The sequence below is a fragment of the Sorghum bicolor genome, chromosome 5, assembly GCF_000003195.3.
Source record: "Sorghum bicolor cultivar BTx623 chromosome 5, Sorghum_bicolor_NCBIv3, whole genome shotgun sequence".
Lineage (NCBI taxonomy): Eukaryota > Viridiplantae > Streptophyta > Magnoliopsida > Poales > Poaceae > Sorghum > Sorghum bicolor.
The window spans coordinates 9,496,936-9,568,167 of NC_012874.2; the positions used below are offsets into that span (position 1 = coordinate 9,496,936).

The following is a 71,232-nucleotide window of genomic DNA, read 5'->3' on the forward strand; positions in this document are numbered from 1 at the left end:
AGAACTTCAAAATCCTCTTGTGCATCTTCCAATCATCATCGGTGAAGTGGCATGTGATGCACATGTATCCCAAGGTCTGGTTGGATGTCCACATATCCATTGTCAATGAAACTCTACCCTTGACATTCTTGACAACATCTAGCAAAACTTGTCTTTCCTCTAGATATCTTTTTGAGCAATCATCAGTGATTGTCCTCCTTGAGACCATCTTGAACACAGGGTTTAAGCTAGACACAAACCTTCTGAAACCATCATAATCTACAATAGACAGAGGGAATCCATGAACAGATATCATTCGAGCCAGCTCTTTCCTAGAGATATCTTGGTTAAATCTCCAATCCTTCAAAGCAATTCCCTCTGGAGACATGACGGTTGATTTTAGTTGATTCACAACTTGTGTTACACCTAACCTTGATTTGCACCGCTTCAGGTGTGTGGACATAGCACTTGTTCCCGCTCCACGCTTAGCACTAATTTCTGTATTGCAGTGCACACATTGCCCTTTGGTAACTACACCACCAACACGAATCTTGGTGAACTCTTCCCAAACCTTTGATCTGAATTGTCTATTTTCTTCACCATGTAAGTATCCATCAATCATATGAGGCTCAATTCGCCCCTTAACAGTGTACCCTCTATCAAATTCATCTGAATCTTCACTTCCATAACCCATTTCACCATCCAAATCAACACTTAGATCCTCATTGACACGATGGTCATCCATATCCTCAGCCTCATGACCAGCAAACACTTGTTCTGCTCTTTCAGCTTCAGGCAAGCTAGTTGGACGAGGCGTTCTCTTTCTCTTCGATCCACTACTGGAATCAATGGCAAACAATGGTATATTAGAACACATCATATCTAAGTTCATCCTATTAGAACACATCTTTTAGCTTCAGCATGAATAAGTTATCACCTCGATAGGAACTGCGAGAACGTGGGTGTTGAAGTGACATCGGGGTGTTGGATGTCAGGTGGTAGAGTCTCATCCCCAGAGGTAGGGCATCGCTCCTGCCCCACTCCAGTCTTGCTGCGCTTTAGTCTTGCCTGCTCTTCTGCTGGTGGCTCCATAGACACATGCAACTGCAGAGGCATACAACTTAATCTTTTATAAGTTGTACTATGTCAGGTTTGTAAATGTAAAGACGTGATGCACATTTTGGATTCAAAGCTACATGCTAGCTAATAGGAGGTACTGTGCACTCAGTTCAGATGCTGCCAGTACACAAATTTATTTCCATCTAAATTACAGGGCTAATATTATAGAATGCAGGAATGTTCACATGCATGCAGATTTTATGGAAGTAGTACTCTTGCGGTTGCTGTTTATTATCCATAAACATAGGAGATCAATAACAAATAAATAAAGAAAACCTTGATTTATCATAATGGGTGAACAGCTGCAAGATCTGAAAACCAAACAGCTAAGGCCAAATCCTTCTTTCAGAATGAAAGACCAAGATCAAACTATGTGATATAATAGCATCCAAGCAAAATATTCCTGCACAGGACGAGTTTAATAGCAGAGAGTGCGCAGCTGGATTCGAAAAAAGTCAGAAGCAGTCCATGCAGCCGGGTGACAGTTTCAATTGACCTTGCAATAAAACTGACATGCAGTATCCTATTGGTCAGATGGTACACAACCTTAACAAAATTAGCAAGCTCTGAAAACAGTTTGTCAGAAAAGTGCATGTTTTCAGCAAAACACCTACTCACACACGACACAATGACCGGGTCAGTAGTTTCTGAAATGAGGGTTCTAATTGCACTGCTCCCACTAATGAATGAGAATTATTTTCTGGAAATGGGGTCTAATTGTCCTATTTCCACTAATGGAGCAGTGCAATTTACTCAAGAACGGGTCAGAAAGGCCCAGGACAGGCAGGATGAAGGCTTCCACGTGCCTCGCCACCGCCTGCCCGATCCTGCCCAGCCCGATGATGCCCACTCGTTTCCCGCTGAATATACGATGATGTGCAACAATATCGATCCATGACAGACAGAGTGAAGAATGCATCATATGCTCTGGCCACACCACACAGCAAAAGATAGGAAGTGATGAAACTCCAAATCATATGTCAATGTGAATATCTCCATAGATAGGTACTCTTATTAATCATAAAATCAAGGCCAATCTGAGCAACAGCCTGACTTACAAAAGAGAACAGCATGTCCCTAGTGATGGCAGGCTGACTAGTAGCAAAATAAAAATAAAAGAGTGCAGAGTTGGGATTACAAATCATGGTGTCATGTCCTTCAACTAATCTCCTGACAGACCAAGTGCTAACGACAATCATATGTCAACTTGAGAGTATCTCCATAGATAGCTACTCTTATTAATCATGGCTGATCTGAGTAACAGCCTGCTGACTGGCAAACCAAAAAAGAAAAAATATATAGCAGAGTGCAAAGTTGGGATTACAACCCACAGTGTCATGTTATTCTTCTACTAATCTGAGACCAAGTGCCTACCAGCAACAATCAGATAACCGGAGTGAGCAATGACATGGTGCGTTAGCCTCATTGTAGAAAATAGGAAAAAGCAGAGTAGAAGACATTGTACCATGGTGTTGGCGGCGGCGCCGTCGTCGACCGGGCCTGGTGCGTTAGCCTTGGATTTTTTGGTGCTCGCGGGTGCAGGGGCCTTGGACATCTTCTTCTTGTTCTTGGAGGATGATTTCTTGTTGGACGGCGCGGGCGCGGGGATCTCGGCGGGCTTGCTGGGCGGGGAGGCGGGGGCAGGGGTGGGGGCGGAGGGCGGGGGCCAGGTGACGGGCGGCAGCTCGGCAACCGGTGGGGAGGCGACGGACGGGGTAGCCTTGGACTTGGACGCCGGGGCGGGATCCAGGATAGGTGGGCTTCCGGCGGGAGCCATGGTGGCCGGGGTGGAGATAGGCGGCGCGGCGGCCAGGGTGGAGGTGGGCGGCGCGGCGGCGGGAGCCAGGGTGGCGGCCGGGGTCGCCGCCGGACGGATGGGAGCCGCAGGAGCGGATCGACCCACTCGATCCAAAGGTTCAGTGGACTCGCAACCACTAACCCTAACTCATTTCATGGGCCAGAAATGGAGCCCATTTGGATCACTTTTTGGGCCGGTTCAAAGAACCGTTCGGCTGAACCGAACCATCCCCAACTTGACTGGCACAGTAACTGCAACTTCATCTCCACCATCTTGGGGTTGCTGCTCGTAAACATGTCGCAATCTATCTCAAATGGGTTGGTTGAATTGATGCTATTTTAGCATGTATGGGACTTCCTCACCACTGCTTATTGGTGTACCAAGAAAATATTTTTAGTGCCAACAACGCTGGGTTTGTGCGTGGTGTACAGGGAATTCGCTATGGTGGCATACTAGGGTTAGTGTGGAGCACGAAGCAGTGGTGTGATCAAACAACCCGGACTCATGACAATATATGCTTGCTAATAAAAGGACTAAGTATATCATTATTTGGAACCTAAACCTCAACTCGAGCCTGTCAAGACAAATTAAATGGCTAGCCATGCTGAATGCAGATTATCCAACCTTTGAGGTGATCCTATAATGGTAAGATAAGAGTATGAGAGATTTTAAAGACCGCTCAAAAGAGATGATAAGGCCGTACCAAGTCTGACGGCCCAGCCCAGCAGCCCTTCCCATTAGGAAGAGGAACTTCGTCGATATAATGTACGAAGAACTCAAACCCCACGACGGAGCCCTTGTTGGGAGGGATCCGTGATGCCCGTCGCAGCAGCTCTGCCGGACGACGCGCTCTGGCGGCCATGGGCGGACCTCCCTTTGGATCTCCTCCGCGACATCTCCGGCCGCCTCGACACCACCACCGACTACGTCCGCTTCCACGCCACGTGCAAGCCCTGGCGCGACACGCTCCCGCCGGCGCCGTGCTATCCCGCGTTCCTGCCATGGCCATGGCTGCTCGCGCCGCCGGACTCCACCAAGCACCGGAAGGCTCGCTGCGTCTTCTCCTCCTCCAAGTCGACCCGCCGTGGCACCGTCGCCGAGGATTGGGGGTGGGTGATCAGCCTGGTAGACGGCACTGCCGTCTCCACCCTCACCAGTATCTGTTTCGGCGGCCTCACCGACGACCCTCTCACTGAATCTGCTGCATCTGCATCCGGCAAACCCCTACTCCTACCTCCATTTTCACGTCACCGTGAGGCCAAGTGGTGGGTGGATCACGCCAATGGTTTTGTCTCTGGTGACGGCACAATCTTTTTATACTTGACTGTTCCCGTCCGCTGGAGGTGCAATTACCTGTTGCCGTTCAACGCTGCCCTACTGCGTCCCGGCGATGCGGCATGGACAATGGTGCATAAGCAGTTCCACGGCGTATCCTCCATAAACAGTTGCATTGCACATCACGATGGGAAGATCATCGTCGTACGCGACGGTCACCGGTCTTGGTCCTGCATCGAGACAAGGCAGGTCCACTGGTGGGAGCCTGGGAGGAGTGGGTTATTACCAATACCCCATTGCCATCTGAATGTGGCAAAGCATTGCAGTCCAGCTACCTCTTGGAGTCTAAAGGCGAGCTTCTTCTGGCAAATGTGGTAGCCAATCACGGGCACTGTTACCGCTATACCGTCAGCAGCTTTATGGATGGGCGGTCAGTTTCAGTCCACGCGCTGCAGCAGGCGGAAGGCACAGAAACACAGTGGGTGAAGAGGGACGTCCGGAGCTTGGCTGATCGTTTCATCTTCCTTGGGAAGCCAAGCAGCTTTGCTGTGGATGCCGCGCGGTTTGGCGTGAGCAGCGGCGGTGGGTGCGCCTATTTTGTCATCAAGAGCGAGCTCTATGGGGGCATCTGGAGCAAGTCGGCTGTCAAATGCTGCCGTGTGTTCAGGTACAGCTTCCAGGATGATAGGTCGGAACTCACCGAGCAGCTCCCAGGCGAATGGGACGACGACGCCTGCATGTGGTTTACGCCGCCACAACCTTCCATTGCTTCAACTGAGGTGAAAGTGCAAATTTTAGCTTGCCGGACCGGACCTCTTGTTTAACTGTCAGTACTGATTTGATTTGTAGTGTTTCTAGGAGAACATCAGTATCATATCTGTTTATATAGCTAGGGGCAACAAGAACCAACCTTCCATTATATTTTACTTATCCAAACATTCATTAGTAACATTCATGTGCATGCACATGCAGGAAATTAGAGAGAGGCTTGAGCCTTCACACAGAGAGGCTGCAGCTGCAGGAGGGCCACTATTCGGGCCTTATTTCAGGATTTATGTGGGCAATCTGTCAAGGAATGTGGACAACTATAGACTGGGACAGTTCTTCAGCAAGTATGGCAAGGTAGCAGAAGCAAGGGTCATGTGCCACATAAAAACCAAGCGTTCACGAGGGTTCGGGTTTGTGACCTTGGCGACCGTAGTCGATCATGAGCAGGAACATGCTATTGCTAAGCTGGATGGACAGGTACAGATTTACTGGTGCTTACTTTTATTTTTGAACAGCTAATTAGCCAATCCATGCCATGAATGATTGAATGATCACCTAGACACAAATGCATGATAAACTATTCATGTTGGATCAATTTTTTTCAGATTTTAGACAGGCGCCCCGTGCGAGTGAAGCTTGCAGAGCAGAAGCAGCCACATGTAGCTTGCTAGTCTAGCTAGTTATGTTTAATGTCCTGCAATCAGTATTCTTGTAATAATCACTAAAATGTATGTGTTGTGCAAAACTTATCATTTTATGGAAATTTGGATATGTTACCTTGGTGGTTGTTGATTGAGTGCTTCCTCCTCCTCCATGCAGCCTGTTTTCGCTGATAGCTGTTACCTTACCACCAGTCCACCACATGGCAAGGTCACCTAACATAACCATGAAGGTTTGTCTCTTACACCACACCATCCTGCTTCACACAGCGCTCTCGTCCTTTCCCTGTATATTTTTATGGGAGTTGTTATTGCAGCCCCTCTTCCGCTCAGTTGTTTTAGGAAGTGCAGATCTAGCCTTGGATTACCGTCCTTTTCCACCTTATTATATAGCTAGGGGCAACATGAACCAAATGTTTGTTGTTACTTCATTATATTCTGATTCGTCCCCCACTATTTCTGTGATTTGATTATTGCAAGTCGGTGGAATTGCTAGGTTGCTCTTTTTTGGTTTGTGTTACAATTCAGCAGGGCCTGTGCTGCATAAGGTGATTTGGTCGAAGCTTAGCACTGTTTTCTGCTGCTAACTGAGGGAGGAAAATTCGTCAGGTGTAGATCCTTAATTTGAGAGAGATGAACTGCAAAATCGGACATGTCGATGCTGGTTTCAGACAGAGGCATGCTGTGGTGCCAGTGATATTAGGTGGCATCTGGTGGATCTGAGCTTGGGTGTCACAGCTTTTTGTTGAGGCCACCTGCTGTGCTCTGGCTTTGAGTAGTGGAGGGCTACTGTGCGCAGGCTTCAGTCAAAGCTGGGTTGGGGTGCGGCGATATGTGCCAGAGTTGTGGAGGGTCAGTCAGATGCGATAGTTTGATGATAAAATCCACAGAATGTTATATATCTAGCAGTGCATCTTTTGGCGTCACTACGAAAGTTTAAGGCATTCCTCATAGCTGTGAAATTCAGTAGCATATATTTTTTCCTAGATTTTTATGTTGATAAAAAACATGGGAAAAAAGTATATATATATATATATATATATATATATATATATATATATATATATATATATATATATATATATATATATATGACACGTTTTATTTACACGTACGAGTAACTACTCCTACGTACGGACGGGAGTGCTAGTGAGTCTCGCGGACGTATCTAACGGGAACAGAAACGTCGGGCGTACGCCCGTTAGCTCCACTAACGGGTTTCCGTGAGCTGCTCCCGAGCGTATGTACAGAAGCTGCTGGTATATGCTTTCCGTGAATAAATAAAGTATGGATACATATTTTAATAAATGAAATAGGTATATTTACGTACATGTATTTGCGAGTAGATTTATATACACATGAAATTTGATTATAGAGTAACTACGGCAGGGAGTGGCTTCCCCTAGTGCCAAATGCACTCGGGGAAGGTCTAATTGCACTCGGGGAAGCCTTCCCCGAGTGCAACACTCGGGGAAGAGCCTCCGGGGTATCTCTTCACGGGAAAGACGTCTTCCCCGAGAGCCGAAAATCATACACTCAGAGAAGGCTTTCCCGAGAGCCGTTCTAGCACTCGGGGAAGAATTAACTGGCTTTCCCGAGAGCCGTTCTAGCACTCGGGGAAGAATTAACATCGTTGGTTGCCAGCCGACGCCGTTTCCTTCTTATTATTTTTTATTTTCTTCCCCGAGTGCAACACTCGGGGAAGAAACCCTCTTCCCCAAGTGCTGCAGCCCAGGCACTCGGGGAAGAAACCCTCTTCCCCGAGTGCTGCAGCCCAGACACTCGGGAAAGCCACTTTGAAAATCTTTTTTTTATTATTTTTTGCTTCTCCATGTAAATAAAAAGCATATATATATATATATATATATATATATATATATATATATATATATATATATATATATATCATAAACTACAAATCAACAGTAATATATCACAAACCATATTTATATATATTTATATATCACAAACAACCAAATTTGTACAAAATTCACAATATATTACAAACCACACATTCAAAAGTACACATTATTCCAAGTTCACAAGTTCAATACATAAAAACGACTCCGAAGATGGCTCACGGTGGCGGTCCAGTGTGCGATGCCGGCGAGGGTTGGGACGCCCCAGCTTGTGATCCCGGCGTGGCGAAGCAGTGCAGGCATGACCGCAGCACCGGCGAAGACGATCAGGGTCACTAAGGTGCTTTGGGTCCCATCCGACAGGTCCTGCTCTACAAATAAGAAACACATCACAACATAATAAATATCATAACTGCAGTAGAACATATGACATTAAAGTTATTACTACAAATGTGTAAGCCTGCCTTTAACTATGCTAACAAGTAAAAGAAATATGCCTCACTTCTCAAATAAATTAATTTCTGCAGAAAGAGATAAGTGCAAGCCATGCCTAACTTCTACCAATCCACCGTAGTCTATCAGCTAGACTTATTCAATTTAGAATGATTCAAATAAATGAGAATGTATTATTTCTAGAATTAAAATACAAGATTTTTATCTTCTTGTAATTGAACACTTGCTATGGTAACGCACCTGTTGATCTCATCTTCTCTTAACCAATCTGTTACTACTAGTAGAAAGCGCGCGCCCTCGCGCGCGTGGGTAAAGAGAACGTGGCAGCTATAGAAGAAATATATGTTGGTTAACATCTTCAAATTAGACCTAAATAAATACGTTATCAAGGAATGGTCGCCAGACACATACTAATGCTATAGGGCACAACAAAAGCATCAATATTAAAGATAAGTCAACATAACAAAGTACCCTAAAAGCAGACTGCTATGATAATCATGATAAGGCAGCAATGAGTAGCTAGTAAAATGAGCTTGAACTTTTGTATTCCTTCGATGATGAATTAACAGCAGGTTGTAAGTGATCAACAATTTGCAAAAACAGGTGTTTCCCATGATTGACAAAGCAAAGATAGAATTTGAAGATTCATTCTTTATCAAAGCATTCGGCATTGCAGGTTGGGCCATCTGTAAAGAGAGGAATGATTACATCTTTAGACAAATCAGCCCACTGCACGAAAAACTGAAAACCGAACCAATTTTTTCAGGGAAACTTACATGTAGTTGTATAGATAAGAATTGAGTTACAAACGTATTCTAAATATCTGGGTGACCATATTCTATATTGGCAAAGACTGTAGTAAAAGCTACTGCTGCATCATATACCCAGTGCGTAAAAATGTCACAGATTTTAACAGCAATATAAAAAAGTGTATTATGAAAACTTAAGATTGGAGGTACGGTAAGTACAGATGTTATGAAAGTAACCCATTCTAGCGCACCACGTCAGGTAAGAAGCAAACAATCCTCAGTACCACCCAAGGAAGTTTTTTGTTTCATAAGCAACTCATGTAAAACATTTCTTTTACCAAACAACTATGTACAAATGGAACATTAAAAAATAGTTTGCTAATTAGATGGTGTTCTCTACTCAACCAACTGCCGCAAGTAAAATCATTTTAAAATGATTCCTGGTTCACCTCCAACGGTAAAAAGAATTGAAATTGCAGTAACAACAGAGTATGCAGAGATATATTGCTTATTTTTGTTGTGCCCACCTACTTGACGACAAGCATATTAAGCTCTGTAGCCATCTCTCTGAACTGAGTCAGCTATTGGTCCACAATTTATCAGCATCTTGGATCAAGTCTCATATAAAATGGAGCATGCAACACTTTGTGTAGAGTAAGTCTGAATTAGGATTTTGGACCATCCATCCCCAAAAAATATGAATTCTAAATAAAGCTAAGGGCACTATAATAAATACCAAATCTATTAAATTGACAGGAATTTGTGTGTAATGTATAGATGAACCAAACTCGAAACGAAGCATAAGAAATTTGAAGACTTGTTCTAGCCATTACACACATGTAGTTTTGAAGGTCATGAAACTCTCTTCCTTTGTACGTGGACATGAAGAGCATGCACTTAAAATTATTACACATATGTATGTGCAGAGAAATTTTTATGGAATAACAGGGTGAATTATGGTTTTATTATAAATGGAGAAATTTTTATGAAATAACAGGGTAAATTATGGCTTTATTATAAATGGAGAACCTGTATAAATAAAATATATTAAAGGGAACTGCGTACCTCCCAATACTCAAACTCAAATTTAGGCAGCTCAGATCGATTTGCAATTATGTTTGCCTCCATGCTTCATGGCTTCTTTTTTTTCAAGCAGAGAAGGGCTCAACACATACAACCTCAATACTAATAATAATAATAATATAGCTCACATCTTTGAAAAAGTTGTCACCTGAAAGTGATTGAGTTTCAGTAAACTGTGATATAGTCAGTGTAGTAAACCTTGCCATAAATTAAATTTTAATACTATTAATTCATTTAATAAAATTTAAAGTTCAAATCTGGTACATTTATTAAGAAGGTAAAATAAAAAAATAAGCACACACTCCATGGGGAGCGCGGCACCAGAATACACAACTTAAAATTCAGAGCAACAGAGTAACCTGCTCAAGGGCCTGACATAAAACATAAAAAAGAGTGTGTAATCAGGAACTAGGCTAATTGACTAATTGACAGATTAGTTACACGAACTAGAGGGAACTGTAATCATGAAAGAACTAACTTTTTATGATTCCAATCTCTAAATATGTGAAACATAATATATACTAAACAAGTAGTAAATAAAATCACATGACGAGACGCCCTCCTCCTACACCATACACGCACGAGGCCTAATCCACACCGACTATAAACACCGGATTGAACATCATCCGAGTTCCCCAATGCCAAGATCCCATCAGCCAAACCCCAGTTTCTTAGTGCCCCAATCCAAATCGCCATTACCTAAATCGAGGTTTTTCATGCCGGAATCGAGATCCCGAGATCCTACTGCTGTAAATCCAAATCCCCATTACCTAAATCGAAGTTCTTTGTGCCGGGATCGAGATCCCGAGATCCCACCGCCGTCAATCCAAATCCCCATGGGGAGAGGAGGGCGCGGCCGTCGGCGGGCTGGGGAGGGGGCGCGACCGTCGCGGGCTGGAGACGGAGGGCGCCGAATCAGTGGCAGCGGCTGGCAGGGGCGCGGATCTAGAGGTTGCCGACCTGGTTGCGGCGGACGTCATGGGTGCGGACCTGCTGCTGCGGACGGCATGGGTGCGGAGCTGCTGCTGCGGACGCATGGGTGCGGAGCTGCTGCTGTGGACGGCATGGGTGCAGAGCTGCTGCGGCGGCGGGGCGGGCATGCGTGTGGAGCTCGGCGGCGCAGCGTGTGCGTGCGTGCGTGAGGAGCCGAGCGGAGGAGTCCGTGAGCGGTGCGTGTGTGCTGGTCGAGTGCGTGCAAGGGTGTTTGGGGCGGCTGGGGTGGGTCAGTAGTGTTTGGGGCTGGCTAGTTTTTCTTAAAAGAATTCTTTCCCGAGTTCTTTATCCTAGCCTCTTCCCCGAGAGCCACAGACAAAGCACTTGGGGAAAAAAATTTATTTTTTGGGTTTTTTTACCCTATTTTTTTTGTGAGGTTTTCCCACATTATTTAAAACCACTTGTTCAAATTTGGGAAAATTTTAACCTTTTTTAATATATTTCATTAGTTTTTTCGTTCTGTTGATTTTTTTACATACTTCAAAATTGAACTACAGGTGCATAAATTAATAGAATTTTTTTATTCAAAAAATAATATTCATGATATTTGGTATATGTTGAGGCCATATCCAATAGCTCACATGAAATGTCGAACATCTTGTTGTCATAACATGATGAACAACTTGTAGGAAAAGTGTTTTTAAATTATATAAAATTCGAACAAAATCTAAAAATCACGAAACTTGATTGGGTGTCATGTTATCACATCTATAGGCTATGGTAAAAATTTGAGAAGGTTTCAAATAAGGTGTCATGTTGGATGGTTAAAACTCAGACATCTCCGTATGTGATCATAAGTGATCACATGTACAGATATCTAGGTTTTAGACATCTGACGTCACAACTTCTTCGAAAACTTCTCAATTTTTTACCATAGCCTCTACATGCAATAACATAACGCCCAGACAAGTTTCATGATTTTCAGACTTCATTCGAATTTTTTATAATTTAAAAACACTTTATCTATAAGTTGTTCTTCATGTTACGACAACAAGATGCTCGACATTTCATGTGAGCTCCTGAATACGGCCTCAACATACACCAAGTATCATGAATATCATTTTTTGAATCAATAAATTCTATTATTTCATGAACCTGCAGTTCAAATTTGAAGTATGCAAAAAAATTCAAGGAAACGAAAAAAACTAATGAAATATACTAAAAAAAGTTTAAATTTTCCCAAATTTGAACAAGAAGTTTTAAATAATGTGAGGAAGGCCTCAGAAAAAAAAATAGAGCAAAAAAATAAAAATTCTTCCCCGAGTGTCTTTCTTGGCTCTCGGGGAAGAGACCCTTCCCCGAGTGCTAGGCCCACGACACTCGGGGAAGCCAGCATTTTCTCCGAGAGCTATGCCATGGCACTCGGGAAAGGGCCTCTTCCCCGAGAGTTAAGCAAGGCACTCGGGGAAGATTTTTTTTTTATTTTTAGTTTAACGACACCGTTGAGTTAGGCCGTCAAGTAACACTTTTCTTCTCCTAGTGTGGCTCTTCCCCGAGTGTTGCACTCGGGGAAGAGGGCCTTTACCGAGTGTTGCTCTTCCCCGAGAGCCAGGTATTTTGTGGCACTCGGGAAAGCCTCTCTTCCCCGAGTGTAATTCTTCCCCGAGTGCAACACTCAGGGAAGATTGGCTTCCCCGAGTGCTCGATTTTTGGCTCTCGGGGAAGCCTGCGACACTCGGGAAATTTTGATTCTCCCGTAGTTAGCGTTTTAGGAGTACAAATTTAAAATAGTATGCGGACATACTTTTCTGACACCTGTAGACATATACTTTTTGACGAGTATCAGTACATACACATTAAAATAAGTGTCTAACACTAATTAAATGAGGATTGAGGAGAAAAAATGGTACTAGTATGCGTGCATACTTTTGACGAGCTAGTAGATTATATGGTGTATACAATTCTGAGGAGTATTTGTACATTTTTTTACAAGGGAGTAAAAGTATATACTCCCTTTGCTATATATACTGGCGCTTCTGATTTCATGAGATGGGTCCATTAGTTGATTGTAGTAACTCTATAATGTATATACAAACTGGTATGTAATTCTACTGCATCTACATGCTGACAAAAGTTTCTAAACTGAATATATATGCAGTCCCTACAAGATAGCTTCAGCTATAAACTAACTTGCTACTTTACTGTGCCATACTCATCCCTCGTATATTTGAGCCCTTCATAAAACTCATGATTCCAAACCTATCAGAAAAAATATTGTAAGTTATAAAGTAATATGAAAAGTATCAAATGATCCTATGATGAACAAAAGTATGCAAACATACACTGATCTGGAAAGGTATCTAAACATACTCATATTTGAAAACAGTATCTAAGCATACTCTTAATTCTTGATTATTGATTCTGGTAGTATATTTCCTGGTAGTATATCTACATACATGGTTAGAAGGCAAGAGGAGTATGCAGACATACATATGCATACATGAGAAATATAAATTTGGCCAACATAAATGTAATGCTAGATCCATAATCGCTGCATGTGTGGTATCTATAAAGAGATATCTGCCTGAAAAGAAGAAGAAGAAGAAAATAACATGACCAATCAGATGCAGCCATGCACGTATACTCTCTTGATCCAATTGCATATACAAACGGAGATCAGATTCGTCACTCGTCATCTTGATTCAGATTTCAAGAGGAGCTATGAACTCATACCTGTTAGTTATTGACTGAACGCATGAGACAGGCATTGGACAAGCCCGCCCTCCCGCTGGAGGCAGCACATACGGCCTAGCGCGATAGGGGCGCCGCTTGGGGACCACAACTTGTCAAGGTCGTGGCCGGTAGGGAGGGAGAAGGGCGGCGCCTACGGAGGAGCGGCCGCCGCCGCCGGCGGATAGGGAAGGGGTGCCACACCATGCGCCTGATACGCCCCGCCGTTGATCAGTGAAGGGGCGCCACCACGGCCGCGTCGGAACTGGAATGGGGCATGGCGCCGCAGCCGCTATCGAGATGGGGAAGGGCGCCGCGGGCACCGTCGAGATGGGGAAAAGCGCCACCGCCGCCGCTTCGTGTGGTTTGGTAGGCTCAAAATGCAGGACGCCGTGTATCGATGTATGCATCTAACGGGTAAGGATGTGCTATTAAACCCGATAAGTAGAAGCCAAGTTTGGTGGACGAGCACCACCCGCACGTCAACGGCCCGTTATGCTCCATTTGGCTCGACGCTCGCGTGCATTACTTCCAGGTCGGAGTAGATACATGTACGTGTATAAAGGAGTTTCCCTATATATATATATTCTCTATATTATACCCTGGGTACTGAATAATAATCCGTCTCTATATTATACCCTGGGTACTGAATAATAATCAGTACCCGATCCCAAAACACCGCCGAGCCACGGGTGCTCCTCCTATCCCTCTGTTTTTTTTTCTCGGCACCAACCTCTTTTTTATCGTATCCTTTTTTTCTATTTCTATAATCTCCGGATCGTGGGGAACACACGGAGGAGACGCCAGTTTCGCCCCAGCTCGCTGCTCCCGACGCCCGAGCTCTACTCGCGCCTCGCCGCCGCCATCGCCATCTCCGATGCACTTGCCGCCGCCGCCCTCTTGCTTTGCCGCTATCGAGGGCCTTCCTGGCATTGTCTCCCTCCTCCCCCTCCCCTCACCACCTCAGCTTGCCGTCGCCATTAGCCGCAGCCGCAACCGTGGTTTTGAAGCTCCTCCTATCGTAGCTCGCCGCCGCCAAGGGCCCTCCTAGTATCATCTCCCTCCCCCCTCCCATCAGCCCCTCAGATCGCCGTCGCTATTGGCCGTGGCCGCGGTTTTGAAGGCCCAATGGCGACTCTTCTTGCGACGCTAGCCGTTAGCTCGCCACCAGGCGCACCACCGCTGCTCCTGCCAACACTGCCGGCAGATCCAGGCGCCCCTCCTCCAGATCCCCTTCTGTAGCTCCTCGTTTGCACCATCTCCTCATCCTTCCCCTTCCCCTTCTTGATTTTATTTGATGATTCGAGTGCAGGATGTGTTCCCTGCAAGCGTTTGATTGTCGGCCCAGGTCATGACCAAGAGCTCCTCTTCAACTGCAGCAAGGTGAGTTTGTCTCGGCCGCCAATGATGGTTGTATAACTGTTACCAATACCAATTGTGTTGTGTAATATAGTGTATTCATTAGGAGATGCCTCTCGAGGGATGTCGCTGTGCAGCCCCGAACCCGGCCTCCTACACGTGAGGTAAGGCTAGCCCTTAATCCTTGTTATTATAACTGTGTATCGATTTGCTGACTGAACGGGGAAGCTTGTCGATTCTGATCCATCCAGAGAGAGCTGGTGGTATTTTACCACTGTTTTGTTAGTTGAGGGAGACCAATTCCAGTAACTAGATATTTATGTACTATTTTTTTAAAGGAATTGATTACTTTTATTTATGAAGATGAGTACCTGTTCAGACATGCAGAATGTGATGATCATATTGATATAAAATATTTATGATTAGGAAATCAACACATGACGCTAGAGTGCAAAGCATTTAAGTTTTTCGGTCACACATGACAGTATTTGTGAACAGGCCACATTGGTAGCAAATAATAGAGTTTTTTTCAGTTGATGACATAATCAGCATAATTTAAGTTTTTATGGTACCACACGACATTATTTGCTTCTACCCTATGTAAAGGCATCGATGCTGCTGCATGTTAGTTTCACCTTATCGTTAGAATTTTGTTTTTTACAGTCTGAATAGTTTAGTTTATTTATTTTTACATGAACTCTACTACTACTTATTAGGATGTTTCTCTGCTAGCACTCCTGGCTTTATGCGGGAACAGCAGTCACAGCGGGCCGATAGCAATTTAGATGCATTATTTGCTTCTCCAATGAAACCAAATTTCTTCAATTTGCTTAGGCCTCGCCCCAGAGGATTTAGTGATAAGATCATATTTCCTTTAGCCCACACTTTTGACCCAGAAGAACTAAGCTCTTATACTACTGTGAACTGCAACAGTGCAACTAATCTTTCCAATTTATCAAATCTCTTTTGCTTAATGTGTTCATTTGTTAATTTCTTATGTCAGTTCCTTGAGGTTATAAATTGAGAAATGACAATAATTATCAAACGCGCTCCTGCAGCGTGCTCTGTTTGTATGCATTTTTTGTGATATTAATGTTAGTGTTTGCTATCTACCAGCCTAATTCAAAAAAACTTCAATGATGATCAGCTTTTGTTTATTAACTCATTGACCCATCCTTTATCAGATGCCAGAAGTCAACATGTTGTTTTGAAGTCCACTGTAGTCTAAATATCTTTGATCATATTTCGTGTTTAGAGCTAATATTTTCATCAATGTTATTTATTCTCTTTTGTCCTTCTTAGGTTGTGTGTATGTAAATCCCTGGTGTTTTCCATCAAAGCACCCTCCTCTAGCTACACTCCATGATCACTCACAAAGGTCATTTTTTTCTAATATCCCCAATTTGTAGGTCTGACTTCTTATGCTTGAGTTCTCATCATGTTTTTTTATTCATTACTTCATTAGATAATTAGCCATAACAATATATCCTCCTGCATGGAGACCTTGGGTTTTGTGCTCCCTTCTTAACACCAAGGTCAAGCCAAGTTGTAGCTTTTGCTCACATTCGTGCACGCCGGACGAGTAGCGACGAGCAACCTGATGCCAGTGTGCCTCCTGCTGCTGATGCAGTAGTCTTATTAATAGTTCAATTGCTGCAGAAACACTAAAATTTATCTCCTATGTGCCCACCTTATTGGTATTTTCATTCCAGGCATGGTGCTTCTAGGACGAGGATCTGAACCTATCCAGCCTACCTATGCTAAAATTGATTTCTCTGATTGAACATTGTAGTATGAGAATTTTCACATGATGTTGGTCTCATCCTTGTCCTGTTTATGTAGCCTAGAATGAGCAGAAACAGAGCAGTATCTGATTGTTGAATTGGTGTCCCTTCTTCCCTTCATGGCTCTAAAGTTGAGTATTTTGATGTTTCTCCAGGAAGCCATTTTATTGTAGAATATTTTTAGAAGAAGCCAGCCATTTTATTGTAGACTATTTTCAGATGAAACAATTTAACTGTAAATTATCAGGCTATCTCTCCTATTTTGGTTCTCAAGTGTCACCAACTAGATATGTTGGGAAAAATATACTCCATCCCATAAAAAGTGTCATTCTAGAATTCAAATTTTGTCCCTTTGAAAGTGTTGTTTGCCTACCTATAGGAACTGTACCAGCAACTGTCCACCTGCACTCACCCATCACCCACTCACTCGCCAGCACGTAGCCTGTTAGTGGCAGCTTCTTCATTTATAGTACTTCATCTTATGTAATTATTGGATAGTAGAGGCATGCAGGCATTTTACTCTTCTCCTTGATACAAACACCAGCCTCCCAAATGACCATATATATGGCACAGAGGTAGTATTTGCTGCAGACAGTTTGATAATACTAGGATTGTTCCAGAAAGCAGGTGGTCCTAGAAATCCTAGCCTGCTACATGAAAATAAAAATATTATTTAGAAACATATTCCGTAGTATGATTCATCAATATAATTGTCATTGGGTGGATTCACTTATTCAGTTAACTACTGGTGCCGAGACACAAGATTTAGTGCTATGATTAATTTATGATATTATAAGTGCTGCTGTTGTGATATAGTAACTGTGGTGGATTAATTAGCAGCTCCTTTTTTTGCTTGACTCATTGCGTAAGCATGGAAATTAAAACTTCAAACTTAATCATCACTGCATCTAGAGTTTGGTCAATTTCGATTGAAGATCCAGCTATCCAAGTAGTAATGCCTCGGAGACTTCACTTATTCAGCTTATGTCTTCTCTGACCTGTCAACCAAACTAACTCTTGTCATGGCTTGGTGGGATTTTGTAATGACGGTTCTGTATGAGAAGGGGTTGTAGCCTGATGGCCAAGTAACACATCAGTTTGTCCATGTTTGTGTGCCTGAGGTAATTTTGTCTTCCTCCTATCTTCCCCTCATGAACTCTGTCCCTTGTAAAATTCAAGTGTTTCATGCTCCAAAAGATCATCTTTTATTAAATGAGTCCTTTCTTTCAAATGTCATGCGGGTATTTTTGTTCAGCGTATGTTGGGAAATTGCAACACAGGACCATCATGTGCTCTGCATGCTATTACTAATTGAATTCTGGACTCAAACATGTTCTCATGAGGTTAAAAAATTGTATATGCTCTGAATTGTCAATTCAAATTGACACTTTAATTTCATCTTTTTGTTTTTGAGATGCCATCAAAATCAGATATGTGCTCTGCTTCCTTGGGTACTTCTGTTCTCTGGCTTTTTCCTTGTTGCGTGAAAGGAGCCTGCAGATTGTTTACCTCACTTAGATATACCTTATTTATATTTATTGTTCACAGATTACTACAGGTTGTCTTGTTTAATCTAATGAACTGCTAATCATATTGTTGTTTTATCTTCTAGCTATTGCACTTGAGAATGCTTCAGTACGAATATATAATGTGTTTCAGTAGGAACACTAGATCCTGATCTCATATCTTGTTGTTTATTTTGTTTTTTCTTGTGCCTTCAGAATAAACAGCTGTAGACACTCACAACAGTCTTATTCTGTGATCTAGTTTATTAATATTTCTTAGTTAAGTAAACATCTCCAAGTATGTGGTTAGAAATAAATTTGGTCACAAGGGCTTGTGGATGCTCAATAAGCTATTTCCCAAGGCACCAAAAACAACCTCAGCGCCTCCCTTTGGTCTGTTTCCACCGCCCCTCTTTTCTTCTTTCTTTTTATGTTAGTTTTTTCCTCAACTTTTTGGTTGTCCCGGGAGAAGAGAGCGGTTCCTCCTATTATCTCGACTGGTAGATGCAGTTCATTTCTCATGGTGCCTATAGTCTACCTCTTCCGCATGTTCACCGTGTATTTGGCGGTGGCGGTACCAACTTCCATCCTGCTCCTATCATCCATTCAACTCCTCCTGCGACTCTCTTTTACCAATTCCCTCATTTGGCCTATTCGATGGCTACGACAGTCCCTTATCTATTTAGCTCCCCAGTAGCTTTTGACGACTCTTTTTGCTAAGTCCTCCCTAAACAAAAAAAATCTGCTACCTTAAGCACAAAATGTTTTTATCATTCTTTATGTGTGTTAGTTTTTCATATTATGCACTATCCGTTCTATGTTCAGTTATTCTTTCATAAGCCTCTACTGCCCTATCCACAACTTCTGTTATTTGACCCACAAATATATTTTCTAGTGCCCTTAATCAACTAAAGCCCTCTTGCAAATACCTCTTTATTCTACCGTCTTCATAGTCGTTCTACAGGTAGTTGGTAGCCTAGTTGAACCTTTAATCATGTGACTAGAGATGTAAGTGTGATGGATATTTTGGGACAGCAGCAGGCTTGCAGTGTATGTTATCCACCCAAGTTCTACTGTTTTGAAGCTAGCAGATACACCTGACCATGTGAGACCTGTGCAGTAGATATTTTGGAAGGGGATGCAGTAGTCTTATGTCTGGCCATCTTGCTTACTATAGAGTATTCACAACCATATAACACTTTTCTTCTTCCTAGTTTAGTAGCTTCCTTTCTTTTGTGCTCGCTTAACCTTGGGGATGAACTGATCTAGGAGGTTACAGGTTGAAGGGCATTGTGAATTTGTGATGTAGACTGAGTCTTATGAGTTACAGGTTTAATCTCCATTTGTGGTGTTATTTGCTTATTGTAGACAATCCATCTGTCCTCTGTTCGTACCGCTGGCCCTAGCGCCCTGCCCCTGTTGCTAATGCCTCTCACTCAACATGTCCTACATGCTGAGGTAAGACTGGCCGTGAGGTTCTTTAATTTAATTTGTGCATTAATTTGTATTTTATCTGCTAGTATTTTTGTACTTAACTAATTGTATTATTAATGGTTTTGATCAAAGCAGGATGCATCCGGGATTGTCTAGCTTGTGCTTTCCGTAGGGTGGTTTGTCCTGTTTGGTGCCCTGCTCTGTTTCTGCTCCTTATACAGTGCTACTGCTGCAGTATTCTTCATATACGGGAATGTTACAAAGATCAGTCTAGTAGCCACTAGAATTGTACTAAAGTCACAAATTTTCAAGTTACTTTGGTAACAAATAATGTTTGTCACCAACTTACTTTTATGCTTTGATCCTAGACAAACATAGAAAATGTTGCACATACTATGATTTGACAATTTTATTGTTCTTGATGAACAAATACTTAACAGTTTTATATTGAAAACTATCAAATGTTATTCTTGATAGGGATTAATAATTGAAAACATAGCATGCTTTTGTACTTGTAACAGTTTTACACTTTAACTATAAGAATTCATTGTTCTTGACGGCAATATAGTGTAGGCACTGCCAAGAAAAATGAAAAAAATGCAACAAAGAACATGAAAAGTCCATGCAAAAGTGATGCAAAAAAAGAATGTGAAAAGTCCACGCAAAAAAGAAAGAAATTATGAAAAGAAAAACAACGTGAAAAGTTTACACAAAAAAGGAAACAGAAATGTGAAAAGGAAATAGAAATGTGAAAAGTTCAAGCAAAGAAAAAAAGAAACATGCAAAAAAGAACATGAAAAGTCCACTCAAAAAGGAGAAACACAAAACGAAAACCGGATGCGTGCGCGGGACGCTGGTTGGACCGGAGGGTATCCTGGCTGCCTCGAACGCTCGGCCGTGAGCGCGTTGCTGTGGGGGGCTCGGGTACCGAATACTAATCAGTACCCAGGGTACCCATTAGCACAGTATATTACCCTGGGTACCGAATAATATTTGGTACCCGAGCTCAAAATCAGCCCGACGCCGCCCGTACTCGGTCCGCACAAATCCTCCCGACGCCGCCCCGTTCCTGGTCCGCACAAATTGTCCCGGATCCCACCCCGTACCTGACCCCGACCCTCGCTCGCACCTCCGCACGATCCGAGCTCGCCCCAGGTGGTTTCGCCGCTTCCCAACCTCGTCGTAGCAGATCGTCGGCGGACGACAGGGAAGGTCTCCTTGCGCATCCGGGCGGGTCCGCGCCTCCTGGCGTCGCGCGTCCGGGCAGGTCCGCTGCTTCGAGCGTCGCGCGTCCGAGCCGTCGGTCTCAGGTCGTCCTCTCCCCGTTCATCGTCCAGGGCGCCTTCATAGGCCGCGCCGTCGTCTCCCCGTTCATCGTCCAGGGCGCCTTCACAGGCCGCGCCGTCCTCTCCCCGTGGTGGCGCCCGGCCCCTCAGCCCTCTTGCATCATTTGGGATGGACCCGCCCGGCCCCTCAGGTTCCTTGAACTCCTTATTCCTATATCTCGCTTTACTGTCCATTACGGTAGTGTCAAATTGTTTCAGTATTAGATTCCCTCATATGGCGGTCTGTTAAAGAATTATCACCTTTCTTTTTAGTTTTGGTAAGAAACTAGAAGCACAGGCAGCGTGGCTTTGCCACGCCCTGCTTGGAGGTTGTAGCCTATCGGTGTCTAATCATACCAAGATTAATGTGATGGAATATACTCAGTGTATTAGTTGCAATGCCTTAGCTACAGCGGTAATTCTCAACACAACTTTTGCAGGCTAAATTACCACATTAAAGTAATTTTATTTAGGCACCCACAAAAGGTCATATTGTCACAAGCTATATAAGCATTTAAAGATCTATTATTATATTATATCCTAATCTGATAATCATTCAGAAACTTCTTCACCTAGAGGATTTAGCTTTTCACTTTACATAAGACTTCAGTTGATTTAATAAAGTTCAATGCAAAATGTAATTTATAACAGATTTAAATTAGTGTGGATACAAGTTAGTGTATAAGGAATATATAATACCAATGCTGATAACCTACTTCGGGCTCTAATTAATTTACAGTATTGACTATCACTAAAGTGGCCAAGGCTTTATATCGACCACATTACATACAAGGTAGATGAGTGGCTATCGAAAGATGAGCTGGAGTACAGGTTGGGGTACCAGCACCATGGCAACCATGGAGCAGCTCATTATCAGACCGCCGAAAGCCAGCCCTACGTGGCATAATAATAAGCCTGATCTTATGGTGCAGATTTCGTCTTGTAGATATCTGCACAAATAATGTTTCAAGATCATTTTCAACTTTATCAATTCATTATGTGATCATGACATTGGTTTGTTACAACCATAGTCATTGTTTCAGCTTTGAATTTTTTTGATTGGATCATACATGTATGCTTTTACTTATGGCGTGATTATAGTTTAATAAAGTAATTCTATTTATTCTTAAGGATGCTCACTCCGGAAAAGGTCCTGCTTCGTCAACTAAAAGGTTCTTTCTTTTATATTCCCATTATGTTATATTTTTTAATATATTTATAAAATTTTAGCATATGCAACAACATTCTTTTGTGGAGTGAGCCTGTAAATTTAAGTTGTACAACATACTCGGTTTTGAAGGTTCTATATGCTTTTGCTGTGCAACATACTCGGTTTTGATAGTTCTTACATTTTGGTATTATTAATTGCCATTTCTTGTTTCAGAATGGCTATTGAATCATATTTTTCAAATAACAGTAGGGGCTATCCCTGCTAGTTATATATTAAATAAAAGAGGAAATATTAAAGAAAGAAAGAAAGAAAGAAAGAAAGAAATAAAGAAACAAAGAAAAGAAAATTAGGAGCACAAATTAATTACTGTGAAGACTTTAACCGGTTACTACTGCTGGGAAGTCTTATCTTCTTTTGCTCAATGCATAAGCATTGCAAATTAAGACTTGCACTTGATCATCACTGCAGCTAGAGTTGGATCAAATTGATTGAAGTCCAGCTATCCAAGCAGTTATGTGTTAGAGACTTCATTTACTCAGCTTATGTTTTTTTAATCTGTCAACCAAAGTGATTCTTGTGATTGTTTGATCGTTTTTTTGTAGTGACAGACCATGGCCATGAATATTCATGTTCTGAATGAGAAGGGGTGATGGCCAGTTGAGACATCACATATCCGTGTGTGTGTGTGCTCATGGTAATTATGTCTTCCTGTTGTGTTCTCCCCTCAATTGAATCTTCCTTCCTCTGTCTTGTAGCAACCTTTGATTTTTTTTCTTGTTTTGAATGTGATATGCTGGTTTTAATTTTGTAAGAGAGAAATCAAATTAGATAAATATTGATTTTGAGATAATGTCTTTGAGAAGGTATGACAGGAGAGACATATAGTGTCCTTTGCCCTATCTTCTTTTTGATCCCATCCCAACCAATAAACTAATATAGGATATTGTTTTGCTCTTAGAAAATCCACATGGATGTCTTAGAACCTGTTTTCATATGTGCATGTTCTATGGTATTTTTCTGATGAAATTCTGTACAAATGAAGCTAACTTGATAATTAGTTAGCGTGCTAGACTATCTCCTTTGATGCTTGCACATAGTGGGAAAACCTGCTGGTGTTCTCAGTCAGCAGTCCTAGATTTAGTGATTTTAGGAATTAGTTAATAATTCTAGTCTTTTATGTACATAATCAATTAATTTGTGCTTAATTTATGCACTTCCATAATGCATATAGGCTTTGTGGAACCTCCATTTGGTAGAAGTACATGCTGTTGTATGATAAAGTGGCAGGGACAGGAGCATGTTGATGAAATGCATTCAGGAAAACTGATATTAAATCCAAGAGGGTATTAAATCAATATTTATGATCAAGCTAGTGTGACTGTATGTACTAGGGGGGTTTAACCTACCCTTTTTCTTACTCCCTCCGTCCCTGAAAGAATCAATTCCTAGGATCCGTGCCAGTCAAACTTTTTAAAGTTTGACTAACTTTATAGAAAAGAGTAACAACATCTATAATATAAAATATACATTATATGAAAATATATTCTATGATGAATCTAATAATACTATTTTGATACTATAAATCGTAGCATTTTTTCTAGAAATTTGGTCAAAGTTTAAAAGTTTGACTTAGGACAACCGTAGAAATTGACTCTTTCGTGGACGGAGGGAGTAATGAAATGACACAGCTCTGTTCGTTGTTCGAGAAAAATTGCTCAATTATTTGTTTGAAGTTGAACTAAGATCTCCCCTGCCTCTCATGGCGAGTAGTGTCCCACTGTGCATGCTTGCTTGTTTTCTGTTAAGTACGTGTGTTCTTCTTTTTAAATCCAAAATTCAAAATCAATTTTCGTTCCTTTTTTATTCAAATCAATGCATGACCGGCCGCACCACCTTTAGCATCATGTGAAACGTCGATTAATCTGCATAAAAAATTGTGTCCCAATCTTGATCTTTTGCGAGCTCTAATAGTATAGTTTGTTGATTAATATGCATTATAAATGGTTGATCTATGACAACAGGAGTAGTTCTCTATGAAATTTGATTGCCTGAATTTTTTTCTTTTGCAGATTTAGAAGCACACGGCACATATAAGTTAGTGTGCTTGCAGCGCATCGTGGCTCATTGTCACCTCCTGTCGCGAGCTTCCGGAAAAAACGAGTGGCAACTCGCTTGGCGTTGTTGTTGCCGCTGTCAGCCCACCGCCACTGCCTCTCCTGCATGTGCTCCTCCAACACTGTTGGCAAATCCAGGTGCCCCTCCGCCAGATCCCCTTCCTCATCTCGGCTTTTGCACCATCTCCTACTCCTCACCCTTTCTCTTCTTGATTCAATTTGATGATCGAGTGCAGGATGTGTTCCCTGCAAGTGTTAATGACAATTGCTAATTTGTTACATATTGACAATTGCTAGTTATGCAGGTTCTTCTACTTGCAAATTTAAAGTTGTTGTTCCTTGCAACTATCTAACCTATCCCACTGAAGCGGATTAGCAGCTTATTTACTTGCAAATCATGCCTTCATCTTAATCTTGCCTACCATTGTTATGCATTCTGTGTATCCACGCAGACTAAAAAGTTATCTTTGCAATCTGTCTTGGTCAGTTCTAACTGCTGAGTTATATACTTCGTTGTGCATTATGATAGAAAGATGATATTAACGAAATATTCTCTTTGTAATTGATCGCTTTGTTTTTTTTCCTTGTTAACTATCCTCGTTAGTTGACTCTTTACAATAAGAGATCAAGAATGCTACCCATGCTTGAGTTCAGATCCAAATGCAGCACCAAGATAGAGTTTGGTTTCATCCTGTAATAATTTATTGACAAACCTTGCATTGCATTTTTGAATTCTCGCTCTCCCTTCCCTTTAGTAGACAATTTGTGATAATATATAGAGATAGAGTTTTATCTAGTTAACAAGCTCCCTATTAGGATTGGAATTTAGATGCAAACGAAGCTTTATTGTGCTTGTTGTCGAATGGGGCTTCTAGATATTTATCTATTGTCTGATCTGATATATTTATATTAGTGTTCCACCTGTACGCATCTTCATGCCTCCCCTATATTGATGTGGCTCCCCTATTGGTACAAAGATATTAGTTTAAATACATAATTCTTTAAACCAAAAATTAAATTCTGAAGACGAGCTAGCGCAGCATTTCACCAACTGCCCAATCCCTCCCGGCCAAAACTTCACGTATATTGCGGCAACGGGCGACTCGGGGGGCGACGGCGCCGCCACCCACCCCCCCTCCTCTCCGGCCCTCCCCGGCCGCCGTCGCCGTGGTCCCGTGGCGGCGGCGGCGGCTGCCCCAAGGTGGCCCCGTGCGCGTCTCCTTCACCCCCCGCTCTCCTCCCCCCTCCTCCTCTCCCCCGTCGTGTCCGGCGGTGACCGGTGGCGGCAGGCGGCGGCCGGCCAGATCCGGTGGGCGGCGGCCCGGATCTGCCACCCTACGGCGCTCCCCTGCCCTTTGGCGTGCCGAGGTGGCCGTGGACGGAGTGGCCGCGTGCCAGAGCGCTCTCAGGCTTCGTCCCAGCGCCCGCCCCCCCCTTCGCCGGCGCTCGGCGGTGCTCCTCCCCCGGGCCGGCCGGCCTCGTCGGAGCACCAGACCGTGTGGACGTCGCCGCCGAAGCGGCCGGCGGGGTGGACCAAGTTCCGCGAGACGCGGCACCCCGTGTTCCGCGGCGTCCGTCGCCGGGGCAACGCCGGGCGGTGGGTGTGCGAGGTGCGTGTGCCGGGGAGGCGTGGCTGCAGGCTCTGGCTCGGCACATTCGACACCGCCGAGGCCGCGGCGCGCGCGCACGACACCGCCATGCTCGCCATCGCCGGCGCGGGCGCGTGCCTCAACTTCGCCGATTCGGCTTGGCTCCTCGCGGTTCCGGCCTCGTTCGCCAGCCTCGCAGGATGGGGCTGTTGGGCCGCAGCGACCGGTCGCTGGCGGTGCCCACCCCGCGCGGCGCGAGCGCCGGGCTGCGCGTGCCGTACAAGGTGACCACCCCGTTGCGGAAGGTGAAGGCCGTGCGGCCCAGCGAGAACAAGCACCGGCCGGAGCAGAAGTACGTGCACCTCGCCTCCAACGACGGCTTCGTGTTCTGGTGGCTTCGGCCTTGTCCGGGACGGGCCGGATCTGAGCTCGCTCGACCCGGCCCGCTTTCGCTGCTCCGGCGTCCCGTCCCGGTGGCCGTGTGAGGGCTGGGGCGCTGCAGAGGCCGCAACGTGTGCTGCCCGCACCGCGGTGGTGTGGGTAGCCATGTTGGCGGTGCGTCATCGATGCCATGGTGGTGTGGGTGGCATTGCCTCGCCCGTTCCCATCCTGCGTTGTTGGCTCGGGGAGGGCGGGCTCTCTGCACTCGGATGTGGGTGCTTGGCGAAAGCATGGCCTTCGGCCGACGATGACGACGCTTCTAGCGCCGTTTCCCTTCTTGGAGGCATCTGTCGCTGCGCCCCCCCTTCCGACCGGCGTCGAACTTCTAGGTGAAAGCCTCACCCGTATGGGCCGGCAACGGCGGAGCTCCCCGCGTCGCTTCCCTTCTTGAAGGCGTTGCCGCTGAAGTTCTTTCTACGCGTGGCCTGCTGCCCGCGCGGTCCCTCGGGCGTCGTGCTGAGCCTTTTCGTGCTTCATGCTGCTCTCCACTCAGGTTTGCCGGCTAGTGTTTGTTGTAGCTGTTGTTGTGCTCTTTCCGGTGGATGCTTTGCCACCGAGGTGTTTCCGGCGGATGCTTTGCCGCCGAGGTGCGTTGCTTTGCCACCAAGGATGCATCTCCGGCAGGTGGGTCGTTGAGGTTGCTGAGGTGGGGACGGATGCTTGGCCGTCGGATGGTTGCTTTGCCACTGAGGACGCGTCTCCGGCTGGGTTGGTCGTCGAGGTTGCTGAGGTGGAGACGGATGCTTGGCCGTCGGTTGGTTTGCTTTGCCACTGAGGACGCGTCTCCGGCTGGGTTGGTCGTTGAGGTTGAAGAGGTGGGGACGGATGCATGGCCGTCAGTTGTCCTTATCTGTTGCGGCTCCGAACACTGCTGGCTACCTAGGTGTTGAGTTGTCCTTCTTGTTTTTGGCTTAGCTGTTGGGGTTGTTAGGTGGAGGATCCCCCCTCTTGTTTCTTGCTTTTGTTTGTGTTTTGGGTTTCATTGGTAATCCTTGGATTACTTGCGAACTCATTGTATCGGTTACCTGCCGTTTCTTTCGGCTCTTCTTCTTAATGAAAAACACGTGAAGTCGTGATCTCGAAAAAAAATTCTGAAGACATTAGGTGCTTATCTTTGCAGTCAAGATGTGCTCTATTGATTTTATTTCTTGTCTGCTACTATATTGTGAATAACTTTTTTAGTCCAGGATAGTCTAAACATTCTCTCTGCCATGTTCTTGATTTTTATGTGACTATCTTCACTTCAGTGTAAGGTCAGCTATTTTATTGTAGTAAGAAAAATCTTTGTTGACTAAATACATCCATATTTTCAGCTCAGGTTTAAGCTCTTCACTATCCACTTCACTGTGTACTCCATACTAGTTTGTCTTTTGTGCACACAGATACTAATTTTCATAAACCTCCATAATGTCTTCAAGTTTGTGTCATATCACTGCAACTATGTTATCAAACTTCTTTTTGAGTTCTAGATTTGATAACTATACCTTTGCGTGGTTTTTGTCATTGATTTTTTTTCATAGATCCTTAGACATATATTTGCTTCGGTATCAGACATTGATAGTCCTACACATGTAATGTGAAAACATTTGCAATATTTAAACAGCTATGCTTGATTTAGTATAAAAGGTACTTTTTAAAATCAGCTTATTTCACCGAACATATATGTTGTAACATAACCTGTGTTCCCTCTTGTAGCTCAGTCATACAAATTTGTTTAGAAAATAGACAACGTAGTGGCTGGCAGGGAGCGGGTGATCAGGGGCTTCAGGGCGAAGGAGTGAATGAGGCAGAAAACAAAGCAAGGCCATTAGAGTAACCTTGTCTGGTACCTTACACTAGCACGTCACTTTTTAAACACTTATTTTTATGCTTTGGCACTAACTCTAAACATCATTTTTGTGGTTGTAAAATTGTATTATGATCTAGCATCAACTTCTAATACTTTCATTCAGCATGGTAGCTTGGTAGGAAATCTGCAAGCAGAGAACTCTAACTTGGAAGACCAAGTGCACTGCGGAGGCAAATGCAACGTATATCTTTTTGAATGTCACTGATTATGCCTTTGCACACTTGCAGAATCAACATTGACTGACTACTTTCAGTTTTCAAAGATAAAAATACATTACAAAATTCGGGTCTTGACGGAATGCTGGCAAAGAAAACAACACGAGCTGACACCTCCAAACAGAAGCCAATAGCAAATAAATTAGCCTTACACTATTTTCTTTGAAACAGGGAAGTTGAATTTGCTTAAGGAGAACCCACAGTGTGACTTCCCCAGGAGCAGCTTCAGACTAGTCTTAGACTAGTGGCATTTGATTGATTTCTGAAAAAAAACATTGATTTACTATTTGCATGTATGATTATTGTGAGTTATACCCTTCATGCACATATAATATATTTGGTCGGCTCTTTATTGGAACAAACATTTTCTAATTTTATTTGAGTTCATACTTTGAATAATGAATTTGGTGTCTATATATTTTCCAAACTCTGTGTTAATGTTAATAAACAATAAGAAGTTTGTGTCCAATTTTTTTGAGGCAAAGTTTCTTTCCAAATTGTGACGATATGGGCCATGCATCTCTGAACAAACACCAGCAATAAGACGGTTAAAAAAAACCACAAACCAAAAAGTCTCACATCCCAAAAAAAAGAATCATTAAAAAAGTTCACAAACCAAAAAAAAATGGTACACAAATCACAAACCAAAAAAACTCGATAAAAGAACTATGTAAAAAAATGGTGGAGGGGACAAAGCGGGGCGGGAGCACCGATGGGCCTCGTGCGGGTGCTAGGATACGCCGATACGGGCGGAGGTAGGGAAGGATTAGCGACACAACAGGCTGGTTTTGCGCGGGTTGGCTTGGCCGTGCGTGGGTTGCCGTGGGTCTGCTCGGGTACTGAATATTAATCAGTACCCAGGGTACCCATTAGCACAGCCGTATATATATATATATATATATATATATATATATATATATATATATATATATATATATATATATATATATATGGAAATTCCTTTGTACACGTACGTGTAGTTACTCTCATCTTCATAAACTACATTGTGTATGTATTCATACTTGTTTATCAGTTTGAGTATGTTTATATACTCATATTAAGATACTCAGGATCTTACCACGCGAAAATTTTTCAAAAAAAATATATATTAAATATATTACTAAAATGCCACTACTATATTATATACAATAAGTATAACCATATACTCTATGTATGTATGCATACTTAACATACATATCACTCTAGATGGTCTAGTATGATCATATACTTTGTCTATATACATTTCGTCCGGTCATATACACCTTAAATCTAGAGATATATAGATGAGAGTAACTACACGCGCGTGTAAAAGAAACGCGTTATATATATATATATATATAAGCAGTAACTAACAAGCACCCCAACACCCCGTCCCGCAGACTTCACAGGCATCAATCAAGAGACCATACGTACGCGTACTTGCGCACGCTTAACTACGCCTAATGGCGCCACCACTTCACAAGTCTCTCGTCTTCCTCGTCGTCGGCGTCCCGCTGATGATGGCTCTCCTGGCTACGGCGGCGGCGGCCGGCAGGGCCGGCGGCTTCCAGTTCCAGCAGGAAGCGGATGGCCAGTACTGCGTGATAGATCTAATAACAGGATCTACTACTAGTAGCTTGAACAGGGATTCGGGGTACAAAGTAATAAGGACAGTGATATACATATGCAAACTAGACCTGTTACAAGGAAGTAGAACATGTAGATTTAGAGTATAGAGTTTCGACCGTCGTTGGCGGCGGGTGCAGATCCAGCGGGGTCCATGTTGAGGGCGTGGACGCGGTGGCGGAGTAGATCCCGTCGTCCTTCGGGCCTCCACCGGCACTGACCGACGACGGCGGGGTAGGAGAGAGGCGCAGTGGTGCTTCCCGACGCCACTGCGCAAGCCGATCGGATGGCCTAGGGTTTGTCGAGTGGGGATGTGTGCACGGCAAAACTTGGAGTTGCGTGCCTGCGGCCCCCACTCCTTTTTATATAGCGCAGCGCGTCGGGGGCCCACCAACCATGGATCGGTTGGGCGCCCCCGATCAGGGCGCGATCCAGGGGGTAAGAGGCCCCAGCCGTTGGGCTGGGCCTGAGATCAACCTAACATTCTCCCCCTTGATCTCAACTGTGCTATCTCGCTTTGTCAACTCACCCCATCACAAATCAGTGTATTGAGCATGCTTCATCTTGACAGTTATCACTGCTAGATTAGACAGCCACAAACACTTTTCTATTTAGAGATGAATTCTCGCCTTGGGCCCCTTACTATCCAGGAATCACAGGCTTTCCCTTAAACCCATGCCGGCTACATGTTCTCTGAACACGTTGGGCGGTAAGCCTTTGGTAAGCGGATCCGCTAGCATCTTTTCTGTGCTTATATGTTCAAGACTTATGACGTGATCCCGGATTTTATCCTTGACAACATAATATTTTATGTCAATGTGCTTGGCTGCATTGCTTGACTTATTGTTGTGAGCATACAACACTGCTGGCTCGTTGTCACAATACAACTTTAGTGGTTTATCGATGCTGTCGACCACCTTTAAACTGGGTATAAATTTCTTAAGCCAATTCACCTGTCCTGATGCCTCATAACAAGCAATAAACTCAGCATACATTGTGGACGATGCAGTGACTATTGTTTGTTTTGAGCTCTTCCATGATATGGCTCCTTGCGCGAGAGTGAATACATACCCTGAGGTAGACTTTCTATCATCTCCCGCGTAATCAGAATCTGAATACCCTACTATTTGTAGGTCATCAGATCTTCTATAGGTTAACATGAGCCCTTTCGTGCCTTGCAAGTACCTTAAGACTTTCTTTACTAGATTCCAGTGTTCCATACCTGGATTACTTTGATATCTACCAAGTAACCCGGTCACAAAGGCCAGGTCTGGGCGTGTGCACACTTGAGCATACTGTAAGCTTCCGACAGCTGAAGCGTATGGAACGGCTTGCATGCGATCGCGCTCGAACTTGCTCTTGGGACATTGATGTTCCCCATACTTGTCACCTTTTACAATAGGAGCAGGTGAAGGTCTACACTTATGCATATTGAATTTCTTCAATATTTTCTCTATATATGCCTCTTGGGACAATCCCAATACCCCTCGACTTCTATCACGGTGAATCTTTATGCCCAAGACAAAAGAAGCTTCACCTAAATCTTTCATATCGAAATTTGAGGACAAAAATCTCTTGGTTTCCTGCAGTAGAGTGACATCACTACTGGCTAGTAGAATGTCATCTACATACAGTACTAGGAAAACGTATTTCCCATTCTTAAACTTTGCATATACGCAATTGTCCTCAACGTTCTCTGTAAACCCAAACTTTCTGATTGTCTTATCAAACTTTAAATACCACTGCCTGGATGCTTGCTTTAATCCATAAATGGATTTCTTCAGGCGACAGCCCATTCTTTCTTTGCCTGTCACAACAAAACCTTTCGGTTGTGCCATGTATACTCTTTCTTCTAGATCCCCATTGAGAAAAGCTGTCTTCACATCCATTTGATGCAATTCTAGATCAAAATGTGCCACTAGGGCCATTATGATTCTAAAAGAGTCCTTGCTCGAGACAGGAGAGAATGTTTCATTATAATCTATCCCTTCTCGCTGAGTGAAACCCTTGGCTACCAGTCTTGCTTTGTACCTTTCTATGTTTCCTTTGGAGTCACGTTTCACCTTGTAGACCCATTTGCAGCCTACTGTTTTGGCTCCTTCAGGAATTTCCTCTAGGTCCCAAACTTCATTGGTACTCATAGACTTTAATTCATCTTCCATGGCTTCTTGCCACTTAGATGCTTCGGTGCTCCTCATGGCTTCTTCAAATGAAGTGGGTTCATCCTCCATCTGAACTTCTTCGCATTCATAGACTATATAGTCATCTGGAATAGGAGACTTTCTCGCTCTTTGAGGTCTGCCAGAAGTTTCTGCTACTGGCATTTCTTCTTGAGGTTGCTCTTGTTGGGGCTGTTGTTCTTCGACTATGGGTTCATTCGGCTCCTGAGGGACAGGTTCCAAATCGGCCATAGGCGAAAAAGCAGCAGGTGTTGTCACTACTGGTGTAGATCCAACAACAACGGGCAGCGTAAAGTAGGGTTCTTGCACCATGGGAATGGGCACGAACACCCGCTTCTCTTCAAGGTTAATTTCTCGCGCTGCCTTGCTCCCCCTGATCATCTGATCTTCTAGAAAACTAGCGTGTCTCGTTTCCACAAACTTGGTATGTCTACCAGGGCAGTAGAAACGATAACCTTTCGACTTTTCTGGATAGCCAATGAAATGACAACTTACTGTTTTGGGGTCTAGCTTTCCTATGTTTGGGTTAAACACTTTTGCTTCAGCGGGGCTCCCCCAGACACGCAGATGGTTGACTGAGGGTTTCCTGCCGGTCCACAACTCATACGGGGTTTTAAGTACTGACTTGCTTGGAACTCTGTTGAGAATATGAATGGCGGTTTTTAAGGCCTCCATCCACAAACTCAGTGGCAGAGTGGAATAGCTCATCATGCTGCGCACCATATCCATTAGAGTACGGTTACGCCTTTCTGCTACTCCATTCTGCTGTGGGTCCCCTGGCATTGAATACTGGGCTACTATGCCATTTTCCTGTAAGAACCTTGCAAAAGGTCCAGGAACTTGTCCATAAGGGGTATGTCGACCGTAGTACTCCCCCCCACGGTCAGATCTTACTACTTTGATTTTTCTGTCTAGTTGGTTTTCAACCTCAGCCTTGAATATCTTAAATTTGTCTAAAGCTTCTGAGCGTTCTTTGATTGGATAGATGTATCCAAAACGAGAGTAGTCATCTGTGAATGTGATGAAGGAATCAAAACCATCCACAGATGTCACTGGAAAAGGTCCACAGATGTCTGTGTGGATCAATTCTAGTACTCCCATGCTTCGCTTAGCGCCTTTCTTTATGTTCTTTACTAACTTGCCTTTAATGCAATCAACGCATTGCTCTAACTCTGAGAGTTCTAATGGTGGGAGGATTGATTCTTTGACTAAGCGTTCTATTCTCCCCCTCGAAATATGGCCTAAACGACAGTGCCATAATTTCGATGAGGAATCAATTCTCTTTCTTTTCTTGCTAGCATCTGCGGGTATTGCATTCTCAGCATTATTACATTCAGCATTCACATTCTCAGACAAAGATAATAAATAAAGTTTGTCTTGTCGGAAGGCAAGACCCACACATTTATTATTTAACTGTAGCTTACAATCATTCTTGCTGAAATGGCAATCAAAACCATAGTCTGACAAACATGAAACTGAAATTAAATTTCTAGCTAAAGAGGGAACATAAAGAACATCATGCAACTCAAGGGTGAAACCACTAGCTAAATCTAGAGATAAATTTCCTATAGCTTGAACTTCAGCTTCAACACCAGTGGCCACCTTAATCTGTCTTTCTCCTCTTTGAAGGGTTCTCCCTCCACTGAATCCCTGCAAAGAGTTTGCAACATGAACAGTTGCACCTGAGTCAATCCACCATGTGGATCTAGCATAACTTAGATATAAGGATTCATCAACAAAAGTTATAATGTCCTCACCTTTCACTAGGCAATGTTTCATGAACTTAGGGCAGTCATGCTTCCAATGCCCTGTTTCATTACACCATCTACAGCGATCCGGGTCCTCTTGCCTGTGCTGGTTGTCTTGCTTTGGGTGTGCTTTAGGCTGTGAAGTGCTTCCTCCCTTGTTCTGGGAGGTGGAGGCATCTGGAGCTTTCTTGTTGTAGAATGGCTTCTTGTTCTTTCCTTTCACAAAGTTCACAGAACCACCATTTGCATTCTTGAGCCTTTCTTCCTCTTGCACACACATAGCAATCACCTTCTCTAAATCCCACTCCTCTGGCTGTGTGTTGTAGTTAACAACAAATGTCTCATACTCTTTAGGAAGTGAGTTTAGAGCTAGGTGAATGAGGAAACCATCAGCGAGGGGCATCTTTAGCTTCTCTAACTTGGCTGCCATGGTGCTCATGCTCAGAATGTGCTCTCTCACACTCCCCCCTGTGAACCTCATGTTAGTGAGTTTCTGGATCAGGGTGGAAGCATGAGCTTTGGTGGAACCAGTGAACTGATTCTTCACTTTCTCAAGATATTCTTTTGCTGTGTCACATTCTGGGATTGCACCTCTTAGGCCCTCTGTGATGGTTTTCTTGATGACAATCTTGCACTTGCGGTTTGACTTTTCCCACTTGTACTTCTCAAGATCATACTTTGCTCTGATGGGAGCAAAATCTCGCTTCCGATTAGCAAAAGCTTCATCGGTCTCATTCTGAGCCCTTTCGGGCTCCTCTGGCTCAGTGGGCTTTGGCTCCTGAAGAGCCAAATCTATCTCAGCAAGTGCTAGAGCAGCATCAAGTTCCTCGCGCCACAGAACATAGTTCTGTCCCGTCAGCTTTGGAATTGCACTAATGAAGTGCATCGCATTCAGCGCTTGGTCTGAAATTAAATATGAGAAAATAGTGAGAACATCAACATCTAGGAAAAATAATTGCATATCTTAATTTAACGTTGGTCAAAATCAAGATATACAAAAAATTAACTCTGTACATAAATTCTAATCACCGTTGGGCAGAATAGAATAAAAGCATAAAATTAGAACTCGGAATTTGCAATATTGCTATTATTAACGTTGGTCAAAAAATAACAATATCACAAAAAATCTAGGCTTTAAAACTCATGTCTCAAATTAAATATCCCGTTGGTTCAATTTAATATGAGAACGAAAAAAAAAATAACTTGCGCAGCGGAAAAACATTAATTTACTTGCTATTTTCAGAAGCATAACTAGCTGATCTTGCTCTCTAAATAATAAACACGTTGGTGCAGATTAAATAGAGTCAAAAACTGGATAAATAAATATTAAAATGCTTCTGAAAAATTTAACAGAAAAAATAAAAAATTTCTGTGCTATTTATGCTGAGCAGGCCATTCGGCCTCTGCGTTTTTGGCCCAGCCCATGCGCGGGCCGTGGGCGCTGGCGAAACCGCAGCCTGGGCCGGCTCGCTTGAAGCGGCCCAGCAGCGCGGCAGTTTTTTTTTTTTTTTTTTTTTTTTTTTTTTTTTTTTTCTTCTTCTCTGACTGGATGCTCGCGGCCCAGTTAGGGGAAAACGGCCCAGCCCAATGTCGTGCAGTCGCATGGCCATTAGGCAGGCCGCAACCTGGGCCGGCGGATGGATTTCGGCCCAACACCGCAACCCGCCTGGGCTTAAAGTCGGTCCAGCGAATCCTGGCCGTTGGATCAGATCCGACGGTTCAGCGTGGAATTCGCGCAGATAAAAGGGCTGGCCGCCGCCGCCTCTCACCAAAACCCTAACTCTTGCTCTCTGCTTCCTTGCTCCCTGACGGCGGCGGCCCAGAGTAGTAGGACCGCCGCGGCTGGAAAACACGCCGGCGCCGGTGAAGACGCCGCCGCCCCGGCCGTTACCTTTCTTCTTTCTCTGTGCTTTTCTCCACAGCCCACGCCGCGCCCAGCAGCAAAAAATGCCACGGCAGCGGCCGGCGCTGCACTTGGCGGCCGGAGAAGGAAAACGGCGCCGCCACGAGTCCCTCGCCGGTGCGCGCGCTCGCCCACTGTGGAGCGCGTCGCCGTCGAGCGTTTCGTGTGCGGTGCCCTGGGTGCAAGTGCATGGAGAACCGCGCGGTGCCGGAGTTCACAACTCGACCCGCGCGTCACAGGTAGTTCACTGGCCTTCCTTTTGCTTTTAGGGTTAGGTTTCCCCTTCCCGATCTATGCTTTTAGGGTTAGGGTTCGTTGGTTCCCTTCCCTGATCTCGTTCTTCTGCATTTGGATCTGGTGCGCTAGGGTTTGGGTGTTTTCAAATTGACTGATTTAAAGTTAGGATTTGAAAATCCCTTCTTTCTACTTGCTGTTCTTGCTGGGTAATCCCCGAAACCCGATCTACTACTAGATCGGCTGATACCATTGATAGATCTAATAACAGGATCTACTACTAGTAGCTTGAACAGGGATTCGGGGTACAAAGTAATAAGGACAGTGATATACATATGCAAACTAGACCTGTTACAAGGAAGTAGAACATGTAGATTTAGAGTATAGAGTTTCGACCGTCGTTGGCGGCGGGTGCAGATCCAGCGGGGTCCATGTTGAGGGCGTGGACGCGGTGGCGGAGTAGATCCCGTCGTCCTTCGGGCCTCCACCGGCACTGACCGACGACGGCGGGGTAGGAGAGAGGCGCAGTGGTGCTTCCCGACGCCACTGCGCAAGCCGATCGGATGGCCTAGGGTTTGTCGAGTGGGGATGTGTGCACGGCAAAACTTGGAGTTGCGTGCCTGCGGCCCCCACTCCTTTTTATATAGCGCAGCGCGTCGGGGGCCCACCAACCATGGATCGGTTGGGCGCCCCCGATCAGGGCGCGATCCAGGGGGTAAGAGGCCCCAGCCGTTGGGCTGGGCCTGAGATCAACCTAACACTGCGGCCAAGTTACAGTCTGCAAGGAAGATGAGTGCTCGGCAACGTGCGCCGTCCTGGGAATCAATGGTGTCGGGCAATGCAAGGTCGCCGGCGGTGTGCCCACCTGCTGCTGCTTCGTCCCAACAAAACCATCCGCCTCCGTCGTCGGTGTCCAGTCCACCCAGCTTCCGCATTGACCCGTCTCTAGATTAATGCATGAATCCGTCGCTAAATTGATGCATGAATCAGTCCAAAAGTTTTGTCATACTTGTTTCTCCGATTGATTTTGAATCAGTTGCATTGGGTAAGATATGGTGATATAGTACTACAGTGTCTACATCTGATGTGCCTCTTTTGTGTTCTTAATTGTTTGATCCTCCTTGGTCACAAGCGTCATTGTTCATATTTCATAACACATTACTACGGCCGCGTTTGATCCGGGCAAGTTGACAAGTGGGTGGACAATTTTTATGTGTTTTTGCATCTATATTACCCATATGTCATTTAATTTTTATTTAAATTACTTCTGTTGACATAAAAGTAAAATAATTATCTCTCTAATCTACGTCAAAATGCCAACATAAACTTTTGAGGAAAATAGTGCAAGAACTGTAAAATTATATATATATATATATATATATATATATATATATATATATATATATATATATATATATATATATATATATATCCGCTGTGAACAGTACCCGCAGATACTGTTCACAGCCATCAGCGCCGCTCCTTCGATCCCAATCCATCTCTCTCGATCCCTAGCGGCCACTGTGAGAGCGAGAGAGGAGGCTAGGGTTTTGGGCGCTAGGAACGCCAGCCGCGGGGCTCTGCCCACGGCCGGCAAGAGAGAAGGGATTTCCTTCTAATTTCTTGCTTGATTAAATTGATACATCTCCTTTCTTTATATAGAGAGGTTTACTTGACTTACAAGCAAGACTTACTTGACCTCTAAGCAAGCGACCAATTAACCCTAATGGGCTAAGGCCCAATAAGTCCTTGACTCTTCTAACAGAACCACAGAGAACGAATGGCACATACTAAATACAATGTGGCTTGCTAATTCAACATAAAAAATTTCAGTCGCACATTATCAAAACCAAGCATAGGGCTCCTTATCTCTCATGTAAATTCACTATGAGGAAAGGATGAATGAATGGTTAGAAGAAACAGCTCATCATAGATTAAATGTATACAGGTTGTGTCTCAACAAGTTGATGTGTACGTTAATGTTCCACATGGAGTGGAAACTAAAATAATGGTGATCTCTTAATGCATATTGTAGCTCATGGGAGACACTAAATAAAATAGGAGGTAGACAATACCATTGGCACTACCCGTACTATAGACTGATTATATGATGCCAGCTATGACAACGATGATGAGAAAGAAATTGATTTGCTTCACTAGAAGAAATCTTAATCCTTGTTAACATTAAAAAGACTTTCAAGAACTTATACCTCATCAAGAACTAGGAAGGTAGCTACACAAAACATTACTTGAATTAACTTGAAGAGCACAAACTCAGATAATTGACAGCAAGAAGCGTTCTTGTATGGTTAAACGCAGTACATTTCATAGTTCCATGATGCAAATGCTCCTCGATTATCTCTGAAATTTCCACTAGTATGGATCTACATGAATACATTGCATACAGAACTTTAATATCTTGGATATATGTATATATTCATATGTTTTTTCTCAACATAAAAATCTAGGAACAAAATATATGCTACTCTATTTCACAGCCATCAGGAATGTCTTAACTTCCTTCTCTGACAAAACAACTTAAAATTTTTGTTCCATGACACCAAAAGATCGCGCTGCTAGATATATAATGCTCTAAGACATTTGCCATCCAACTAGAGTCTCTCCATTGCTGTTGATGTCGATCTTTCTATAGCTGTAGACACTCCTCAACACTGGCACATATATTGCCGCACCCCAGCTCAGCTGTGCCTAAAGCCTGTGCACTGCAGCCCTCCACTACTCAAAGCCACAGCAAAGGTCGCGTCAACAAAAACCTACACCCAAGCTCAGATCCACCAGATGCTGCCAATAAGGTCGCACCGTACCATCAGCACTTGAAAGAAACTGGCATGATTATGACGCGATTGGGTTGGTACACAAGGTAACCAACTGGCATATAACTAAACAGCCCTCGAATTTTGGTGGTGTTGAAGTAAATTAAGATTGTTTGATGATGTATTTGTAAAAATGAGATCTTTCAATGTCAAAGATCCAAAATTCCATTAAATGAGATGTTTTGCACAATACATACATACTGGTGATTGCTACAGGAATTCTGATTGCAGGACAAACATAACTAGCTAGACCAGCAATCTACATGTGGCTCTGCTTCTGATCCGCAAACTTCACTCGCATGGGACGCCCGTCCAAAACCTGAAAAATTGATCCAACATGAACAGTTTATTCATTCACTCATAGCATCGATTGCCTAATTAGCTATTTAAAAATTAAGCAAGCACCAACAAATTTGTACCTGTCCATCCAGCCTAGAAATAGCATGTTCCTGCTCATGATCGACTGTGGTCGCCAAGGTCACAAACCCAAACCCTCGTGAACGCTTGGTTTTTATGTGGCACATGACCCTTGCTTCTGCTACCTTGCCATACTTGCTGAAGAACTGTCGCAGTCGATAGCTATTCACATTCCGTGGCAGATTGCCCACATAAATCCTGAAATAAGACCCGAATCGTGGCCCTCCTGCAGCCTTTCCATGTGAAGGATTAAGCCTCTCTCTAATTTCCTGCACGTGCATCCATATGAATGTTACTAATGAATGCTTGGCTAGGTAGAATATATGATATGATACCGTTGTCTGATAGAAACACTAGCAATTCAGTATCAACAGTTAAATAAGATTTACACTTGATTACCTCAGTTGAAGCGATGGAAGGTTGTTGCGGCATGAGCCACATGCAGGCGTCATCCCATTCAGTCGGGAGCTGCTCGATGAGTTCGGACCTATCGTCCAGGAAGCTATACTTGAACAGACGGCACCGTTTGACGGCTGACTTGCTAAAGATTCCCCCACAGAGCTCGCTCTTCAGGATGAAATAGGCGCACCCACCGTTGATCATGCCAAACCGTGCGGCATCCACGGCAAAGCTGCTTGGCCTCCCTAGGAACATGAGACGATCACTCAAGCTCCAGCCCTCCCTCTTCACCCACTGTATTTTTCCGCTTTCCACCTCCTGCATTGCGTGGATTGAAACAGACAGCCCGTCCACAAAGCTGGCTATGGTATAATGGTACCCATAATTGGCTAGGACATATGCCAGAAGAAGCTCGCCTCGAGACTCCAAGAAGTAGCTGGCCTGCAATGCCTTGCCATATTGAGATGGCAATTGGATTTCCAACCGGGGGTGGTCGACCTGCCTCGTCTCGATGCAGTACGAACTCCAGTAGCCGCCGCATGTGATGATCTTCCCATTGTGATAAGCAATGCAGCTGCAGGGGTCTTCTACTATGGAGGATATGCCCAGGTACTGTTTATGCACCATTGTTCAAGCTGCATCTCCAGGACGCAGGAGGGCAGCATTGAACACCGGCAGGTAGTACGACCTGGAGATAGGACCAAACAAATATAGAATGATTGTGCCGTCGCCGGACTACGGCCGGAGACCATGCCGTCGGCATGGTCCACCCACCACTTGGTCTCGTCATCACATGAAAAGGGAGGTAGGGGTAGGGCTGTGGCCGATGCTGATGCAGCAGATCCAGTGAGAGGGTCGACGACATCGACGCCGCCGACGGTGAGGACGCCGCCGCTATGGCCGGAACCGGAACAGATACTGGTGAGGGTAGAGACGGCAGTGCCGTCTACCAGGCTGATCACACACCTCCTATCGCGAACCGATATCTCAGTGGCGGCACCGGTGCCTCGGCGGGTCGACCTGGAGGAGGAGAAGACGCAGCGAGCCTTCCGGTGCTTGGTGGAGTCCGGCGGCCCGAGCAGCCATGGCAGGAACGCGGGATAGCACTGCGCCGGCGGAAGCGTGTCGCGCCAGGGCTTGCAAGTCGCGTGGAAGCGGACGTAGTCGGTGGTGGCATGGAGGCGGCGCGAGATGTCGCGGAGGAGATCCAAAGGGAGGTCCGCCCATGGCCGCCAGACCGCGTCGTCGTCCGGTAGAACTGCTGCGGCACGCATCACGGATCCGGGATCCCTCCAAACAAGGGCTGCGTCGTGGCTGAGTTCTCCTTATATTACTATTAGATTAGAAAGGATTATCTTGGAATTTCGATTGCATAAAGAATAAATTTATTCAGATTAGGAATAGACTAGCAAACGTGCTCGTGTTGTGCTTTGCAACCGAGCTAAATACGTATATGAATTAAACTCCATGTCATCGGTAGACGGTGAGTTATTCTAATTTGTATGTGTGTGGATCACTAAGTTCAAGTCATAGGAGATACAGAGGGTGCAGCCAATATGTACTGAAATCGACTCTATATCCATCGTTGTTAGAAGCGAGTTGTTCTAACACAAATAAGTATATATGGATTATAAGTTCGAATCTATCTACCTATCCCTAATAATAAAAGAAAAAAATTCTGGCAACTTTAGAATTTCGTCCAACCTAGCTAGTCATCCACTTTGGTTTCGGCCTCAAATTGCCCAGACTCATGTTGGGCCTAATTCTATTTGGACTCGCAACTCGCATTCAGCCCATGGCTTTCTTCATTTTTCCCTTCTTTGGTGGCGTTTGGATTACCGAACATATATGAAATAGAGAACACTCACTACAGGAAATAGAGCTTTGCCGAGAGCAAAAAGACGGGCACTCGGCAAAGAGCCTCTTTGCTGAATGCCGCACTCGGCAAAGCACTACAAGAAACTTGTTAATCCGTGATGGATTTTCGGTGACAGATTTTAAGAGTGTCACTAACAAACGTAACACGTGACGATTATTCTTTTTCCGTCACAGATGTGCACTTGTGGATATTCCAGGCCCGCTAACTCGTGACAGTTTTATCCAAACCGTCACAATGTATGATTTTAAATTCGTCATATTCAAGTTGCCCTAAAACAGCAGGCCCGCTATCACATATTTGGTGGAAAAAATGAAAAATATGATTGCAAAGATAATCAAACCCAAAAGTAGATTTGTTGAATAATTTGAACCAAATAAATTTATTACTCTGTCGCATGTATATGTTGCATATGGTGTTACTTAGAAGGATTCCCCGCGCACTGCTGCCGGTATCTAAGTAGAATATCGATTGCATGAAGAATAAATTTATTCAGATTAGGAAATAGACTGGCAAACATGCTCGTGTTGCAACCGAGCTAAATATGTATACGAATTAAACTCGGGATCATCGGTAGATGTGAGTTATTCTAATTTGTATGTGTGTGGATCACTAAGTTCAAGTCATAGGAGATATAGAGTGTGCAGCCAATATGTACTGATATCGGACTCTATATGCATCATTGTTAGAAGCGAGTTGTTCTAACTCAAATAAGTATGGATTATAAGTTCGAATCTATCTATACCTATCCCTAATAATAAAAAGCAAAATTTCTGGCAACTTTAGAATTTCGTCCAACCTAGTCATCCACTTTGGTTTCGGCCTAAAATTGCTCGGACTCGTGTTGGGTCTATTCGGACTCGCAACTCACATTCAGCCCATGGCTTTCTTCTTTTTTTCCCTTCTTTGGTGGCATTTGGATTACCGAACATATATGAAATAGAGAACACTATGCTAGAACTGATAATAACTACCAGATCAGAGGCCTCCATCTTTGTCGAAATTCATGCTGACAGGGACTAACTGGTAGGGTAAAGGTGATATATCACTGCTGGTTCGATGCACAACACAGTTTGAAGAAAAACAAAACAACCACCCAAAGGGTAAACCCAACAATAACATAAGAACCCAAGCAACCGAAAGATTTGGTTGGGTTGGAATGGAACTTCAACAGGTGGCCAAATTGTATAGCACTCCACAAGCTCCACACCACTGCCTGTATTGCGAATAGCAGATGACTCAACAAGAAGATAAATGTAACCTTGTGTCTTAATGATCAAAGTTGCAGAACAGAATGGAGACATGTAAAGCTCCATAAATAGCAGATGACTCAACAAGAAGATAAAAACACTTCCTTTTATAAAAATGTAACTAGGAGCTATACACTGAGTACCGTATTACATGTGTCCAATAATTAATGGTGTCAGTAATGAATATATGGAAATTGTGATATGGCTTCAAGCATAGGTGTATATTTTGTTGTGCCATTTCGGATCTTATGCTTAGATCATGAATTTAATGACATAAACTGTGTTCTCAAAAATTTAATTTCTATTGACACCTATTTATCGAAAAATTGCTATTCATCTACGAAAGGTTTTCCAATTTTTTTAATAAACATGTGCATGCCTACTATCATACATAAATTGTTGTGTATATATATGATATGTAAATTGACTTGGGAAAAATTTTAGTGATCTATCTTCATTTTTTAGAACACGCGCATGTCGCACTGCACTAGTGCTTGCCGGACCACCGCACTGCCAAACAGAGCTGCTAATCAGAGTATCTAAGGATGCCTTAATAATAAAGAGGCAAAGTTTCTGGCTAGAATTTCATCTTGCCCAATGATCCGCTTTGGTTTCAGCGTAAAATTACTCGGACCTGCCTAATTCTATTAGGACTGACATTCAGCCCATAACTTTTTTCTCTTTTTCCTTCTTTGGTGGCATTTGGATTGTTGGTTATGGAGGGATAGGGAAATAGGACCTGCATCAAATCTTATCCCTCGAGTACTGCTAGCCCCCGGCCTGTCGCAGCTCCATCGCCGCCCCTACGCCTGCACTTGTGCTTGCCGGACCACTGCATTGCCGAACAGAGCAGTTAATTAGAGTAGCCGAGGAGGCCCTAATAATAAAGAGGCAAAAATTCTAGCTAGGATTTCGTCTAGCCCAAACATCCACTTTGGTTTCAGCTTAAAATTGCTTGGACTCGTGTTGGGCCTAATTCTATTTGTACTCAAATTCAGCCCATGACTTTCTTCTCTTTTTCCTTCTTTGGTGGCATTTGGATTGTTGGTTATTGGAGGATAGGGAAATATATAGGACCTGCATCAAATCTTATCCCTCGGTTGCTAGCCCCCAGACCGTCGCAGCGGCACCGCCACCCCTAGGCTTAGCGCGGTGCCGGCACCTGTGCTTGCCGGATCAATGTATTGCCGAACAGAGCAGCTGAATAGAGTAGTCAAGCAGGCCAACAGGAAGCAATGCAGATGACTGATCGGCCATTCGCCATCTGCAGCAAGCTTAACGTGGACGCATTCCTCGATGATGAGTTCCAATGGCAACTGGCCGAGCTCCGATGTGATTTCGACACGGTTAGCTAGGGGGGTATTCAGTTCCCCTTACATTCCAAAAAAATTTGGGTTTTGGTTTATCATTTTGCAAAATGAAACTAAACATCATGCAAAATTTTTGACAAAGAAGTAGTTATTCTCTATTTTGGATTTTGGTCTCAAGAGGCCAAAAAAACCCTAAAAAAGCCTCATAAGGCCTTCATGAGTGTTAGATGTTTTGGGCCATGGGTCAAACAATTCCAAATAAATCCGAAAGGCCCACTCACACATGCATGCATATATTGAAAGTTGGGGACTTTAGTCCCGCCTTACTACTTCGAGAGGAGTGAGGCCAACTTAAATAGTTGAGCTAGCGAGACGCTATCCTCAGTACCGAGAGATTCATCTCTTCCTCACCACATTACTGCGCTGCCGCCATCTTCCCCATCCCATCGCCAACAAGCCATTGGTGTCGGGAGAGCAGACTCCGAAGCCTATGTCTCCTCGTGTCCCTGCACGGGTAGGGGGCGTATCAGGTTTTTGGGAAGCGCCGTTGTGACTGCTCGCTGGATGTCTTTTTTCCTCTACGCCCCGTGTTCGCCCATCTCCATCGACGGTCTCCTTCTTCCTCCACGTCGACAACCTCACTATAAGAATGTCTATCTTCTATTTGTTGTTCGTTGTCGCATCCTTTCTGTTACTAGCACTAGATTCTATGACTTTGTCTTAGATTATTGTAGTGCTAGTCTTAATTCATATATCTATGATACATGTTGTTGGTCTTTTCCTCGTTGTTGAAATTAATCTATGCATTGCTAAATTGCTTTTATTTCCAACATTAGCCGCCAGCCTTGCACTTCAATACATGGTATATCCACCAGCCACGTATATAGAAATCCCGCAAACTCGACTACAGTAGAACCATACTACACAAGAAACAATAAAATGGCAAGAATTATATATATGTTTCAGGAACGGCAGAATATATTGAATCGATCGCTCATGGCAAAATTACTATGTATGGGTGTGTTTGGTTGGCCTCCAAACCTAGCATTTGCTTGGATGGGCCAGGTTTGGCCTGTTTGGTTGTCTGGCCAGCCTCTGGGGCCAGGCTCCATCTGGCCTTCCGTATAGCCTTAGCCAGGCTCAACTAGAAACACTAGGTTGGTGTTTCTTCTGGAGCCAGGCTCTGACTGGCTCAGCTGAGTTTCTCTCATCGTTTGGTGTTCCTCCTCCCCCGCCAGTGCTCCCCTACCAGTGGCGCTCCTCCTCTTTCTCCCCCGCCGGCGCTCCTCCTCCTTCTCTCCAGCCGACGTTCCTCCTCCTCCCCCACTAGCGCTCCTCCTTCTTCTCCCGTCCATGCTCCTCCTCCTTCTGCCACCGCCACCATCACCGCGAAGGCGCGCGTGGCATGGTCGACCACGGCCAAGACGAAGATGTGTTCTGGCCACCCCCGTCCTCCTTTGTGATGCGGTCCTTCTCTGGCTCGTCCTGGACCTGACATGGTGCCACCGGCGAAATGGTGCGCGATAGTGCCAACGGCCTGGCTTATTCTAGCCAAGCTAGAAGTTGGTCATGAAACCAAACACACTCTATATAAACAGCAAGCAGTAATAGGCACCCTGGCCTGCAGACTGAACAAGCTATATAGCATCAATCAAGAGGCCATTAGTTTCTATGCACGTACGCCCTTACCTACGCCGCCTTTGGCGCCACCACTTGCGCCGTGCTGCAACAACAAGTCTCTCGTTTTCCTCGTTGTCGGCGTCCCGCTGCTGATGGCTCTCCTGCCTGCGTCGGTGGCGGCGGCCAGGGCCGGCGCAAGGCTTCCTGTTCCAGCAGGAAGTGGATGGCCAGTACTGCGGCCGAGTTAGCGTTTGCAAGGAAGATGAGTGCTCGGCAACGTGCGCCGTGTTAGATGTTTTGGGCCTTGGGCCAAACAATTCCAAATAAATCCCAAAGGCCCACTCATACATGCATATATATATATGGAAAGGTGGGGGCCTTTAGTCCCACCTTGCTACTTCAAGTGGAGTGAGGCCAACTTAAAAGGTTGAGCTATCTCCATCTTGTTGAAGCAATTGGGGAGAGGAAAGGAAGAACCACACGCGCGCGCGCGCTCGCTCGCCTCGCCGGGGCGGGGCGTGGCGGGGCCAATGGGCGCGCATGCACGACATGCGCGTGAATGGTCCGGCGATTTCCCGCTTCAACCCTTGCGGGTGCGCGGCTTCCTTTTGCTACTTGGAAGTTTTGCATGCATGGAGGAGATTGCGCTGGCCTATTTAGTAAGCAATTATTTTTGTATTATGGCAAGTGCGTAAAAGGCAGGTAAAGTTTCCATAATACGGTGATTGATTGCTTGCCCATTTGCGCCGACAACCCCACTGTAAGGATGTCTATCCTCCCTCTGTTATTCAGTTTCATATCCTTTGTGTTGCTAGCACTAGATCCCGTGAACTTGATTCAAATCGTAGTGCTAGTTTCGTTTCATATATCTGTGATACATGTTGTTTGCTTTTTTCTTGTTGTCGGAATTAATTTATGCATCGCTAAATTGCTTTTATTTCCAACAATCCAAAAACCTGATAGGCATTTAGCGATGACTAAGGGATATACTAATGCGATGAAACCGGAGAAGTTCACTGGTGTGAATTTCAAGAGATGGCAGATGAGGGCCCGGTTGTGGCTCATGGCTATGGGCGTGTTTTGGGTCGTGGGTAATTCTCCCGCACTACCTCTTGGATCTGAGAAAGAGGTGGAGGAGTTTACTGCGGCTACGACGATTTTCGTCGGATGCGTTCTTAGCGTTCTCTCTGACCAGTTGTGTGATGTTTATATGAACATCAAAAGTGCTGCTGAACTGTGGGAGGCACTTGAACATAAGTTCGGTGCTGCAGACGCTGGGCACGAGTTGTATGTGATGGAGAAGTACCACGACTTCAAAATGGTTGAAAACCGTTCAGTCGTGGAACAGGCTCATGAGTTCCAACTTATTGTGAGGGAACTTGAACAACTCGGACACGTCTTGCCAGACAAGTTTGTGGCTGGTGGTATAATTGCCAAGTTGCCTCCGTCATGGAGAAACTTCGCCACAGCTCTGAAACACAAAAGACAGAAGATCTCAGTTGAGGATCTGTTGGCTGGTCTTGATGTTGAAGATAAGGCTCGGGCAAAGGATGCTCCACCAAAAGCCCTAGAACAGTCCAGTGCCAATGTGATGCAGCATGCTAGCAAGAACAAGCAGAAGGCTACTCAGACTACTCAGTTCAAGAAGAAGAAGATGAACATGGATGAAGTTGTGTGCTTCGTTTGCGGTGAGAATGGACACTTCGCCAAGAAGTGCAAGAACCGCAAAGGCAGGAAGAATCAGCAGGGGCAGAAATCTGCCAACGTGACTATTGGCGATCCTAGCGGATCTGGGTACGGTAATTATTTACCTAGTGCATTTTCTGTATTTCAATCTAATGATTGGTGGATTGATACAGGAGCCAATATTCATGTTTGTACTGATATTTCTATGTTTTCATCTTACCAGATCGCACGAGGTTCAACCGTCATGATGGGGAACGGCTCGCATGCTTCTGTTCTTGGTGTTGGTTCGGTCGATCTGAAGTTTACTTCGGGAAAGATCGTGCGGCTCAAGAACGTGCAACATGCGCCCTCAATAAAGAAGAACCTCATTAGTGGATCCCTCTTGTGTCGAGATGGGTTCAAGCTGGTGTTTGAGTCAAATAAAGTAGTCGTCTCGAGGTATGGCCAATTCATTGGCAAAGGCTACGAGAGCGGAGGCTTGTTCTGCTTTTCACTCTCCGATTTCTGTAATAAAGTTGTGAACCATGTGTGTGATTCCAACAATTCAGTGGCTGATATATGGCATTCACGTTTGTGTCACATTAATTTTGGTTGTATGACGCGTTTATCCAGTATGAGTTTAATTCCGAACTTTTCTATTGTCAAAGGCTCTAAATGTCAAGCATGTGTGCAAGCGAAGCAACCTCGTAAGCCTCACAAGGCTGTAGACGAGAGGTGCACGACATTACTAGAGCTCATACATTCTGATATTTGTGAAATGAATGATGTGTTGACAAAAGGAGGAAAAAGATACTTCATGACTTTAATCGATGATGCAACTAAATATTGCTATGTGTTTCTTCTAAAAACTAAAGATGAGGCGTTTGAATGTTTTAAGACTTATAAGGCTGAGGTAGAGAACCAATTAGAAAAGAAAATCAAGCGTGTTAGGTCTGATCGTGGTGGGGAATATTTTTCTAATGAGTTTGATCTTTTCTGTGCGGAGAATGGAATAATTCATGAACGGACACCACCATATTCGCCCCAATCTAATGGGGTTGCCGAAAGAAAGAACCGGACGTTAATGGACTTGGTGAATGCCATGTTAGGAACATCCGGTATGGCTAAAGAATGGTGGGGGGAGGCTGTTTTAACAGCATGTCATGTTCTAAATAGAGTTCCAACTAAGAATAGTGATGTTACTCCGTATGAAGGATGGAAAGGAAGAAAACCATCACTCCATTACTTGCGTACGTGGGGCTGTTTGGCCATGGTAAGCGTACCAATTAATAAGAAACACAAGCTTGGACCAAAGACCGTTGATTGTATCTTTTTGGGTTATGCGCACCATAGCACGGCTTATAAGTTCTTAGTGATAAAATCGGAAGCGCCTGATGTTTTAGTTGATACACTGTTGGAGTCACGGGATGTTACTTTCTTTGAGAATATTTTCCCGATGAATGTTGCTTATTCTTTACCGAGTTCGTCTAATGAATTTATTCCTGAGCCCACACCTGCGATAGAGCCATTTATAGACCCACTTGGTATTGAAGAGGATAGCAATGTTGTAGCTCCTAGAAGGAGTAAAAGACAAAGGGTTGAAAAATCCTTTGGTGATGACTTCATTGTCTATCTCATAGATGATACTCCCACGACCATTGCAGAGGCATATGCATCACCAGATGCAGATTATTGGAAGGATGCAGTCCGTAGTGAGATGGACTCCATCACTGCAAATGGAACATGGGAAGTAGTAGATAAACCAGCGGGTTGCAGACCAATTGGCTGTAAATGGGTATTTAAGAAGAAACTCAGGCCTGATGGTACTATTGAAAAGTACAAGGCAAGGCTTGTTGCTAAAGGATTTACACAGAAAGAAGATGAGGATTTCTTTGATACCTACTCACCTGTTGCCAGATTAACTACAATCCGAGTGCTATTATCCTTGGCTGCTTCCCATAAGCTTCTTGTCCATCAGATGGACGTGAAGACGGCTTTCCTTAATGGAGAGTTAGAGAAAGAAATTTATATGAATCAGCCTGATGGATTTATAGCACAAGGACAAGAGGGCAAGGTGTGCAAGTTACTCAAATCCTTGTACGGCTTAAAGCAAGCACCAAAGCAGTGGCATGAGAAGTTTGAAAAGACGTTGACCTCTGCTGGGTTTGCAATAAATGAAGCCGACACTTGTGTGTATTACCGTTATGGTGGGGGCAAAGGAGTAATCTTGTGTTTGTATGTTGACGACATACTAATTTTTGGGACGAGCCTCGATGAGATCAATGATGTTAAATCATTTTTATCCCAAAATTTTGACATGAAAGATTTGGGAGAAGCCGATGTGATCCTCAATATTAAACTTAATAAGGGTGAGAATGGGATTACTCTTTTGCAGTCTCATTATGTGGAAAAGGTTTTGAACCGTTTCGGTTATATGGATTGCAAACCTTCTCCAACACCCTATGATCCTAGTCTAATACTTCGAAAGAATAAAAGGCTAGGAAAGGATCATCTAAGATACTCTCAAATTATTGGCTCATTGATGTATCTAGCTAGCGCAACCCGCCCTGATATCTCATTTGCTGTAAGCAAGTTGAGTAGATTTTCCTCTAATCCAGGAAGTGATCATTGGCGTGGTATTGATCGGGTAATGCGTTACCTAAAAGGTACAATGAGTTATGCAATTCACTATTCAGGGTACCCAAGGGTACTTGAAGGATATAGTGATTCAAACTGGATTTCAGAAGCTGATGAGCTTAAGGCCACTAGTGGATACATATTCACTCTGGGTGGTGGTGCTGTCTCTTGGAGGTCTTGTAAGCAGACAATACTTACAAAGTCCACAATGTAGGCAGAGCTTACAGCTCTGGATACAGCCTCTACTGAGGCTGAGTGGCTAAGAGATATGTTGATGGACTTGCCGTTGGTTGAGAAACCAATTCCTGCTATTCTCATAAACTGTGATAATCAAACAGTGATCACAAAGGTGAAGAATAGTCAGGATAATGGGAAGAAGTCCAGCAAACATATAAAGCGTAGACTGAAGTCTGTCAGGAAATTAAGGAGCTCCGGAGTAATAGCTGTGGACTACATCCAGACAGCTAAAAACATGGCAGATCCCTTTACAAAGGGACTATCACGCACTGTGATTGACAATGCATCGAAGGAGATGGGATTGAGACCCATGTGAGTTAACCTCAGCAGTAACCCAACCTATGTGATCGGAGATCCCGTGAATTAGGACCTGGGAAGAACAAGTTGTTGGTTAATGGGAGAGTACAATCGTTTCATTTGACCCACTCCGTTGGAGATGCAGTACTCTCATTTCTGTAAGGCAGGTTGACTTTGTCTTAATGTGTTCTGAGGCTTTATAGCAAGATACTGTCCTACAGAGTATTCTTGTAAGAACACACCTATGTGAGCCCAACTGTTAGTCGCAGTTTATAAGAATTGGGTACTCTTTAATAGGCTCATGAAGTGAGTTAGGAGTATGACTTATACGCTCCACTCGCGGGGTTGGCTATGGCAGCCTAGTACCAATCAAGACTTCGAGCGAAGCCCATTCGCACCAAACTGCCAATTCAAGGCCTAGTCCATTGTGCAGTTGCGGATGGGTCTATCTTGTTGTTCTAGGTGGATGTTCAACCTTAATCGGTCTCCACTGAATAACTGGTATATTAACAGTACTGTGGTACAAGGAGTATGACTCGCGTGCCCTTGGGATGTGGTGGGGGATTGTTAGATGTTTTGGGTCTTGGGCCAAACAATTCCAAATAAATCCCAAAGGCCCACTCATATATGCATGTATATATAGAAAGGTGGGGGACTTTAGTCCCACCTTGCTACTTCAAGTGGAGTGAGGCCAACTTAAAAGGTTAAGCTATCTCTATCTTGTTGAAGCAATTGGGGAGAGGAAAGGAAGAACCACACGCGCGCGCGCTCGCTCGCCTCGCCGGGCGGGGCGGGGCGGGGCCAATGGGCGCGCATGCACGACATGCGCGTGAATGGTCCGGCGATTTCCCGCTTCAACCCTTGCGGGTGCGCGGCTTCCTTTTGCTACTTGGAAGTTTTGCATGCATGGAGGAGATTGCGCTGGCCTATTTAGTAAGCAATTATTTTTGTATTATGGCAAGTGCGTAAAAGGCAGGTAAAGTTTCCATAATACGGTGATTGATTGCTTGCCCATTTGCTACGTGCGACGCGTCTATAAATATGGGGCGAGACGTCGTCCTTTGTACCGGAGATTCATCTCTCTCTCGCCACACTACTGCGCTGCCGCCGTCTTCTCCATCCCGTCGCCGACGTGCCATCGGTGTCGGGAGAGCAGGCTCCGAAGCCTACGTCTCCTCGCGTCCCTGCACGGGGTAGGGGGCGTATCAGGTTTTTGGGAAGCGCCGTCGCGACTGCTCGCTGGACGTCTTCTTCCCACTACGCCCGGTGTTCGCCGATCTCCGTCGACGGTCTTCTTCTTCTTCTTCTTCCTTCGCGCCGACAACCCCACTGTAAGGATGTCTATCCTCCCTCTGTTATTCAGTTTGTGTTGCTAGCACTAGATCCCGTGAACTTGATTCAAATCGTAGTGCTAGTTTCGTTTCATATATCTATGATACATGTTGTTAGCCTTTTTCTTGTTGTCGGAATTAATTTATGCATCGCTAAATTGCTTTTATTTCCAACACGCCGTCGTGGGAATCGCTGGTGTTGGGCAATGTCGTGAGCAGTGTGCCCACCTGCTGCTGCGTCGTCCTAACAAAACCCTCCGCCTCCATCGGTGTCCGGTCCACCAATAACTTGCGCATTGATCCGTCTCTAAATTTATATTCATGATTAGGAATACCTTTTTCTTTTTATATAATGAATGAATTTGCTGAGTTCTTGGCGTGGTTAGTGCGGCACAAGATGTGTGTGGCACAGAGCCTAATTGTTCATGCTAGTAACTAGCCTGATTGTTCATGCTAGTAACTACAAGTTTTGTGACATTGTGCCTCTTTTTTGTTATTGTTTTATCCTCCTTGGTCACATGCGTGATTGTTCTTAACACTTTATTACAGTTACAGCCGCGTTCTATCTAGGCCGGTTGACAAGTGGGTGGATAATTTTTATGTATTTTAAATCAAAACTACTCCCTCTATCCAGTTAAGAGTGTCATTGTAGAGTTGGGCACGGTGACCAAGAAAGGCTACTCTCCAGCTAGTAGCAGCATTTGCCAGTGTCCACTGCAAGCCGCACAGCTTACTTGGTGTGGTGAATGGCGTCGGGCATAGAGAGCCGCACAGCTTACTTGGTGTGGTGAATGGCGTCGGGCATAGAGAGCAACAGGTAGTGCGTGTGTGCAGTAGGTGGGTCATAGCCTAGAACGACACATTTTATGGGACAACGGGGTCCGGGCGTCAAGCCTTCTCAAGTTCGATGGATCGACCCTAGGCTCGATTAGGGTCGGATGGGGTCATGACTAGGGATGAAAACGGATTGGATACGGACAGATATCACTGATATTATATTTGTTTTCATATTTCTGGTCGGATTCGGATTCGAATACGGATAATGTCAATCATGTCGGATAAGATATGATTGGATGTCGACATCATAAATATATGATTTAAGTATTTGGATACGGATACGGTATTGGATGTTGAATATTCGAACTTAGATACGGACAGATCGGAACCCCTCTAAATGAATTCGGTCTCGAATACGGTCGAAAAATATCCGTACCGTTTTCATCCCTAGTAATGACCCAATCACACCTCTTTGATTTGGGTTCGAATCTGTTCGTTCCGTAAGCTGAAATGAGGAGCGAATCGCATTTAGAAGAGGATCGAACGGCACCCCTTGCAGGCTTAGGACACTTTGATTTTTGGCATCATGCATCATTAACATCATGTACCAATTGATAATTTTTTTTCATGGAACACGAAGATTAAAGGGGATTTCAACTGATGGATGTACGTGCTGGCACCAGTGCCGCAGGCTCAGCACTACAGCATCCTGGATGTTTAATTTGAGAATGGACGGGTTAGAACGGTGCTCCCCATTTGTGAATCGTGATTCCATAGTCCATATCCATGTCGGCGTTTGCTCGCTCATGCGGCAGTGGAAGTGGAGCGCTGCTCTGCCCCCGCCGGTGCTGGCAATGTTCTACTGCAGCTGGGCAAATGAAGTTGCAAGGAGGGTGGGAAAACGCAATTAAACATGCAGCACTAATCTAATGATCTGCAGTTACTGCACGATGATAATTTGTGAGGACGAAGTGGAGCGCTGGGGTGAATGACGACTGGTGATCCCTTTCTCTTTATGAAGGCACATTGGGTGACCTCTGACCTGTCAGCTGCCCTTCATAATTACTGGAGGCCTGGACGGCCATATGATGCGCCAGTAGACGTTGAGGCACATTGAACGGCTGATAAATAGGAGTGACATGGCAGCATGAGAGTTGAACTTTAGGAGAATTTATTGCTTATTAGTGGGTATGAACTATATAGATATAACAGATTACTTAGGTAATAAATTACATGATGCTTTATGTGCCAAGCTTGTTTGGCAGCAATCACCACAGCAATTGATCAAGATATATATGCTGCAAATCCAGCTTGAATCAGATTCCTTGGTTTTGTTGAAGGCCCTTCAAGTCTGACTAAATATGATCATTCACTTTCAGGCGTTTTGTTGAAGGAATCTGTTTATTTTATCCATGCAATTTGATTGGGTTAATGTGAATTGTACACATGTTCAGTGTTCTCGTAATGAATATGCACATGAGTTAGCTTGAATGGGTTTGTCTAGCTAGGAATTTGGACCAGGAGACCGCTTGTTATAGGTGCAATGCAATCTTCATCACAAAATTATCTTGCACTCATCCTTATTTGGATGTCCCAGATAACACAGTTTCATTTGAGTTAACATATTTCAATGAAAATATTGTTCACAAATCACAACTGAATAAAGATATTGCACAACATCAAATATTTAACTATGCATATCATAAATATGTTGGCATCCATATTTATCAAAAGTATACAGGCAAGCAGCACCAACTTCAAATGGAAAAACCTATAAACTAAGCGAAGCTCCTACTTCAATGAACTCAATACCCCATACCATCACTACATATCATGATATTTCCTCCTCCCACAACTATATATAATCATATTTCATATAGGAAAAAGTCAGGTTTTATAAACTTTGACCAACAATTAGTCAAATTATATACAAGTTTATGCCTTAAAATAAATATCTATTGATTTGCATTTAAAGTGCCTTAGATAACATTGATTCATTAGCAAATGACTACATATTGCAATAGAAATTAAAGGTCAAAATATTTTTGTATGGCTTTTCCATGATCTAAATACGAGTATTGCAATAGCAAGATAAGTATCTAAACTTGCAGTAGGCTGGGTTTCATAAACTCATATTGCTACCTTTCTGTTTTCTCTCATTTTCAATGTGAACCACAGAAAACTAATGGCAAATACTAAATACATGGTGGCTTGCTAATTTAACACAATTTTTTCAGCCAGGTTCTCTAAGGGCACTCACAATGCAGACTCTATCATAGAGTCTAAAGTCATTTATTACCTCGAACAATGTGGACTTGGAGTCTAAATAAAACTTGGAGTCTTATTTTTTTCTACCTCTTTCTTCAATAAATACGGTGCCACATCAGCACAATACCATAAATAATATGTAATTAATTGTCTTGGACTCCATGATAGAGTCTTGCATTGGGAGTGCCCTAGTGCCCAACAACAAAACCAATCATCTAGGACTCTTTATCGCCATGTAATTCCACTATGAGGAAAGTATGACTGCATCCTTAAATGCGTACAGGTTGTGTCTCAACAAATTGAAGTGTAAATTTACCTCATGGAGTGGAAAACATGGATGGGATCTCTTAATGCATGCATATTTTGGATCACGGGGGACACTAATTAAATGCAATAGGAGGCAAACGGTCCCATTGGCACTGCCCGAAATAGAGACTGATTAAGCTTCTAGCTATGACAACGATGATGTGAAAGAAATTGTTTTGCTAAACTAGAAGAAATCATAATTCTTGTTAACATTAAAAAAAACTTTCAAGAACTTAGAACCAATACGAATCAAGAACTAGGAAGATAAACAAAACTTCACTTGAACAACATACCGGGAGATATATATATATATATATATATATATATATATATATATATATATATATATATATATATATATATGGAGAGTATACTCTGTAGCTAGCTACAAAATATGTTATTCTGTAGCCACCTCCATTTACGATAATTTTATATATTAATTTACGATAATATGTATACATATTTACGATAGTTGAGTTACTATAACACATGGGGAGTAAACCACTTAGTAAGGAGTTACTATAATCTTGTAAATTAATATAGTAATTATCGTAACTCAAAGTGGCTATAAAATAAGTTATTTTGTAGCCAGCTACAAAGTAATAGTTCTATATATATATATATATATATATATATATACACACACACAAGTGTTATTCTACACCAAAGTGTTATACCGAACAAAATTCAGTATCGTTCAGTACCCGTGTTTCAGTATTATTCAGTATTTCGCGGTCCTGGGTGTACGACTGGATGATACTGAACGTTGTTCACTATTGCTCAGTATTTTTTTCTGCTCAGTTTTGACTTGCGGTGTAGAATAATATTCTACACCTAGGGTGTAGAATAGCGCTTCCTATATATATATATATATATAGGCTGGAGGCAGAAGTAAATTTGCCATGAGCGATCAATTCAAGATATTCTGCCATTCCTGAAGCACAACTCTTGCCATTTTTATTGTTTCTTGTATAGTATTGTTTGCTTGTTTCTAGTCCAGTTTCCAGAATTTATATATTCGTGGCTAGATATACCATGTATTAAAGTGCACCACAATTGGCTGCCAATATATCATACCAAATTTGGTCCTCATGAAGATCCCAGCCGGATGATTCTTATGTATATGTAACGAGAAAACAAATGCTTGTTATCAAAACACAATCTTTAATTAAGTTATATTTCCTATTGCTTTTATTACAATATATATTACCAAAATTACGTAATGTTTATTGTTTTTATTACAGACTTGGTTTGGGATAAAACTTCTAGAAAATCAAATACAATAAAACTAGCTACTGGTAATAAAATTCACTACCGGAAACTGAAGATCTCCTGTCGTTACCAAACCGACAGGATAATGCCATTTACCGACAAAAAAAATGTTTTTTATTTTTCCTGTCGGGGACCTGACAGAAAAACTCCGACAGGCCTAGCACGACAGGGAATAAATGTTTTCCTGTCGGGCAAACTATTTTCCTGTCAGTTTGTTATTTGCCTTGTCGGTTGACCACCCACAGAAAAAATTCGTTGTCGACAGGTTTAGAATCATTTTTTTTCTCGAAAGGTGACGACAAGGAAAAACAAAAACCGACAAGGAAATATATTCTCTGTCGGATGGTGTCGACGAAAGCTAGTCGGCAGTCTACCTTGGGGTATACCCACGGTAGTAGTTTATCGGTAGACGGTGCTACGAACTCGATGGTGACGTAAGACACGGACAAGCTTTTTATCCAGGTTCGGCCGCCGGGTTGGCGTAATACCTACGTCCTACGTCTGGTTGTATTGATTTGTGTTGAGAGAATAATGATGTCCTAGGGGGGTCCCTTGCCTCTCCTTATATAGTCCAGAGGGCAGGGTTACAGATCTAGAAGCTAATCCTAGTCGGTTACAATTGCCATAGATAGTTCGATATCAATTCCTATTCTAACCGACTAGACTCCTGCTTGGTCTCCACGTCTTGTTTCCTTGCGCGAAACTCCGAGCTGTCGGATCAAACCTTGAGCTTGTCTCGTAATGGGCCAAGCCTCCTGGCCCAAGTCTGGCCGTAAGTGTATAGGGGTTTATACCCCCACAACTAGTCTCCGAGCACCATGTATTGTAAAGTAACACGCCGTCTTGAGCTTCTTCGACCAGTGAAGCTTGACGTCTTCAACCAACGTGAAAATTGTCCAATCAATTGCAACGGTATTTTGACCAAATCTAAAGATATTTGATCAACATCATCATCGAAGAAGCCAATTGTTCGAAGAATGCATGGTGCTCTTGAGAAAAAATATTTCTTTTTCGGTGAAGTGTGCCCACTTTACTTTTCTGAAAAATACAGACCTCCAAAAAAGCAAGCAAGTTCACCGCAAGGTGAAGTGTGCCCACTTAGTCCCCGAGCCTGGTAGTAGGTGACGTAGGCACGTGGTGCCAGGGTCAAAAGAAAAATCCTCAAAGTAATTTTGAATGTGAGATGCATCGCCAGATGGATCGTACCGATGCAGTCCCCGAGCTTGCTGGAAGGCGAAGTATGAACCTTGTAGCAAGGTCTAAAAAATTAAAACTGTCCAGTCCCCGAGCATCTCATACTCGTTTATTACCGGATAGATTATCAATTTAGCGAGCTAGTCAACCAGTCCCCGGGTGTACAATGCTCAGCGATCGGTACAACCCGCAGATTCCCAAACTAGCAGACTGGGCGACCAGTCCCCGAGCATCAAGTGCTCGGTGGTCGGTACAGTCCCTGAATTTCCAAGCTAACAGACTGGGCGACCAGTCCCCGAGCATCAACTGCTCGGTGGTCGGTGCAGTCCCTGAATTTCCAAGTTGATAGACTAGACGACCAGTCCCCAAGCATCAACTGCTCGGTGGTCGGTGCAGTCCCTGAATTCCAGAGCTAACAGACTGGGTGACCAGTCCCCGAGCATACAGTGCTCGGTGGTCGGTGCAGTCCCCGGATTGTTGACCCTCTACCAATTTTTGTCTGTTTATTTTGAAAAAATCTTACCACACAAATGATTGACGTGACGAGACCTCCTGACGTAATGTCAGATGGTTGTGTGAAAAGTTGCGTCTGGTAACTGTGCAGCCACCCTTTGCGCGGTTTGAGAAAAGGAAACCATCAATTTGTACAAAAACGCCGCCGCATTAATTGCCGATAATTATTGAAAACCGAAGCGCCGCGTCCACCATTTGGCCCGCCCACTTCCCAAGAATGCGGGAAGTGGGAGGGGTGGAGTTGTGGTTTATAAAGTCGTCACAGTTACCCCCGCATTGCTTACCCTGCCATTGCCTTCAAGCTTTCCGCTCTTGCCTTCTACAATCACCTGCACTCTCCTAGCTCGAAACCATTCCCACATCTCCAATGGCGAAAAGCGACTCCAAGAAGAGGGCCGAGCTGATGGCCAAGGAATAGAAGAAATCCCGCAGCACTGCGAAGTCCCTCGGTGACCTCGTCGATATGGGGCTACTGCACAGCCCAGAGCTCGGCGGCTGGAGAGCGCCAGAGGGGGAGAGCTACCCCGACCCCCGCGCCGGTGAGATCGTAGTGTTTGAAGACTTTCTTAAGAGGGGTTTTGGGTTCCTGTCCATCCTTTTCTTCATGGTCTTCTCTTGCACCCGAACTCAATCCTTCTCATCTCCACCTTCATTCATCTGTGCGAGGCCTATGTTGGCATAGAGCCGCACTTCGATCTTTTTCGCTATCTTTTCTGTTTAAGGAAGAAGGGAGCGGTTGGAGGCTCTAAGATTGCAGGTGGAGTATACCTTAATCTTCACGACGGGATGAAGAACCGTTACCTGTGCTGTCCGTGGAACACTTCCCTAACCGAATGGTACAGGAAGTGGTTCTACATTAGGGAAGAACCGGGCAGCTCCACGTTCTGCGACGTGGGGTACATCCCCGAGAAGAGGGTCAGTTGGACCGACCGCCCAGAGTTCACCGGCCAGGTAGCAGATCTGATGAAACTGATCGACTGGTCGCGTTTGGACGGGCTAGGTGTGGTCGGCAACTTTGTTTGTCGCCGGGTGATGCCCTGCCAGAAGAGGGTTCACTCGGCGTATGAGTATGCTGGAAGCCAGGACCCGACCAGGATGACGCCTAAGATCCTGGAGAAGGCAGAGGTGCAGCAGCTGTTGAACGAACTGTTCAACTTTGCGGACGGGAGCTTCATCCGTGGCAGTGATCGGGTGCAAGCCTTCAAGCTGGGGCGACCAGCTCCTAAGGTATCGCTACTTACTGATTATGCTTCCTTAGCATTTGTTATTGTCAGCTGCTGACTTGTCTTTGTTACTTTTGCAGATCGGAGATGTTGACCGGTGCACAGTGTATGTGTCACTGGCACCTGGGATGGAGAATCCCGCAGGGGAGGATCCGCCGGAGGAGGACGCTGCTCGGTGTGCTCGGTACACCAGCAGTGAGGAGGAGCAAGCCCGTCCCGCCCCGACCACCGAGGACAGGGTGGCTGGGAAGAGGCCATTGGCAGCAGATCCTTCACCTGCGCCGACGCTACCGATAGAGAGCAGCCAGGCGCCAAAGCGCCGTCGGCTCGTCCGGATCACCGACGACGACAATGAGGAGGAGGAGGCCGTACCGTCGCTGGTCCGAAGGCCTCGTAGCCATCCAGACAATGCGACGGCCACCACTGATCGGGTGGCCAGCGACCCTCCTGCACCGCGCGTCACAGAAATGGGGGCACAGGCGCCGACCGGTACGGCCAGGAGGAGGTTCACCGCAACTCACCGTCGATCAGACCTGTTAGTGTTCAACTTACGTATTTTGTCGTTTTTTTTTGTTTGAGAAAATGCCGCTTTGTTGTTTAGCGCGGCGTCGGACGTCAACCCCGACCAAGTCGCGGAGCAGAGGACGGCTGAGCCTGCTGCCGTCGTTGAAGACGCCGCGCCACAGGCCACAGATCAGCCTGCGACGGCGGCCGCTGCTACAGGCGCCGAGGGACAATCTGCCCCAGCGAGTGCCGTGGTGAGCACTCCGCCGAGAGATGGGGTGGCAACAAGGACCCCTCCCCCGAGTACTGTTACAGAGGAGGAAGGCAGAGTCCCGACTCCTCCAGCCGAAGAAGGGAGGGTCCCGACACCGCCCCGAGCAGGCGCCTCTTCGCCCGTGGGCTCCCCTGGCTTAGACCAGGGGCCAGTGATGCCCTCGACCGCAGCCGGAGGCAGTGCGGCAAACGAGGAGCCTCAGGAGGCCTCTGACGACGACATGGAGGAGGTCCAGGGTCGTCCCTGTGATGGCCGCCAGCACGTCTACGTGTGGCGCCAACGTGGGGACCACTTTATTGGACACGAGAGCTCGCGGAGACGGAGGAGGCCGCGAGGGTGGAACGCGTTGCTAAGCGTCTCGTGGACGAGGTTAAGGTAGGTGGTCCTGTGTGCTGCTCGACAACTATGTGCAGTGTTCCTGTGTTCGACATATATTCTTTCTTGCAGGGCGCGATGAAAACGGCGAAGTACCGGAAGCGGTGCTTCGACCAAATCGAGGGCATTGTGGCCGAGAACAAAGCCTTGTCCACGGAGGTAGACCGGCTGCGGTCCGAAGTTGGAGAGAAGGTGGCCGAGATGAGTGCTCAGGAAGAGCGACGTCTCGAGCTTACCCGACGCTTAGCCGACCAGTATCGACAGCGAACAGGTCAGTCTCATACTCCGAGGCAGCTGTATGTAGCCGCGTGGTTGACTTTGCTGACCAGGGGATTATTCATGTAGACTTGGAGGAGGAGGTCGCGCGCCTTCGGCAGGAGAAGGAGCAGCTCGGGCAAGAGCTTGCCGGGGCGCTGGAGGCCGGGCGCCGAGCAGGGGAGGAGCTAGGCCAGAGGGACCGGGAGTTGTCTGGTAATAACCGTGCCGCCCCCGTATTTTGCCGCTCAATGTCCTTTTCGGTATGCTTAGACTAATCACTTGCTTGATTTGCAGTGCTCAAGGTAAATACCAAAAAGCACTTGGACGAGCTGGTCAAGGATCGGGACTTCTGGAAGGCTAATTGTATTAGGATTTGGAAAGGAGTAGCCCCGGTCCTGGACTTGATCAGCCCCGAGCTCCCAGAAAGCCAGCCCCGCGCGCCGAGACTGACGCCAGTCGAAAAGGCGCAACGGGCGTGGGACTGGCTCCAGAAGTTCGTGAAGGACGCCGGGGAGTTCGCTGGCGCGCATGTCCTTAGCATGGTGCGCGCCCACTACCCCCTGGTCGACTTGTCCAGGCTGGAGAAGGTGTACCCCAAGGAAGTCGGCCCGCAGGAGGCGGACGAGCTTCGGGCTGGTCTGCTAGACTTGTCGTCGACGGTGATCGGCGACATCAATCTATGCGGGACGGCCACTCCCCCTGACCAGCCGGGTTCGGACAGGTCAGCCAGGGAGTTGTCGGGTGCGTCCCTTGCCGGAGATGGGCGGTCGACGCCTGCGGTATCGACCAGCCAGGCGCCGGTGGCCCCGACCCCTTCGTCCGGGCAGCAAGGCCAGGCGGGTGATCAACCGAGCAGTAGGCCTAGTAGAATAGTCTGTAGGGGTAGACTAGTGACCGCCCGTCAGGGTGTTTTATTGTAAATTTTGTGTGTAAAGTTTGTAATAAAGATTGATTTTGTCATGACCATGATTTTGAGCACTGTAAAGTTATCTGAGTGATGTATCACTGTGTTTGATTGGTAGTCGTTAAGAATTTCCATCGCAGACGACATTGTTGTTCTCGTCGAAAGCTCTGCGTGTAAACAAAGTATAGCCAAAAATAAAAACTTTTATTATTGCCAATTACTAGAAACTTACAAGCAAAAGTTATTGGATCTTATGGATAAAAATGGCGCAGTTTGTCTATGTGCCAAGAGTTAGGCACGCGTGTCCCGTCTGGATGCGCCAATCTGTAGGATGTGGGACGTGTGACTTCGGCGACCACAAAGGGTCCTTCCCAGGGAGTGGACAGTTTGTGCATTCCTTCCTGGTTTGTTTTCCACCGGAGTACCAGATCGCCGACCACGAAGGAACGGTCCTTGACGTTCCTGTTGTGGTACCTTCTGATGGCTGCAAGATACCTTGCTGTTCGAAGGCATGAATTTAGACGCTTTTCTTCCATGCAGTTGATCTCGAGCTCCCTGGTGTTGTCGGCCATTGACTGGTCGAAGTTTTCAACTCTTGGAGACCCAAAGGTTATATCGGACGGCAGCACTGCCTCGGTGCCGTAAACCATGAAGTAAGGTGACACCCCGGTGTTCCGACTAGCCTGTGTTCGGAGACCCTAGACCACGGCCGGCAACTCTTTCATCCATCGACCAGGTGCTCTGTCATTCTCGGTGTACAACCTTTTCTTTAGGGCGTCAATGATCATCCCGTTCGCACGCTCGACTTGGCCATTTTCTCGTGGGTGAGCTACTGACACGTATTTTATGACTATGCCTCTGTCATCGCAGAAGTCCCAAAACGTGGTGCCAGTGAACTGAGTTCCCAGGTCAGTATTTATACTATTTGGGATCCCGAATCTGTGTATGATTTGATTGAGGAACTCCACAGCCTTCTCTGAGGTTGCTTTGACCAGTGGCATGTATTCAATCCACTTTGAGAACTTGTCGATTAACACGAAAACGAACTTGAAGTTGCCTGGGGCCGGTTTGAATGGCCCGATCATGTCGAGCCCCCAGCAGGCGAAAGGCCAGGACGACGGGATAGTTTGGATCTCATGAGCAGGTACGTGGGTCCTTTTGGCGACGAACTGACATCCTTCACAATGTCGGACCAGTTTTTCTGCGTCGGTGACCGCGGTTGGCCAGTAAAAACCTGCTCGGAAAGCCTTCCCGACCAGCGTTCTAGAGGCAGCGTGGTTGCCGCAGGATCCGGCATGTATGTCGTCGAGGAGCTTGATGCCATCGTCTTGTGATATGCATTTGAGCAACACTTCAGTATGTAATTCTTTGATCGTCGAATGAGGCGCTCATTCTCTGTTTTATCCTGAAAGCCTGACCCGTCTGATATATATTTGATGAACGGGGTGCGCTAATCACGGCTATTGGTTGTTGGAGTAGCGACGTCTACGATCATTGCCTCAGTGGGTTGCTTTTCGACCAGACCTGAGCCCACACTTGGCTCATGGATGTCTTGGATGAAAACACCTCGCGGGATCTGGGCCCGAGATGACCCTAACTTTGACAACGCATCCGCTGCTTGGTTCTTATCCCGGACCACGTGGATGTATTCTATGCCGTAGAAGTTGGCTTCCCATTTGCGAATTTCTTTGCAGTAGAGATCCATCTTCTCGTGGGTTGCGTCCCATTCCTTATTGAGCTGATTGATGACTAAAGCGGAGTCACCATAGACGTAGAGGCGTTTAACTCCCAGCTCAACGGCTAGTCGTATGCCGTGCAGGCATGCCTCGTACTCAGCGACGTTGTTTGATGCTAGAAACAGGATCCTAAGGACGTAGCGCAGTTTGTCCTTGTTAGGCGACACGAAAAGTATCCCAGCACCGGCGCCGTTGATGTTCAGGGACCCGTCGAAGAACATTAACCAGTGGTCGGAGACGTCGGAAACGGGGGGCTCGTTGAGATCCGTCCACTCTGCAATGAAATCGACCAGGGCCTGAGACTTGACTATGGTGCAGCTCTGGAAATCCAGGGAGAATGGGCATAATTCCATTGCCCATTTTACAATTCTGTCGTTGGCGTCTTTATTGCGCAGAATGTCCCCAAGAGGGAAACTGGTGGTTACCAGGACTCGATGGCCGTCGAAGTAGTGCTTTAGCTTCCTTGACGTTATTAGAATAGCATATATGAGCTTCTGTATTTACGGGTACCTGGCCTTGGACTCGTTTAAGACTTCGCTTATGAAATACACGGGTCTCTGGACCTTGTAGATGTGGCCTGGCTCGTCTCGTTCGACCACTATTGCTGTGGAGACGACCCTGTCGGTTGCTGCAATGTAAAGAAGTAGGTCTTCATTGGGCTGAGGCGCCGTGAGAACAGGCGGTGAGGTGAGGAAAGTCTTAAGCTGGGTGAACGCGGCGTCGGCTTCATCTGTCGAGGAGAATTTTTCCGACGCTTTCAGGAGTTTGAAGAAGGGGAGGCCTTTTTCTCCTAGTCTTGAGATGAAGCGGCTGAGAGCGGCCATACATCCGGTGAGTTTCTGAATATCCTTGACATTCTTAGGTGGTCACATATCAAGTACTTCTTTTACTTTTGAAGGGTTCGGCCGTATGCCGTCGCGGCTGACGACGTTGCCGAGTAGTAGACTGGAGGGGACCCCAAAGATGCACATTTTGGGATTGAGCTTCCACTTATATTTGTTTAGTGCTTTGAAGGTTCGGTCTAAGTTGTCGATTAGGGTGCTTGCGTCCCTTGTTTTGACGACGACGTCGTCTACATAAGCCTCGACGAGGTCGTCACGAATCTCGTCGTGGAGGCATTGCTGGATGGCCCTTTGATAGGTGGTCCCGGCGTTTTTGAGTCCGAAGGACATGGTCGTGTAGCAATATGCGCCGAAAGGAGTAATGAAAGACGTTTTGATCTGATCGTCTTCCTTTAGCGAGATCTGGTGATAACCAGAGTAGCAATCTAGAAAAGAAAGGAGTTCGCATCCGGCCGTTGAGTCGACCACCTCGTCGATGCGAGGGAGACCAAAAGGATCTTTAGGACAGTGTTTATTGAGATCAGTGTAATCAACGCACATTCTCCATTCGCTATTCATTTTGCGTACAAGAACCGGATTGACAAGCCAATCGGAACGATACACTTCTTTTATGAATCCGGCTCCTAGAAGCCGTGTTATTTTTGTCCTAATAGCCTCCTTTTTGTCACGAGCGAACCGTCGCAGCTTTTGCTTGATGGGTCTTGCGGTCTCCGAGACATTTAAGGAGTGCTCGATCAGGTTTCGTGGGACGCCGGGCATGTCTGCGGGTTTCCATGCGAAAACGCTTACGTTGTCCCTTAGAAACCTGACGAGCGCGTCTTCCTATTTAGGGTCCAGGTTGGCCCCGATGAGGGCCGTCTTCTCGGGGCTGCCTTCGACCAGCTTCACTTCCTTGTGCTCCTTGGATTTTGAGTTCTTCCTGGCAGTCTCCTGCTCGGGTAGTCGGAGCTGGTCGGGAGGTAGCTATGCAGCTTGGGTTGCTGTTTCTGCCATGCGGATTGAGAGATCGATTGCTTCAGTGATCTTGAAGCTTTCCTCTTCGCAAGTATATGCAGTGTAGACATTGCCTCTGATGGTTAGGACGCCTTTCTCCGTAGGCATTTTGAGGACCAGGTATGAGTAATGCGGGACTGCCATGAACTTTGTCAGCGATGGCCGGCCCAGTATAGCGTGGTAGGTCCCATCGAAGTCGGCGACCACAAAGTTGACGAACTCTGTTCGAAAGTGGTCGGACGTGCCGAATTGGACAGGCAATGTTATCTGTCCGAGGGGCACTGAACTCTGTCCTGGCAGGACTCCCCAGAATTGAGCATCGTAGGGTTTTAGCTGCTCCGGAGATATCTTGAGAGCGGGCAGGCTGTTGCGGAAGAGGATGTCGATGGAGCTTCCTCCGTCGACGAGCACTTGCTCGAATCGGATGCTGTTGATGCAAGGGTCCAAGATTAGAGGGAAGCGTCCTGGCTCTGGGATAGCGGCCCACTGATCCTTCCTGCTGAAGGAGATTTCCCTGTGTGACCATGGGGGAATTTCGGGTCTGCGATCAGGCCGTCCGTGCTGTCTATGTTGAGGCAGGCTCTCTTTAAGAGCTTTCTTTCTCGCTTAGATTCGATGGAGACCTTGCCCCCGAAGATGGAGTGGACCACGTCGGTGGGACTGACGTATTGGTGCCGTGGGTCTCTATCTTGGTCCTCGTCCTCGTCTTCGTGGTCGCGCCCGTCTTGTTTCCCATTTTTCTTGGCGGAGTCGTCTTGGGCGGCCCGCCGCGTATAGATGGTTTTGAGGACGCGGCACTCTTCCATGGTATGGTTGGACTTCGGATGCAGTTGGCACGGTCCCTTCAACGTCTTGTTGTAGTCTTCTTGGTAGTCCCGCCGCCCGTTGGGGCGCTTGACTGTATTCACTTCGTGGTCATGGTCGCGGGGGCGCTTTCCTCTGAAATCGTCGCGATTGTCGCGCCGCCTATCCCAACCTTCCCTGTGATCGCGGTTGTCGGGGCGGCGGTGGTTTCTGTTGTCGAAGCGACCGCGACTATCATCTCGCCGAGGAGGCTGGTCGGGACCTCTCGCATCGTACCGGATGAGTTTTTCTGTGTCGTCGGCGTCGGCGTAATTTTTAGCTGTGGCGAGGAGCTCGGCCATCGTTGTCGGCCTTTTGCGCAACAGCTTGTTCCTCAGTGCCTCATGGAAGCGTAGCCCCTTGATGAAAGCGGATATGGCCTCGTCATGGGAAATCTTCGGGATCTTAAGGCGCATATCCGAGAATCGTCGGATGTAATCGCGCAGAGCCTCATTTTTCCGGTCCCTTATCCTTTCGAGGTTGTACTTGTTCCCAGGCTGCTCGCATGTGGCGATAAAGTTGTCGGTGAAAGCCTGGCGTAGCACTTCCCAAGAGTCGAAAGAGTCCTCGGGCAGGCCAAGGAGCCACTGGTGACCAGCCTGGTCGAGGACTACTGGGAAGTGGTTGGCCATGACGTGCTCGTCTCCTGCTGCTGATCGGACGGCGATCTCGTAGAGAGTGATCCAGTTTTCTGGGTTTTCCTTGCCGTCGTATTTTTTGAGTTTCTCGAGCTTGAAATTGCGGGGCCATACGACCTGGCGGAGGTGTGAAGAGAACTGCCTCAGGCCCGGGGGGCCGTGTGTTGCATCGTATTCAATACGACGCAGGTTTTCGTGGACTGCTCTCTCCGTGGCGCGCCTGTTGATGCGGTCTCGGGCGTCTTTGGGAGGGATGTTGTATCGAAGATCCCTGTGCTGGTTTACTTCCTGACCACGCCCGTGATTCTGCTCGCGACGGCCGCCGGCATCCCGATCGTCATCGCCACGCCGTGAGTCTTTTCGATGATTGTGGTGGTGCCCGCTAGACTGTGGTGAGGTACGGCTGCGGTGGGTCTGGTCAAAGGAGGCCTCTGTATAGGAGACGGCTTGGACTCTTTTGAGCAGAGTGGCTGTTTGTCCCATCGCGGCGATCAGATGTGCTCGAACGCTGGATCGGACGCCCTGGCACTCGGGAGTATCAGGGAGTCAATCTAGATTGGCTATGGCGACAGCCACATTGGCGCTTGGTGTTTTGTAGACTGGCTGATCCCCGACCATGTCGAAAGCGTCGCTGAGATTATGTGGCGGGAGTTGGCGTTCCTCATTCGCGCGTCGTCGGGCGCGGTCGGCGTTGCGCTGCTCGCGGAGCTGCCTCTGCTCGTCTATTTCTCCATCAACGGCCGGCTCGTCGGCGCTGACGTTGAAAACGATGTCTCCTCGTCGGGGTGGGAAGACCGGGAAACGAGAGAAACCCGGAGGATATGGAGGCAAATCCAGGTCGTAGTCCTCGTCCTCGGAGTTTATGACTTCAGTGGGAACGGAACCGGTGCTCGAATTTGTGCTGGAAGCCTGGCCGTTCCGTAGTTCTCGGACCGTCACCATGTTGACGTAATGATGAGCTGGCCGTTCCGTAGTTCTCGGACCGTCACCATGTTGACGTAATGATGAGCTGGTCGACCGTTCTGCTTTGGCAGCCAACCCGCCTCGTTGAAAAGGGATTGGACGTGCCGTGAGTAGAGAGAGGCCGAGTTGTTCAGACCGCAAGGGTACCCTTCCTCCGGATCAGCCTTGATCTTGACGGACCGTCCCGAGGGGGTGGAGGTTATCGTCAGAGTCGTCCCCAGCTGTTCGTGTGTGGCGACACGAGTTGGCCTGTAGGAGTTGAAAAAATCCGTTGGTGCGGCTTGATCAGGTCCACGCAAGATCCCATCTATTAGCTGGGAAGCTTCGAGAAGCTTGGAATCAGCGCGATCAAGTGCTCGGAGAAGATCCGAGCCGCCGATCTTCTTTCCCTTGTAGCGTGGGAGCGGTGGTCGGGTGCTCGGTGCCAGCATCCGTGTGGTCGGAACCGACGCCGTCGTCATCCCAGATTGGATCTGGGTTCCTTCCGAAACCGTGGTCGCGAGACTGCCGCCGCGCGTCGTCCACGTGATTTGGCCGACGGTGAGCGTGAGGCCTTCAGGCACGGCCGCGGAAGCTGGAACGATGACCATCTTGTTCGCCGGAGAAGTTGTACGCACACCCCCTACCTGGCGCGCCACTGTCGACGAAAGCTGGTCGGCAGTCTACCTTGGGGTATACCCACGGTAGTAGTTTATCGGTAGACGGTGCGCAAACTACGAACTCGATGGTGACGCAAGACACGGACAAGCTTTTTATCCAGGTTCGGCTGCCGGGTTGGCGTAATACCTACGTCCTGCGTCTGGTTGTATTGATTTGTGTTAAGAATAATGATGTCCTAGGGGGGTCCCTTGCCTCTAGTCCGGAGGGCAGGGTTACAGATCTGGAAGCTAATCCTAGTCGGTTACAATTGCCATAGATAGTTCGATATCAATTCCTATTCTAACCGACTAGAATCCTGCTTGGTCTCCACGTCTTGTTTCCTTGCGCGAAACTCCGAGCTGTCGGATCAAACCTTGAGCTTGTCTCGTAATGGGCCAAGCCTCCTGGCCCAAGTCTGGCCGTAAGGGTATAGGGGTTTATACCCCCACAAATGGGGAACGACAAAAAAACAGAACTTACACCGACAGGAGAACACTTATTTTTTCCGTCGACCTTAGCCCGACAGAAAATAAAAATGTTCCATGTCAACTCTCCACCGACAGAAGAATTCAAACAAACTGACAGAAAATAAAAATTTTCCATGTTCTGTCGGTCTTGTTTATACCGACAGGAAATTTTCAGTTTCCAGTAGTGAAAAGCCGTCAGGCTAGCGCATGGACGTCCGGCCCTAGGCCTGCATCCGGACACAGCTCCCGGCACATGCGCCTGCTCCGTGCCACACATCCCGCCTGCTCAGATTCCATGCCGCTTGAACGACTCGCCACACCCATACCACCCGCCCCCACACGGGCCCACGCCGCCCGAACATCACCAGCAGCAAGAAGAGGAAACACTGAGGCGAGGAGAACATTTGTAACATACATTCAGAGTAGTTGAAAGACTTGTAACATACGTCTGAAACATTTGTAAAAACACCTAAAAGACGCTTGAAAAAGTCATTGCAAAATATATATAACATTCAGATAAACACACGCAACATATATGTGAAACACATATAACACTTAGAGAAACACAATTACAAACATTCGTATGAACAAAGAGATGAAACCTTTAGAACAAACGCTTGCAATCGCAACATATGCAACATCTCAATCTAGTTTTGCAACATCCATATGACATTTGCAACATACATGTGAAACGCTTGCAACACTTGTAACATGTGCTTTCAAGCGCAACATCTACTTGCTGCTTGGACGAATGGAGTCTCGTTGACGTAGAGCTCGACATCGGCTCAGAGCTCGATGCCACGCAGTTGCGCGGGGGATTCCAGTGGGTGGGCCCTGAGGAGTGGCTATGCCGCTCCCACGATAGGACAAGCGGATGTGGTCCCCATGGCGAGGTGCCCCCGTGGTGTGCTGGAAAAGGGGAGGCAGCAGGCATGCGACCTCGAGAGCCTGCTACTCATGCTGATTCTCCTCCGTCGGCGACTTGGAAGGAGGGATGGCAGGAGTGGTGGCAGTGATGAAGAGCTGAGGTGCAGGGAGAGGAGCAGTAGGGAGGAGAGCATGGCCAGGGAGAGAGCATGAGCAGTAGCACCGGAATAGGGAATCAACATCCTGTTTAGATGGAGAAGCCATGAGGGGAGCATCGGGGAGCAGGCATATTGGGCAGAAGGGCACAGATTGGTGTGGGGAATCTGTGTTCGTCCGTCCGAACACCCTAGGGAGAGTATTATCGAATGAAAATCTAGAATGCTCAGGTTGCAAACAGATTAAGGTAGGTTTTAGGAGTTGGCCTAACTGGTTTCCTGGGTTTTGCCCAAGAACATGAAACAATGATAACTAGCAAGCTTATGTGGTGAGGGACGGATAGATTTAAAGGCAAATCAACAAGGCACTTATAAGTGACGAAGAATGTCTAGCGTCTAGGCAAAATAGAAAAGATAGCATCAAAACCTCTGCTCGAGAAGGATCCTGTCAGGGTCATGACACCTTGTGTATCTTAAGACACCGATTAGTTAGTCTCTTGGATAGCCCAACAAGTTGAGGCCCAGCGGCCACAGCTCATCTATGTCATGAAGGTCCCTCGGCAGGACACCAAAGCAAATGGTCCATCACGAACTCTCCCCTAGTCTCGACCACTCGAAGGGAGAGTTGAGCTCCGCTAGGACTGTGAGGATAGCCATCTCGGGGCAGACACCATCCCTGCATGCCACAGCACAGACAAGACAACACCATCAAACAGTGACGACTAGTACGGCACTGCACCGTCCAAATCCGGCGTAACAAGATGGGCGTATGGCACAACCTGCTACGGGATGGGTCGCACTACCCCTCCCTTGACTTTCAAGACCGACCAAGCGGTCAGGGACCAGCCTCACCATGTAGCCTAGGGCCAAGACCACCATGAGCACCACGACGAGCAAAGGCGAGCAACGACCTAGGAGCGATTACCTGCTCCCACAAAGTCACCACGACGCCACTAGGAGAACCGGAGATGAGAGCACCAAGACCACAGCAAGACCGCGTCGCACAGGACAGATGGTGAACCACCAACGTGCCAACAGTTCCGTCATAACTGGCACTTTAGCATCACACCACGCCATGCCGTGACGTGGGAGCAAGACCACAGTGATGAATATACCAGAACGTGTGCTGAAGCCAGGACAAGAGACAACCTTGATTGCAAGCTAAGTTTATTAGCTTCTCCATCCCTCAGGCTCACGACCACTCAGTCGGGAGAACCCTTCTCTCTATGTAACATGGCCCTAAACTCTTTATAAAGCGGCCTGGCCTCCCTTTCAAGGGGACAGATTCTAGAGAGTTCATTTGGGCATCTGTTCACTTCACTTCTCCTTTCTCTTTCCCTAGGCCTACACACCCCCTTTGAGACTGGTCATAGGGCTCCGGCTACCCAATATAATTTTTTGTGTCTTTAGATGTTACCATCTTATTCCTAGAGCAAGAGTGACACACATATAAATATACTTGTTGCTTGACAAAACACCGACAATTG

At 45.8% G+C, this 71,232-nt stretch overlaps 4 protein-coding genes and 1 long non-coding RNA gene across 15 annotated transcripts; 4 read left to right on the forward strand and 1 right to left on the reverse strand.

Moving 5' to 3' along the window:
• On the forward strand, positions 3,653–5,610 carry LOC8056294 (RNA-binding protein CP29B, chloroplastic). The gene is made up of 3 exons (XM_021461948.1): positions 3,653–4,950; positions 5,144–5,416; positions 5,545–5,610. Exons 1-3 carry the CDS (start codon positions 4,591–4,593, stop codon positions 5,608–5,610), a joined length of 699 nt encoding a protein of 232 aa, XP_021317623.1. The 5' UTR covers positions 3,653–4,590.
• Positions 7,530–10,914, reverse strand: LOC110435481. 7 transcript variants are annotated; one of them, XM_021461050.1, is made up of 5 exons: positions 10,513–10,914; positions 9,725–9,890; positions 8,382–8,596; positions 8,151–8,237; positions 7,530–7,828 (listed from the first exon to the last, which is right to left on the reverse strand). In XM_021461050.1, exons 2-5 carry the CDS (start codon positions 9,785–9,787, stop codon positions 7,627–7,629), a joined length of 567 nt encoding a protein of 188 aa, XP_021316725.1. In that variant the 5' UTR covers positions 9,788–9,890; positions 10,513–10,914; the 3' UTR covers positions 7,530–7,626. The 7 variants fall into 7 exon arrangements, 3 of the variants coding, with proteins under 3 accessions (XP_021316725.1, XP_021316727.1, XP_021316728.1); XM_021461052.1 differs by having other exon boundaries at positions 9,725–9,915; XM_021461053.1 differs by lacking the exon at positions 10,513–10,914 and having other exon boundaries at positions 7,530–7,823; positions 9,725–10,506.
• Positions 14,143–19,932, forward strand: LOC110435328. Of its 5 annotated transcripts, none has more exons than XR_002452970.1 (5): positions 14,144–14,788; positions 14,871–14,928; positions 16,067–16,142; positions 16,477–19,511; positions 19,623–19,932. It is a non-coding gene; the product is annotated as an uncharacterized LOC110435328 (long non-coding RNA). The 5 variants fall into 5 exon arrangements; XR_002452973.1 differs by having other exon boundaries at positions 16,607–19,511; XR_002452971.1 differs by having other exon boundaries at positions 14,145–14,788; positions 16,067–17,669; positions 19,422–19,511.
• On the forward strand, positions 20,325–24,425 carry LOC110435865. Its single transcript, XM_021461949.1, has 4 exons — positions 20,325–20,343; positions 20,430–20,964; positions 21,944–21,984; positions 24,053–24,425. The coding sequence occupies exons 1-4, from the start codon at positions 20,325–20,327 to the stop codon at positions 24,367–24,369; spliced, it is 912 nt and encodes a 303-aa protein (XP_021317624.1). The 3' UTR covers positions 24,370–24,425.
• Positions 25,099–28,553, forward strand: LOC8076761 (the record flags this gene model as incomplete). The annotated part of the gene is made up of 2 exons (XM_021461950.1): positions 25,099–27,952; positions 28,096–28,553. A coding segment is annotated over one exon (876 nt), but the record flags the coding sequence as incomplete, so codon positions are not given.

Excerpts from the sequence above, each read along its gene's own strand:
- LOC8056294 (XM_021461948.1), top strand. The coding sequence starts at position 4,591 with ATGGATGGGCGGTCAGTTTCAGTCCACGCGCTGCAGCAGGCGGAAGGC. Across the intron at positions 4,951-5,143 it reads CTTCCATTGCTTCAACTGAG|GAAATTAGAGAGAGGCTTGA; the intron begins GTGAAAGTGCAA and ends ATGCACATGCAG. Across the intron at positions 5,417-5,544 it reads TTGCTAAGCTGGATGGACAG|ATTTTAGACAGGCGCCCCGT; the intron begins GTACAGATTTAC and ends AATTTTTTTCAG.
- LOC110435481 (XM_021461050.1), bottom strand. The coding sequence starts at position 9,787 with ATGGAGGCAAACATAATTGCAAATCGATCTGAGCTGCCTAAATTTGAG. Across the intron at positions 8,597-9,724 it reads TTGAGTTTGAGTATTGGGAG|ATGGCCCAACCTGCAATGCC; the intron begins GTACGCAGTTCC and ends CTCTCTTTACAG. Across the intron at positions 7,829-8,150 it reads AGAGAAGATGAGATCAACAG|AGCAGGACCTGTCGGATGGG; the intron begins GTGCGTTACCAT and ends TCTTATTTGTAG.
- LOC110435865 (XM_021461949.1), top strand. Across the intron at positions 20,965-21,943 it reads GGACCCGCCCGGCCCCTCAG|GATGCTCACTCCGGAAAAGG; the intron begins GTTCCTTGAACT and ends TTTATTCTTAAG. Across the intron at positions 21,985-24,052 it reads CCTGCTTCGTCAACTAAAAG|ATTTAGAAGCACACGGCACA; the intron begins GTTCTTTCTTTT and ends TTTCTTTTGCAG.